The 72,089-nt window shown below is 42.0% G+C and overlaps 3 protein-coding genes across 4 annotated transcripts in view; 1 reads left to right on the plus strand and 2 right to left on the minus strand.

Moving 5' to 3' along the window:
• Positions 1-983: 983 nt before the first annotated feature.
• Positions 984-22,838, plus strand: mkln1 (muskelin 1, intracellular mediator containing kelch motifs). Of its 2 annotated transcripts, none has more exons than XM_079184169.1 (18): positions 984-1,069; positions 2,124-2,193; positions 4,701-4,843; positions 5,536-5,624; positions 6,371-6,480; positions 7,867-8,059; positions 8,201-8,317; positions 8,532-8,597; positions 10,279-10,391; positions 10,485-10,697; positions 11,327-11,548; positions 11,677-11,806; positions 15,726-15,873; positions 16,536-16,650; positions 16,936-17,075; positions 18,800-18,902; positions 19,153-19,207; positions 19,866-22,838. In XM_079184169.1, exons 1-18 carry the CDS (start codon positions 990-992, stop codon positions 19,985-19,987), a joined length of 2,229 nt encoding a protein of 742 aa, XP_079040295.1. In that variant the 5' UTR covers positions 984-989; the 3' UTR covers positions 19,988-22,838. The 2 variants fall into 2 exon arrangements, with proteins under 2 accessions (XP_079040295.1, XP_079040296.1); XM_079184170.1 differs by having other exon boundaries at positions 8,201-8,278.
• A 49-nt stretch (positions 22,839-22,887) lies between these two features.
• On the minus strand, positions 22,888-45,901 carry podxl (podocalyxin-like). Its single transcript, XM_079184149.1, has 8 exons — positions 45,457-45,901; positions 32,741-33,298; positions 31,414-31,736; positions 31,267-31,290; positions 26,719-26,851; positions 26,570-26,613; positions 26,343-26,462; positions 22,888-25,322 (listed from the first exon to the last, which is right to left on the minus strand). The coding sequence occupies exons 1-8, from the start codon at positions 45,497-45,499 to the stop codon at positions 25,128-25,130; spliced, it is 1,440 nt and encodes a 479-aa protein (XP_079040275.1). The 5' UTR covers positions 45,500-45,901; the 3' UTR covers positions 22,888-25,127.
• A 26,103-nt stretch (positions 45,902-72,004) lies between these two features.
• LOC306713640 (NXPE family member 3-like) overlaps positions 72,005-72,089 on the minus strand; it is a gene marked incomplete at both ends in the record, with an annotated part of 7,808 nt that continues 7,723 nt past the window's right edge. Inside the window, one exon of the mRNA XM_079183409.1 lies at positions 72,005-72,089. This exon is cut by the window's right edge and continues 469 nt beyond it. Within this exon, the coding sequence (XP_079039535.1) occupies positions 72,005-72,089 (85 nt within the window).

The raw sequence follows: 72,089 nt of genomic DNA on the forward strand, positions 1-72,089 counted from the left end.
ACAAGACGTGACAGGGCTTGAAAGGATAGGATACAATAGGACATGACAGGACAAGACACAACAAAACAAGGCAAGACGGGGCCTGACAGGACATGATAGGACACCTGATTAATCCCTGAGGTGACATTCAAATGTCATTGGAGCATAGCAGTGCACGAAAAATACAACAAAAGAGCATGGCATCCACTTTATAGTACAGTTACCAAGATATCTCTGGCTATGTGAAAATCTAATAATCTAAGTTTGTACATTCTCTAGATAAACATCCAGTTTATTCAAAGACACAGAGTACACTCACTTATTCAAGTTTTATTCCTTCAAACTCAAGAACTTCCCAACATATATTGTCTATTTTTCAGATAACTCTAAAAGTTTTTGCTGAGGACATTTGATCAATATGTTCTCCCTCCAGTAATAAATGGTTCACTACAAGTGACAACTGGATTACCAACCAGGCTGGGCAAGCAAGTAGTACTCCGGGGCCCTTAAAAAACAAAACAGGTTTACTGTGTGGCAATTTAGTGCCCCTCTTGTGCTAATAGGCCTTTCAACTGACATGATAAGGCCCCTCACTGGACTCACTGCTTTCTTACTTGAATTTGAGACTGTCTTGAAGAGTGGTCCTGTGTCAAAATCTGAATCCAAGGCTTTTACTTTCTCAAAGTATTTTTAGCATTTATTATTTTAGCCCAGCCTCATTCTGGCCTCCAGGCAGGTGAATCTGGCCACAAAGTGACAGTGATTTCTGTGAATGGTCCTTACATCCTCTTAAACTACAGTTTATAATATTAAATATATATATATATATGATAATGTAAACATCTGATGTTATAATGTCATGGATATGGGAAATCTGGCTCAACTGTACTATATTTCATTCTCTGTTCTTCCTTGTACAAATCAAACAAAATAGGGTGTACTGTCTCTTTAAGGGCCGTCACTGCTCGCGCCTTGCTAGTCTCCCGCTGCTTGTTATTTTCTGCAACAAGATGGCTGTCGTTCCTGAGAGCAGAGTCCTCACTTTCAGCGTTTTTAAATGGAGCTCTTACTCCTCTACGTATTTACCCGAGTGAGTAACGCACACGTTAGCTGGCCTGGCGTATGCATTAGGTTTTGTGGACACAAGCGGACTTTTATCGCTTCAATGCAACAATGTTTCTCCCAGCCGGCCCGACTGGCCTAGCTCGTCTGTGATCCGAGCCAGCAAGCGTTAGCTTTGTTAGTGGCGGTAGGGGCGTTTGGGGTTCATACGGTGTCGCCCCATGGTGATGTTGATCCTTTCAAGCGTTTATGGTTCTATATGAAGGATTGTATTTCTGAGGAGACGACAATGAGATATTTCTCTGGAATATGTAACGAGTTATTTAGATCATTCAACAGATAACACTTAGTCTCTCGTGCACTGCCCCTCCGTTAAAGGCACACTTTGTTTACACCAGTTATCTATTTTCACCTCTTGAGAAGAGCTTGTTTTAGATCAGCAGCCTTCATTACTTTGAACTGCCACTAGTTGAGAATATTAAAACACTACCGCATTTTCTGAATTTGATGCAGCAATGTGCAGTCAGGCACCCGATGTAAAAACCGAGCGTCCCCGTCAGGTCCCTCTACTTCAGAGCTAAAGTAACTAGCCGCTGTTATCTAACCAAAGAGCTCTGCTTTAGCAGCAATAGCTAATCAGCTCGTCTGCTGGATACTTCTTATTTGTGTCGTGAAACGAACGGTTTACAGGTGGCATACACAAAAACACTGTAAATGTTACAATTTACAAGAGAAGTCACGCATGGTTTCAGAGCCTGTTGCTGGTTCAACACTCGCACAGACACAGATTAGCTGTAGCTAGCTAGCAACAACTGTCTCTTAGCTCATATGAACTTAACTGTACTAACAAAATGGACTCATTTGATTTAGCTGGCCTGCATAAGTATTGCTATATGGTTCCTTTACTGTTACAGCTACACACTCAATCACACACACCCATGTTAGTTCTGCCCCTATAGTGAATTTGTCTTTCCTGTCTCATAACTTAGATGGAACATTGTCTGCTGTGTCTCCAGTATTTTGCTGCTGTGATGTGCCATGGGGATAAATAAAGTCTACCTTTCTTTGTGGGTGTTTTTTAGGAATATCTTGGTGGACAAACCTAATGATCAGTCTTCCAGGTGGTCTTCTGAAAGCAACTACCCTCCACAGGTAGGCCCACTGCTGTTGGCTCAAACTGTCCCTTCCCTGGACTTCACTGCTCCAGATGGAGCATGACGGCAGAATTGTCAGTGTGCATTAAGAACAAACTGTGAATTTCAGAGAGGCTTGTGGTTCCTTTGTTTATACTGTTGGTGTATGTGATATTATCACTATTACAACCAGTTCCCACATCTTTCTCGTTGCTTTAGAAGCTCTGTTAGCCTCTCAGGTCATTGACCTTTTGTCATTTGATTGACAGAAAATAGTCTGGGCTAGTTGACCTCAGACATTTGATGTCTTGATGATGTAAGAGGAGCAGCAGTTTTGAGTGATGCCATTTTTATAATTATGTTAAATGATTCAGATAATTAACACGTGCCAATTTACTGTCGTAGGTTATTTATTTACTGGCACTTTGCTTACTCATCATCAAATAATAAACAGCTCATTAATGGCTAAGATTTTATAATGAAATTGCCCATCAGGTAGTGAGGCTTTTCTCTGCTTAGGGAGTGTGTCTTATGTTCCTGCATGATCAGTACCTCCGCCGGTGCCATGCCATTAACCCGAAACCCCAATGGTTGCAAAAAGTGTCCCATTCGACCAAAAGCCCACATGTCCCGAAAACAGACGCCAATTGTTCTGAAGTCCCAATGCTCAACAAACACTATAAACAGAAGCACATGGCTTATTGTTATGCAGAATGATGTCACCAGACCTTCCAGGTGGTGATGTGTTTTTTTTACCATGACATGACATGACCCGCCCTACTCTACCTCTGATAGGCTTACCCTGGTTTTCGTACCGTTACTTTTAGGCAACAGGACTAGCCATATTGTCTGTTATGGGTATTGTTAGCACGATATCTCAAAAAGCTTTAGACAGATTTCAATGTGGGATGGGATTGAGGGAGCATAGGGCCTAATTCTTTTTTTTGGACAAAAAATCATGAGGTACTGAGTAGGACTTTCCTTGACCAAAGACATTTTATGATCGACTAACACTTGTACGATTTTGTCGACTGATCAATTAGGTGATTTAATCGACGGATCTGTTTCATCACAAATAATTACATAAAAGCACAGCTTAAAATCATTAGCTCATAAGTTTGTTTGAAATAAGTCATTCAGCATGATAAAAGCACGAAAAGTGACTAATTGACAAAATATATCTCAGGCAACTAAGAGAGGGTGCCCTAGTGCTGAGGGAACATAGGGGCAGAGGGTGCTAAGGGGACAAAGGTGCTGAGGCAACATAGGTGCTGAGGCAACATAGGGGTTGAGGGAACATAGGGGTTGAGGGAACAGGGGCAAGTTGTTTCTCATCGTATCTCTTGAACTCATTGACTGACGAGCTGAGTTTGAAGTTAAATCTGAAAGTGTGTTGTATGGCAAGAGGAAATGAAACATTTCAAAACAATGGTTAACCACTCACCAGGTTGAACACGCCAGTCTCAAAATCCTCACGATATTTATGTCTATTTAAGCAGCTGGGTAGTATAGTAGTGCTGAGAACAATTGACATAAGCAAAAAACAAATACGTATTATGATTTTATCGGCAGAGTTTTTAATATGTTATATTGTAATTTTTTATCTTAACATATTATTTGCTGAAAACTCAAATGTAGTCATATTTGCAGCAGTCAGCCAATTCATTTACAAGTTATTTAACTATTTGCTGTGCATGTCTAGTGTGTTGGTGTTTGCCAGTATCCGTTTTAAAAAGCAACATATGGTATGAGAACTGAAATGCTTAGTTGAGTGAAGCTTTTCAGTTTCCAAAGTGGAACAATGCTGAGGCGGGATCTCTAAGAACTAACTAATTTAAATTTAAAAACTGTTCCCTTAAAGTAAATGCAGTCAAAATCTGTGAAAACTGGCTCATATATTTCATTATTCAGAGGGAACTCCCAGTGTTGGCTCACGTTATTCATATCAGAGCATTACAAGACAAAGATCAGCGCATGTTGACTCATGACAAACTGGGGCCAAAGAACCAGATCAATGCCTGAGGAGAGTCAAAAGTCTTTTCTTTTCCATCGATTATAAAGGCTGACAGTGAAGTTCATTTGCAAGGACTCCTGAGTGACAACAGTGTTTATTAACGTTGCATCCCAGTCAGATTAATATTGATGAAGAGGACATGGATTGATGTGATATCTATGAGTGAAAACATTGGTGCCTGGGGTTTATTAAACGGCACATTGACTCCATGTTCCCGCCTCTCCACTGGCTCTGGCCTAATGGCCGCTGGTGATTTGTTGGTAGATGTCCTGGCTTGTTAGAGCACCAGTGACTCGTGGATGCGGCTCATAGAATGTGTAACTCCACTTACCTGACGCAGTAGATCGACCCCGCTGCAGCTATTATAATGAGATAACAAGCAAATCGGTTGACGGCCGCCGGCCTGCCGTAAGTACAGGCAGCTTCCCGCAAACCTCCACGCACGGATGGAATCATAACTCTGCTCTTTGCCTTCAGTCTGTTTCATGACACCTGTCTTCTTCTCTCTTCAGTTTTTAATCTTGAAATTGGAAAGGCCGGCAATTGTTCAGAGCATCACCTTTGGGAAATATGAGAAGACTCATGTGTGCAACCTCAAGAAGTTTAAAGTGTTTGGTGGGATGAGTGAAGAAAACATGACAGAGCTTTTGTCCAGGTGAGAAGTTAAGCCAGTTCATTTTTTGTGTGTGATTATTGCAGTTTGATGCAGTTTCAGTGTCAATTTACAATGCCATTTGTAGCATTGTTTTCTTATCTTTTGAGAGAACTTTTGATTGTTTGAAGCTTGTTGGGGGTGATAGACAGCCTGTGACTAATTGGCTATAAAGTCAGTGGTGAAAGTAGACCGGTTTGGTCTGAACGCAGCACTGGGAAGAGGGGACAGCAAACCCACATCAACCTGTCAACAAGAAACCACATCTGCTAATGTTTAGGTCAACTTAAACCACAGTTGGTTATGTAAGTTTTCGCTAACATGTTGTTTAAACGCTGAGAGCTCTATATGAAGCCATGGAGGTTGGGGTAGTAGTACCGGCAAGAACGCCAATCTACTTTTTCCTCATTACCATACAGTAAATTGAAAGTGAAACACATGCAATAAGCCCAGGAAAGTTATCTTAATGGGTGATTCACTAAATCCAGTTTCCCTCCATTACCAGACTGCCTGTTTGTTAAAGAAGAAGAGGACAGATTATAGCTGCCGCCAAACTGCCAAACAAAGTTTGGTTCATAGCCAGATTTAGACGACTATCCAAACGATACCGGCATATGGATGCAGTTGGCTTCTCAACCACTAATGTGATTTGTGAAACCGCTGCATCATCTCTGCTATCTTTCTCTCTCTTCCAGTGGCCTTAAGAACGACTACAACAAGGAAACATTCACCTTAAAGCACAAGATCGATGAGCAGATGTTTCCCTGCAGATTTGTCAAAATAGGTGAGAGCTGCTGTGGTTTGTCGAGTGTCTGGTTTTCAGAAGAGCCTTGATATAACTGTGGGCCCTGGGGCACCGGACGTTTTTGGAGGGCCTTCACAATACTCCACGCCCCCCCCCAACGGACAGCGACAAGAAGTGAATGTAGTGCCCTCTTAATCAAGTCTGAAACTCAACAATATAACGCAATGCGTCAACAATAACTCTAGACAGACTCGAGACGGCCCCAGTCTCCTCAATTAAAAACTAGCAAAGAACCGGTTTAAAAACGTTAAAGTAGGCTAGAATCTTATTATTCTTAGCCTATATGTCTGAGTTGTTTTCCTGAATTGTCTTCCAGCTTTGAGGTGGTCAAAATGTGAAAGTATGTTTCCCCGTATGGAGTTATAGATACGAGAGAAAGCAGAATGAACATGCCCCCCTGAGCTGCACGCCGTCGTAGTCCTGCTTGTTGGATGTGTGGTGCTGTCCATGGTGCTGATCATGACACCGTCGCTGTTTTAGTGACTTAGTTCTGCACTAATAACTGATCCGACTCGGACTGGTTGTGTATGAATAGTAAGGTTTAATAGTGGGGTGAGACTACACCTCTTTGGTATACGTTGCCATCAGGGCAAACTGAATTTTAAGTGGTACTACATGATGGCGCCATTGCTGGTTTGTGTTGGTAAAAAGATACACGGCAAACATGTCTGTCTTTTGACACACGGTTTTCCTCTCTCTCCATCTTCTCTTGCTCTGTGTCTCAGTGCCTCTGATGTCTTGGGGTCCTAGTTTTAATTTCAGCATCTGGTACATTGAGCTGCACGGTATCGAAGATCCCGATGTGGTGCAGCCTTGCCTTAACTGGTACAGCAAGGTAAGTACCCGGTGGCATAGAGACTTGGGCTCGGGCTGAAAGAGTGGATAACAGATCCAGCAGGCCTGAATCTGTAGTTTGATAGATTAATCAGCTGGCAGGAGAACATGTAACTCTGAGGTGTCCCTTTAACACAGACACCTACAGTTTCTTTCATCAAACCAGTGAGAAAACCTTGAATTTGCTCAACAGCAGAAACACATTAATAGAAGAGTTTAACTTGTCATCCCATGATCCCAATTTCAGTCGCTTTTCAATTTAGCTGATCAAGATAAACTAAGTCTGAACTCCTTCATGTAATTTATTGAGATCAGAATCACTGCATCATTACAAATTTCAGTTTGACCCCAGTTTGTATTGGGCAACACTTTCCAAGCAATTTTTTACTTCAGGCAAAATAAATGCAAACGTCTTATCTTCTTATGCCCATAAAACTTAACGTTTTGAGTGGGATCAAATTTCAGGCCAACACCTCACAAACAGCCTCGTGGCTCTAATGGAAGCGGCTTTACTGGGGCTGGGTGTTGATATTTTGATGCCGATGCAAGGACAATACCTTTTTTATCAATAGCCCAAATATGTTTGTTTTGACTAATTGTTATTTGTCAATGAGCAAGGGTTAAGGTTAGCAGGTGCTAAATTCCAAATTCAGAGCACTAAATGATCTTAACATTTTATTTATTGGTTTATTTGATAAGGGACAGTGCACATGAATGAAAACATTGCTGTAAATGTGCCAGAGTTAGCCAAGAGGCTATTTTTCATCTGTAGTCTATCTATGTATAGTGGAGTAGACTGTAAATAAGAAGTGGACATTGTGGCTGTGACGTCACCCATTGTTCTTTTGGACTACAAAGACTTTTGAAGGCTCGACTTTGGCATTTTGGCCATAGTCATCTTGGTTTTTGGCCCATGCCAAATTGCCTGTGCTTCATTTATGTAGCCGGTCCAGCTACATTTGCATGTTGATGCATTTTAGTCCCAATGTGTGTGTGTGCTCCACCAGCTAGCTAATCGTCGCCAGTCCTCACTGCTCTACGGTGATTACAGCTGATAACGCCGCCCCGACCCACTGCATTGAGCTGCCGGCTCAGCTGTCATGTTGAGAGCCGTGTGCAGGCAATCATAGTTATGCTCTGTATTTGGAATTTAGCACCTTTAAATTAATCAGTGCTGTCTTAAAGGATAAATACACTTTTTGAACTAAGCTTTTGGTGTTAATAAATGTCACCTAAGTTTAAATGGGACTGTTGTTTGAGTGAACTGCTCCAGACACGTTATGGCTAACAGCTGTGGGTTGTGCTTGTGCAGATTTGTCCTGATTTCAGCCTATCGCTGTTCTATATCTCTGCCTATATCTCTTTCCTCTCCATTGTTCCCTCGCAGTACAGAGAACAGGAAGCCATCCGCCTTTGCCTCAAGCACTTCCGACAGCATAACTACACAGAGGCCTTTGAGTCGCTGCAGAAGAAGACTCGGATAGCGCTGGAGCACCCGATGCTCACCCACCTGCACGACCGGCTGGTGCTGCAAGGAGACTTCGACGCCTGCGAGGAGCTCATAGACAAAGCTGTGAGAGGTATCGTACTCTGCCTGATGGATCTAGAGTAAAGACGACTTGGTCTTTATTTAGAGTTTTCAGTTGTACCTTAATCTTCTTTGTTTCTGCTTGCGTTGATGGTGATCTTTGCCGTATTCGATCCTCTTCTCTCCTTGCTAGACGGTTTGTTTAACCAGTATATCAGCCAGCAGGAGTACAAGCCCCGGTGGAGTCAGATCATCCCGAAATGCAACAAAGGTACAAGCGCCCAAGAAGTCAACCGAGACGACATGAACAGTGAGACCATCTCTTCAAGTGGGATTTATTCCCCCATTTGTCGATCAAACATTTGAGAAAAGTGAAAGTGGCCTCGTAGCTAAAGCCCTGCTTCCCTCTGCTCCTCCCATCGTCCCATTCTCCACAATCCCCTCTCTCACTTTCCTCCACGTCATCTCTCACCTCCCATGCTCACATGCCACCCTGTGTCTCCTCCCCCCTCTCCTCTTCGCAGGTGACGGCGACGACAACAGGCCTGGGATGAGGGGAGGACATCAAATGGTGATTGACGTCCAGACCGGTGAGACCCACGCAGCCAGTGTTATGACTCATATCCTCCTACTCAGACTCCATTACCGCTTAATGAAATTGACCCTTCCTCCCTATCCCCTCCCCCTCCAGCCCTTTCTCCTCCAAAGAAAACTGGCCTGAGGGCATTTCTCGTCGAAGAGCACATGAATCACAACTTGTTTTGACAGACACACAGCTATTGTTTTTTTCTGTCTGTCGGCGAATTTCCCCGCCGGCCATCTGAAAATCAAAAGGCTGGTGTGTGTGTGTGTGTGTGTGTGTGTGTGTGTGTGTGTGTGTGGGGCAGTGATGCGCTGTCTGCAGCTAGTGTCAGAGCTGAGAGAAGGCCTTGCATCCCTCTGGTCTGTGTCTCGATTTCTGTGTCACCAGTCCTGTCCCGACCCTTTTCACATCTGCTCTGAATCTCATATGGATCCTGAGAAATCTCGTAACCCATCAGTCTGACGACGATTTGTCCTCTGGGGGCAACAGCTGATGTTTTGGGGGCTCCTTAAATCCAGACCAAGACGTCCTCTTCCATTGATTACAGTCCATTTTGAGTTTCAATGCAGATGCATTTTAAAAAGAGAATACAAAGCTAAATCATCGTCAGGCCCATGGGTTCCCAGATTGCACTTCAGCCAATGCGTTCCACCTCTTTTGCTCTCCAACATGGACTGTTTACATCTATTCAACCAAAGCGTGCTCGAACATTTTTGGTCAATGCTACTCGGACTACAACGGAAAACCGAGTGCTTCCAATAACAAAATATTGTGTCATTGTGTCCATTTTCTCATCCCAAAATCTTCTATTGATCTTTATCAGTGACTCATTGAATTCCTTTTGGCTTTCACAACTCATTTTCTGGCCCATGCTCGGTTTTGGAGTTGTAGCAGCAATGGCGCAGCTCATTTCCTCCTACACAAGTTTCTGATACAATCACAACTTCGCACACACACTCCCATGTGCCTGAGCTGCAGTGTCCTGTGTTTGACCCACAGCAGAGACTAGCTAGCTTATCAATAGGAGACACAGCACCCGTGTGTTGTAAACAGGCAGTATATCACAGTACATTGAATGTATCCATACACCACTGCATCCCTGACTCTGAGCAGTTCCCAAATGTGTTTTTAGAATATCTAAAAATGATGATGGGTGGGAAAGTTACATTCGGAGCCAGAAAAGGGTTGGATATCCCAGAAAATGAATGCCCCGAGCCGATTGACCGGATAGTGATTGAAACAAGATAATCGTCATAAGATGAACATTGTGACGCATTCCGGTTTGCAGTGATGCTCTTGGTTGGTAAATCTAGCACACCCCTTCCCCTTTTCAGCAGTAAGCTTTTGGCCCGCCAATTTAAAAATACTTTTAAAATGTACTAATGTACTGTCAATGAATAAAGGTGTTAAATAAGCAAGATTAAAAAATGTACCCAAATAGTCCTGATTATGATTTGCTGTATTGTGTATGCAAGAATAATTAAACACATTTTTTCTCAGATAGCTTTAAATACTTGAGGAAAGCTTAACCGTAATCTGATTGTTCACAATAACTGTGTGATGGTTTCCACTGAGTGCAGGTATGGTAGTGTGCTGGAGTTCAGCCGGCTACAGGCAGTGCTTTCCAAAGCAGAATGCAAATCCCTGAGAGGAGGTTTAAAGTTTGTCCGCTCGCTTGTTCCCCGCAGAGACAGTCTACCTGTTTGGGGGCTGGGACGGAACACAGGACCTGGCTGACTTCTGGGCTTACAGTGTTCAGGAGAACCAGTGGTCCTGCATCTCCAGAGACACGGAGAAAGAGGTGAGTGGGGTCATGAAACATTTTGTCAAAAAGAACTGATGGTTATTGACAAGAGACACTATGAGCTATGTCTGTCCCCTGTGTACCACTCAGAGCGGTCCCAGTGCCCGCTCGTGCCACAAGATGTGCATCGACTCCCAGCGGCGTCAGATCTACACGCTGGGCCGGTACCTGGACTCCAGCGTCAGGAACAGCAAGTCCCTGAAGAGCGACTTCTACCGCTATGACATCGACGCCAACACCTGGACGCTACTCAGCGAGGACACGTCCGCGGACGGCGGCCCAAAGCTAGTGTTTGACCACCAGGTAGCTAGAATCCGTCTCTGCTTGCACCTCCCCGACCTTATATTTCATTTACACATCCAGTCCCATTCAAACTCACATTTGTATTTAGCTAGTGAAGGCCACTCATCGTCAACCCTCAATGATATGAATGGGGTGGACAAAATATTAGAAACACCTCTTAGAATAAAGCAGTTATGTAACAGTTATTGTAGTGAGTGTCAGAGAGCGAGCTGTACCCAGCATGCAGTTCAGCGTTGTAACAGTTATATATTGTAGTTAGTGACAGAGAACGAGCTGTACAACAAGATGCATTCAGGCGCAGTATTGATTGCAGGTCACTGTAGTAACGTGTCAAACAGAGGAAAATAGACTTTAAAAGTGTCATACATTACCCAGCCAAGATCTCATTGTAGTGTTCTAGCTCCAGGTGTTGCAAAGTCTTGAAAGGTTTCTAGAAATGCAGCCTTTCTTTTGCAAAAAACCGAAGCTGTTTTTGTTTCAAAACAGTTTTCAGTGGAATCTCGGATTGTTTTCTTCAAGACGGACTTTTGTAAAAAGCGCCAAGCAGTCATAAATTAACTGGATAAAGTCGATGCTTAACTCTCACACTTCCTGTTTCCTCCGTCTCCTGTCCCCCGCTCTCCCTGCAGATGTGCATGGACTCGGAGAAGCACATGATCTACACGTTTGGCGGTCGTATCCTGACGTGTAACGGCAGCGTGGAGGACAGTCGGACGTCGGAGCCGCAGTTCAGCGGCCTGTACGCCTACCACTGTCAGGCCGGAACATGGAGCCTCCTGCGGGAAGACTCGTGCAACGCGGGGCCAGAGGACGTCCAGTCCCGCATCGGGCACTGCATGCTCTTCCACACCGTGAGTCCAGAGTTCACATTTTGGGTTAATTTCTATTGCTGTTAGAAAAATCCAGCCTGCTCAAATCAAATAAGACACAGTTAACGTGGATGCTAATTCTTCGTTTTTGTCTCTTCTGTTTCCTACAGAGAAACCGCTGCCTGTACGTGTTTGGAGGTCAGCGGTCAAAGACGTACCTCAATGATTTCTTCAGCTACGATGTGGACGGAGACCACGTGGAGATCATATCCGATGGCACCAAGAAGGACTCAGGCATGGGTAAGCACACCATTTCTATTTATAAAGTCTCACTTCTATAAAGAAACAGGTTGTTCTGTCAATCTGAAATTGTTCTTTTATTTAAAAAAACAGATTCCACTATTATTTTCTATGCACACGCTCACACTGTTGACAGGTTGATTGTCACCAAAGAGTGCTTCTTTGCTAACTTATCAGAGAAGTGTTACGTGATGGGATGAAATGCCAGAGCAGCAAAAGTGTTTTACACTCATACTGCTCAGATTTTGAGTCACTTGCTCTCAGAGCGGGCTGCAGGGTGTGAACCTTTTCTGCACGGATGGGTTCAGATACAGTCTGCTATAATATTAGTAGGATTAAACTGCATAAACACCAAAAAACACACACAGGACTCCAGACTGTGACCAATAAGTCTAATTATGTGGCTAAATCTGATCTAAATATTAACCAGGAGCACCAGTGCTACTTGAGAATAAATGAATTCCTCACAGTTGGACCAGTTCAATTCATATGAAGGAGTAGCACATAAGACTCGACTGCACAATATCATTAGTTGGTGTCTTTGTATATATGTATATATATACACACAGAAATAACGTGGTGTTTTATTTTAAACTAACAAAACAAATGTGAATGGTGCAATTGAATTTTGTGTTGGTGCTCTTAAAACTTTCACTATGGAATACCACCAGTGTTAACTGGTTAGTCGGCAGCCCTGCCTCTGGTTTCCATGTCGTATCTTTTGTACAAACACCAGATCAGAATGAATACAACAGAAATGCAGAACTTAAGTGTTGACTGTCCTGCACTTTTACATGAAAGAGGAAACAGTTGTTTGGACTCTGTATACTGGAATTAATCAGCAATTCAAAGTTTAGTCCAGGCCAAATAGATTCTCATAAATTCCCCACATACTCATTGTGTAGGTATTCTTCCATCCTATACAAGGTTCTATGAATATCATTTTTGCCTTTACATTCCTGTGTGTCAGGCACTGCCCGGACAGACAGAGAGACAGACTCCTCCTCCTCAAACGCAGCGTAAGCAGACCCTCTGTCTGGCAAGGAAAGAGAGAGAAATTGAACAATTCAAATGCGTGCACGGGTAAAAGGGAGCAAGAAAGAACAGAATGTGTCTTGGCAGGAAAGAAGCACAAACTGTTCTCTCTTCCGCTCTCGGCCTCATAATCAGTCTCTCATGTTGACGTGTGCCGTGGCTCAGCAGCAGCAGCAGCAGCAGCAGCAGCAGCAGCAGCAGCAGCAGCAGCAGCAGCTCGCCACGTCACTCTTTACACCTTGACCTGTAACCCAAGCTGGGAGCTCTGGTCAGATTAAGCTCATTTAGTTGATATTACTTTAATGAATACATTTTGACTGTTTCCCCGCAGTGACATTTGAAGTCTAGTCTCTGTTGCCTCTACAGAAAAAACAGGTCTGACTTGGCTCAGTTATGTGTTTTCTTCCCGCATTATATATATATATATATATACATACATATATATTAGGGCTGCAACTAACAATTATTTTAATAATCGATTAATCTGTCGATTATTTGTTCGATTAATCGATGAATCGGATAAAAAAAAAAAGCATTAGTTTCTAACCCTTTTTTCAAAAACAGAACTGACAAAACAACAAATTCACAGTGCAAAAAATCTTCAGAAAGTGCACAAACAGGTTGCTCGAACATCCCTGAGCTGTTAAGGTAATAATTAAAAAAATAAATGGACTAATATCAGGAGTGGGGTTCAGCGGGTTACCCACGCCTCTCAGTGAAGGGTAGACACACGCTGATCCACTCAGTGTGGCGCGCGTGCAGCCCCGAACATCTAAGGGCATCACAGACCTGTTATTGCTCAATCTCGTGTGGCTGAACGCCACTCGTCCCTCTAAGAAGCTGGACGCCGACCGCACGGGGCCGCGTAACTAGTTAGCATGCTGGAGTCTTGTTCGTTATCGGAATTAACCAGACAAATCGCTCCACCGACTAAGAACGGCCATGCACCACCACCCACAGAATGGAGAAAGAGCATCAATCTGTCAATCCTTTCCGTGTCCGGGCCGGGTGAGGTTTCCCCGGCCGTCCCTCTTAATCATGGCCCCAGTTCAGAACTGATGTTCACGTTTATTATTGTCCTCTCATGGAACACCGGGAAAACTAGAGACACAAAACAGCTTCATGTACAAACAACAAAGAAACAAATACTCTGTCTCTCATCACCTACAAGTATAACAGCACTTTAATGAGTGAACTGAATACACGTCACCGTGTTCTGGTAGACCAGCAGTAGAATAACACGGGGAAGAAAAAGTTCGCTGTTTTCTCCCGCCATTTCTCATCTTTCTGAGCTCCGCTTAACTTCCGGTTTAATGGTCACGTTACAAAAACAAAAGCTCGTCTATCATAAGTGAAACAACGGCAAAACGGTTACGAGTTTAACACAAGGTACCCAAAATGGCAGTAAATGTAATTATTATAATTGCAGAAATAAACAAAAAATAATACAAATCGCGTAAATCAACTTCCGGTGTTGTCACGGCAACGTTTATACGCCGGTCAGCGTCAGCTACAGAACCGGAGTCCTGTTCCGTTATTCCGAGCTGCTGTGAACACTCAAACATCTCCGCGACTTATTGAGTGGCGTAATAATCGCGCGACACAACGAATCGATAATGAAATTCGTTGCCAACTCTTTTGATAATCGATTTTTATCGATTTTATCGATTCGTTGTTGCAGCCCTAGTATATATAGTATAGTATAAAACTATATATATATATATATAGTATAAAACTGGTCAGAGATCTGCCATGAAACAACTCGGTCTCCGTTTAGGCTTCAGATGTGAATCTGTTGAACCAAGCTGTGCTTCACTTTTTAACATATTTATTTGACATAAGATGGGGCTAGACTAGATACGGTAATAGGTTTCAAATATACAGATATATATTGCTGAGGCCAGTCAGATGTGCTCAGCAATATATATAATCCAACTGACTGACAAAGTTTGATTGTATAGAAACACAACAATGCAGCCATATTGGAGAGAATAATTGCTGCGTGAGCCTTCACATACTCGGGTTTGGCTATGTGGCAAAAATCTTCTATCCTGAAATTGATCATTGATCATTGATCACAATATAACATGTTTTTTGGTGAGTCAATAAATAAATAGTCCATGTGTTATAACCACGAGGTAAAGCCTGTTTTTGTTTACTCCTGACAAATGAATGAGAAATTAGTATTTTCTCATTTAATTAAGAATTTATTTCAAAATCATCAGATTTTCTTTTTTTTGTCATTTACATTTTTATTCATATCCTTATACATAGATACAAAAATTAGGTTTGTCAGACAGTAAAATATACCTACATATCATTATACACACAAATCCAATCCGCAAGTACTCCACACCTCTAAGATTGTTCATCGGTAATATAAGCCATCAGATTTTCTGAGAAATTTGTGTTAGTATGTGCTTGTTATTATCACTATTTCATGATGTATGATTTCATCACGATATGGTGCCATTGACGGACAATAAATGAACAAATTTAATAATCCTCCAGCCTTCAAACGCACACTATTTACATTTGATTGAGGCTTTCAGTTCCAGGAATGCTGCAAAGTGTTGTCCTACACAGGGAATTGATCCATCACCCATCGGGTTGAATTTGCATGCTGTTCAGTCTCTCTCTGCCACGCCCCGTTGCCATGGTGCCCCGTTGCCATGGCACCCTGTTGCTGTGTTACAGAGTAACTTTCTTTACTTCCTTAAACTTGACTTTTTGTTTGGTGGAGAAGGAAGTTTGACTATTATTGGCGCTTGTTAAACTCATCATCACGCTCTTATCTCTGCTGAATCAGCTGGACGAGGAAGTGTTGTTATTTTTACGAGCTGAACTCGGTGTTGATTCACGGTTGCCTTTGTTGCCGCCACAGTGCCGATGACGGGCTTCACCCAGAGAGCCACCATCGACCCCGAGCTCAATGAGATCCACGTGCTGTCGGGCCTCAGCAAAGACAAGGACAAGCGCGAGGAGAACGTCCGCAACTCCTTCTGGATCTACGACATCGCACGCAACAACTGGTAGGAGAGGGAATGGACCCACCCCCCCAAACACCCACACACACACACACACACACACACACACACACACACACACACACACACACACACACACACACACACACACACACACACACTGCGCAGCAGTAAAGTTCCTGTGATCATCACCACAGCCAGCGCACTCACCGGAAATACTTTCACACACAGCAGCTCTTTGTAGCCGAGATCTTCACCACAGCAGAGAGCATGCATGCAAACACAACACTCTTCGAATATTTTGACACAAGTAATCACACATCGACGCGTTTCCTGACCTCTTCACACAATCCTTCAGCCCTCCACGAGGGAACGGCCTGTTCCGTGTGTGTGTGTGTGTGTGTGTGTGTGTGTGTGTGTGTGTGTGTGTGTGTGTGTGTGTGTGTGTGTGTGTGCTATATGTGCACGTCATGTTTGGATCAGTGGTGGGGAAAGAACAGGATGTCAGGCTGCAGCCTCACTGTTCCAGTGCATTGATTTAAGTAGCTGTTCTTGTGCTCAATGTCCGGTGAAATAAGTCAAGTGTGTGTGTGTGTCGTACTGTATTTGTTGAGCAGCTTTTCCTCGAGGGCTTGAGGAAGTGTTTAGTCTTTCGTCACTAATGTAAACTTGCTTCCTCCTCTTTATTCCTGTGTGTTCCTGCTCAGGTCGTGTGTGTACAAGAACGACCAGGCAGTGAAAGAAAACCCAAGCAAGGCTCTGCAGGAGGAGGAGCCGTGTCCACGCTTTGCACACCAGCTGGTCTACGATGAGATGCACAAGGTAACGCACAAAATAGTTTATTGCCACTTTTGTTTTGCAAAATAACCCACAAAAGGTTGCATATAACAGCACAGTATATTTAAGCTGCATTAATCATAACCTCATAACTGTGGAATAGTACAGAGAAAGAATATACAGTATGCAAAACTTAATGTGCAGAACAATCCAATTAAACTGAAGTCAGTGATTACAGATTTGTAAGTTGTGTGTGTATTAACAGACAAATGAAGAGAAGGTGTAACCAGTGTGCATCGTAACCGGTGTGTCTCTCCTGCGTGTGTCCAGGTGCATTACTTGTTTGGTGGAAACCCCGGGAAGTCTTGTTCTCCCAAGATGCGCCTGGACGACTTCTGGTCCCTCAAACTGTGTCGGCCCTCAAAGGAGTACCTGCTGCGCCACTGCAGATACCTCATCAGGAAATACAGGTCAGGTCCAGCTGCCATCGACACCACCTCATCACATGTGCTGCCTTTGATTCTTATATATTTTGTTATGAGAGTCAATACTGAAGTTATGGAACACGTTGGGTATTTCCCAGCACTGACCAGTTCAAATAAAATGAGTCACCGTCCATATATATATATATATATATATATGTATATATATATATATATATATATATATATGTATATATATGTATATGTATATATATGTATATATATATATGTATATATATATATATATATATATATACGTATATATGTATATATATATATGTATATGTATATATATATATATATATATATATATGTATATATATATGTATATATATATATATGTATATATATATGTATATATATATATATGTATATATATATGTATATATATATGTATATATATATATATATATGTATATATATATATGTGTATATATATATGTATATGTGTATATATATATATATATATGTATATATATATGTATATATATATATGTATATGTGTATATATATATATATATATGTGTATATGTGTATATGTGTGGTATGTGTACATTGAGGGTGACGAGACGCCACACAAACAGCTGTTCACCGCTCGCTGCCAGCCGGTCGGCCGACCGGTTCTTGCGTTAAAAATGTCTGCTTAATAATTTAAAAAAAACTGCATTAAAATAATTGTCGGCATTAATGCGTTAACTTGCCCAGCACTAAAATATATATATAGCATGCGAAGCCTCCATTTTGCCCCCAACATCGGTAACACTTGTGGACACAATGTTGTGTATACAGTATATAGATTGATTGTATAGAATGGTTGTTTGCATGAAATTGTTTAAATTCATCTAAAATCCAAACCATAACAGCCAGAGCTTTCATGCTTTTTTGGAGCAGAAAGGCTGAGACTGTCTTTCATTATGTAAGGTACGTAACTAAACTAAACTATCATCACCTTTGAACTGTCAAAAAACAAAACTAATAATGTTAGGGTTTTTTTATGTTTCTATATTCTTACTTTTGTGTGTTTCTTTATTCAAATTTGATGAAAACGCATATTTAAATTTACGACCCAATTTCAATACTTTTATGAATCATTATGGTTTTTGAGTTTTATAACCTGCTAGATTAGGTTGTACAGATTTTAGGGGAATAAAGCCTTTGAAGAATAAGCACTGGAGGACCACTTGAGGTCAAATGTAGTGAACGCCTCGTGTTATTTTGCTCATGTTATCGATTGGTGCATCCTCAGCCTGGTTTACAAGAATAAACTAGTGAATGTTTCAGAATATTAGGGACACTATCGGGTCGATCCCAGTAGAAGCCATTCCACCTTTTATATGTTCCCTTAAAACATCCGTACACAACTTAATCATATCAGAACAGACGAGATGTAGATTAACAGAAGAAGTTAGATGGATTAAAATAAGTGCTGCAACTCAATACATGTTTTTTACATTCAGTATATTTACCGTGTGTTGCTTCAGATGTTTATTCTGAACTGTAGAGGAGTGTATTCTTTAAATGAAATGAAAAATATCAGTGGAAAGTATGTCATGTATGACCTTTGGACTTAGTGATGTAATGTCAAAGAGAGGCCACAGAAACCTGACTACTGAGCTGTGGGATTGTTTCTGCTTTGCTGCCATCTAGTGTTTCCTGGTTGTGACTGCAGTGTTCACTGTGGTGTTCACCGTGCGTGTGTTTTCATTGGCCAGGTTTGAGGAGAAAGCCCAGTCGGAGCCACTGAGCGCGCTCAAATACCTGCAGAACGACCTGTCACTGACGGTGGACCACACTGACCCAGATGAGACCAAAGAGGTACCGGATTCGTCTTCAGCCTGTACGCTTTTGTGTTATTGGTCTTCAGTGGAGGTTTTTTTTTTTTTTTTTTTTTTTTGTGGAATGAGGAAAAAATCTAAAAATGTGAGCCAAGGTCGAGAAAATGAACCAGAAGGAAACAGCTTATAAATGTTGAGAGAACAGCGACCTGCTGCAGCAGCAGCGCCATCTGCTGGGGAGGTTTGTTTGTTCACCACACACGTCTAACGTTTTATGTGTCATGCTTCAGTTCCAGCTGCTGCCCTCAGCTCTCTTCAAGTCCAGCTCTGACTTCATCCCTCTGGGTAAGAGAGAGTGTGTGTGTGTGTGTGTGTGTGTGTGTGTGTGTGTGTGTGTGTGTGTGTGTGTGTGTGTGTGTGTGTGTGTGTGTGTGTGTGTGTGTGTGTGTGTGTGTGTGTGTGTGTGTGGTTTTAGAATGAAGCTTTGAATGTCTGTCGTCATATTTTAGTTGTGGAATGTATTCAAGTAATGTACTTAAGTATAATTTTGAGGTACTTGTACTTTACTTGAGTATTTCCATTTCACGTTACTTTATATTACTACTCCACTACATCTCAGAGGAAATATGTACTTTTACCTTCACTACATTTATTTGACTCTATTAGTTACTAGTTCGGCTGCTTTGCAGATTCAGATTCTTAAAACAATTTATCAATCAACTAATGAACCATGAGGTAGTATATAGACTAGTTATGAAGTATATAAAGTAGATATAAAGTGTTTTTGGCCTAGCGTACATCGATTATTTGAAATAGATTTCAACTTCTGGTACTTAAAGTATATGTTGATGCCGATACTTTTGGGCTTTTATTGATGGTGGGGAAGTTATGATTGGCGTATGCATGAACCCAGCGTGACACTGGTCTGGCCCTCTCACCATAATCATGATGAAAGCCCTCCATCTTTTCTTTGACGTTCTGTTTTCTGCCTCTCCTCTCTCAGGTTTCTCAGACGTGGACCAGACGTACGCTCAGCGGACGCAGCTCTTCGACACGCTCGTCAACTTCTTCCCAGACAGCATGACTCCGCCCAAGGGCAACCTGGTCGACCTCATCACGCTCTAGCCCCCCCGACACCTTTCCCCTCCCCACCGGAAACCGACTGAACACCCACCCATCCGCGCGCCCGGTTGGGATGTAGGAGACAGAGACCAGTTATTTTTCTACTCCTGAATCTGTTTGGTTGGATTAAACATCGGGAACTCCGTCACACTGACTTCCTGCTGCTGCCACGGTCTGCATCGGCCGGTGGTGAGGGTCGGACACACACACACACACACACACTCACTAACAACATTGTGGTATTCGGATATATGTGAGACTCGACAACCCGAGGTGTTTCTCTTTTCCCTTTGGTTTTTTTCTTGCTGATGAAAGTTTCTGGAAGCTCCTCTAGACTCGGCCAAACATCGCTTGTGTTTTTCATCTTCACTTGAAGAGTGAAAACATGATATGCACACATTTGTTTTCAGTCTTTCTTTTTTTTCATAGACTTTTCCTGTTTGTAGTATTGGATTTGTGCTTCGTACCCATGCAAACGCCCATGCACAGTCCCCCACAGGCGTTCATTCACGTGTTTATAGCGAAACGTGACGTCCATTCAATTGTTGCGAAAGTCCAGTTCAAAATTCATCCTCTGCTCTTTTTGGTAATATTTCAGTATCTCCTGCAAGATCCTAACGTACACTTTCATTTAGGTTCGCTTGCTTCTCTGCAACACGTTCATGACGGCCATGCAGAGGCCACAACAATTTAATAGTGTTGTATTAAGAATAGAGGAATGATTCTATGAGATAAAGCTTAATATATATCTAAATATACCTTTATATATTGGTTTGGGTTGTAAAACTGGCTTTTTTCCCCACAGTAGTTAATTCTAAATGGTGTACAGAATATGTAAATATACATATAGGGATTTTCTTTTTGTTTCATTATTTTGGGTGTGAATTGAATTGATTCCGTGCTGGATCATGATCTTTCTTGTTCCTCTTTATCTAAAAGTCAGGGTCCCCATACAGCAACTTGCTGGCTTGACATTGAATTACTCGTATTTATTGGGAAGAATTCAAAGCGGTTGGTGTGCACGTGTGAATGAAGTGCTGGTGCCAGTATTCAATGTACTCATTAGGAGGAATGTGAAACTGCTGATTTGTAGTTGATCTGTTTGGTAAAGGAAGAAGTGACACGGGTTCCTACTAACACAGTAGCTCTGGAATGTCTTTCACACGTTTCCCATAATCCCTCACATGATGTCAAATATTGGTTGTAGCATCACTAAAAAAAAGAATCACGCAAGATCAAAATGTAGGGTAAAAAAAAGGTGTGCTGTTTGAGAAGCCAGTTTTTTACCAAGTTTTCTTCTGTACGAAAAGACGAGAAAAAAAGTAAGGGTGGTGTTTGAGCTTACCAGCAGACAGTGGAGCTGATGCTGCTCTAATGATTCACAGGCTGAAAGGTTTACCTCTGCTGTCAGCCAATCATCACTGGGGGATGTGTGGGGTCCATGTTCATTGGTGCTCGCTGCTCTCTGTTTGCTCATCTATTGTCTTCCATGACTCCCAGTCGGACGCTGACTGAGGTCGTCGGTCGGGTTGAATCAACACCGATCGTCTCTCCCAGTGCTGCATTCATAACAAACCGGGCTTCATCGGAACACTACGCCACTCACCGTCATCTCTGGCACATCTGCTACGACTGTTAAACCTCAATTTGTACATATTTGTGTACAGGATCAGTGCAATCTATGTCTATGAGCTTGAAGACAAAAGGACATCATCAACAAAAGAGCTGAATTGGGTTCAATGACCCAAGTCAGTTTATTGGTGGATTTAAACATCTTCTTTTTCATGTTTAACACTACTTTGACTGGAGTGTCACATTTGTAAACGGAGTGTAATTCAGTGTTGATTGAGACTTTCAGATCAGACATGATTCATGAGTTTATTGGATGATGATTCACCTTTTATGCTCTTATTTTTGAAGGTACAGGATGGAACTGGTGTTGTGCAGGTAAAAAGCCCATATCTTTACAAGTCTGTGAAATGAAAGTGAGCCTATGTAGCACAGGAAGAGACGGTGAACTGACTCTGTGATGTCACACAGTGAAGCTAACATGAGCCACCATTAGCTCCTTTACACTCCAACAGAGATCTTCCCATTATGCGCGCTGAAGTTCATCATGTAAGACCTGCGATGTTTGGTGCTCTGCTGATACGCTCTTCATGTCATCGATCCTGCTGGTGTGTTTTCACCGACACTAAGACGAGAGTAGTTATTTCAGACCGAATGGAGCGACAGACTCGACACAAACATCCCTAAATTCATCGGTGGAGGAAAGTAAAACCTGGAACAATTCACCACGATGGAGCAGCACTTCCCCCCCAAAAAATGTCTTTGTGCTCTAATGTTTTGTTGGAGGCGGATGACAATAGCAACGTTCTGAAGCGGAAACGCTGATGTAAATAACCAAACAGAATGCATATATCTGATGAAGTGAGAATGCGATGCGAGGAGTACATTATTTATATTTTGACAGTGTATAGGCTCATCATGCTTGCCGTAGCATTTATTTTCATTTTGTGACAGAAGAAAACTGTTAAAAAAGACTAATTAAAAGCACCTTTTGTTAAGAAAAAAATCCCAATGCCAAATGCTACTTTTCTTCTTTTTTTTGTGCTATTTTAGTGGAAATACCGTCCACACAACAATGTTTGATGGATGGAGTGGTATTCTCATTATTATATTTTGTTTCCATCTTGCCCTTCTCTTGACCCCTGGGTGGGACTCAGGAGTTTTTAAGGCTGGTACTCTCAGATCAGTGAGCACTACTGTGGATACAGTGAATGTGTAGAAAGCCCTGTAGTATTGCATTGTATGTAATGTATATAATGAATAAAGATTGTATTTTGTTCAGGTTTTCGTAACTTCCGTCTCCGTGCTGTTTCTGCAGAACTGTGGGACCAAAGTGAAAAAACAAACACTGCCTTTTTATTTTCAAATCTGAACAATTAGAACAACATGACCGCCGAGGCGATCGACCATTTACAGCTTCCAGTGTGTCAGACCCCTGTTGTTTGCCTTCAGCAGCAAACAATCCATAAATACATGAAAAATACTGATAACCTACTTTAGTGAAAACATCACAGCTATAATAAAAGTGAAACTAGACACACAACGAAAATATAAAAAAGCAATCAAAAGGATGATTGGAGTGCCCAAGGTGATGGATTCACTTGAATATAAGTACATATATATTAACTTCTTAATGGGTTTAAAAGGAAGGAAATTATTCAAACTGAACAGAATCCAAAATGACGTGTGCCCAGGTTCTGCTGTGAGGGTTTTAATATCAAGTCAGACAATTTAAAATGTCACGAGACTCCTCCCTCCAGCAGCAACAACGGTGTGGAAGAAACTACTATTTACAGTGTCTACTTAAGAGGTGTTTTTTAACAGCAAAGCAAGCATCAGTCCAGTTGTATTCTTATTAACAATATTTGACTGATAGTGGACTTTATTTTGTGATCATTCTTTGAGGTTAAAATAGAATATACGTCCTGGTCCTTAAATTTAAATACATTTGTATCATGAAACTGCGAACTTGCAACATGAGATCATTTTCTTTCGCTTTAACGCAGGAGAATGTATTCTCAAGTGGTACGTACAGAATAATGAACAATTCCATTTCCCTTCATTTCTGTCGAGTAAGTTGCTTTAAAGACATGTTCAATAGGCGAGTTGAATGTGGCCACAGAGTACAACATGCATACCTGTAGGTGTCAACTTCCTGGTTGACTTTTGTTATAAAACTGCAGAATAGCTACTAGTCATACCAGATCAACGTAAGTAATCAAGGTTATGTTTTATTGCTCATGACATTTTTGAACCAATGGAAATATTTCTTTAAAAAATACTGAGCGATATCCTCCATGTATGACTTCCACACTAACATGCTATTTAGCACAATAAAAGGGGTTTCCGTATGTCTGAAACCAATAGTATGTGAATTACTTACTATTTCTGGTGAAATATTACATAATGCTAACACTGGGAACTGCGCCGGCATAAACATCCCAGAATGCAACGCGGTAATGACGGCGTTCACAAATGATGATGGCAGACAGCTATGTAATAATGCTTCAATTGAAGTGTAAGTATGACTAGGTGTGATATATATATATATTTAAAAAACAAGTTCAGTCTTTCTGATTCTCACAAATTATCGTTTGGTTACATGAGTGGCACGAGTTACCGCGGTTCCGCGTCTCCAATGTCGGATTTCGCATTTTATTAAGATGGAACATTTCCCCTCGTTTGTATTCACGCTAAAAAAACTTATCAAGAGAGCGCAAAACAAAATAAACTTGTGATTTGTCCCCTCGGGCATTCCGCACACCCTGGCCTCAAAATGTGGCACTATGGATGAAAAGCCCATTTGTCTTTTTTTCTATTCACATAAAGGAGCGTCTTAATGGACATCGTCTTTCTTAATGAACGGTTAACCGGCGCCGCCTTCACAGCCAAAAGCGGAGAATCGCCGAGACGCTCTGAAGCGCCCCGAGGTCCCCTACGTCTAAGTTAGTAACTCTAGAACTGCGGAGGCAGCCGGCGTCGGTGTTACCTCTCTGAGCTTCTTCCTCCTTGGGCCTCCGGAGCCAAGCAATCCGTTTAACAACGTCACCTGACTCTTCCTCACTCGCAGAAAGTAACTTGAAAATACTTTATTTACAGGTGATTGTGTACAAATCAACTCTCTTTTTTATGAAAAGGCACAATTTTCTTGTCTGGTCTGGAGTGCTTAGAGGTTTCAGAGTGAATTGTGTGAGGTCACTTGTAAAAACAAATGTATAGTCAAAACGGAATGATTTCGTTTTTTAAAGGCCACCTTGTACTATTTGATTGGTACTTCATCCCCAAAGGCGTTGATACTTTACATTTTCATTTCTTTTTTCCTATCAAACTAGAGTAGAAATATATCAAACAGACAGACAGCATTAATGTGGGGGCGTGGCTGTTGTATAGGAAGTATGTGTTTGTGCCAGTCTTCTCTGGCTACAGGGACAACAACCTCCAGGGTCAGGAGTGTAAGATAAGGGCTGGCATGGAGCAAGAAGTTTGGATTCTTTTGTTTGTTTTGGCGTTTGTTCTGTCGCCGTCTCCTCTTCCTTTTCCTCCTCTTCCTCCTCCTCTGTCCCCGGTTGTCTCTCTACAGGTGCGTGTCCTCCTCGTCCACTATGTCCTCCTTCAGCAGGTTGTCAATGGGGACGATCCAGCTGTCGTTGAAGTCTCCGTTCAGCGCCACCTTCTTCTCTTGCATCTCCGGCTGCACCTCCATCACCTCCAGCGTCGGGTTGTCGTGGTATCCATTCTCCACAGTGTGCAGCTCCTCCGTCAGGTGCTGCTGCAGGGATTAAAGGGACAAAGTCTCTAAAAGCTGTATTCATATTTGATACTGCTTATTTATGTTAAAGGGTAACTTATTTTCTATTTTCGCATGATTTTTATGTATGTCCACTAAAAGTGTTTGTTTTTGGCGCTGACAGGCTGAGATTGTTAGAAATGTCTGACAACATAGAACCTTTTTCTTTACCTTTCACTTGATCCGATCCGGTCCGTCTAACCAAGTCTCGCTCGAGGAGAAGTCTCGTTCGTAAATCCGGTGAGAGGTAACTTGTTGCCGGAAGACAACGGTGGAAACGGGTGTGAGAGTCTGAGAGAGGAGTGCTGGTATTGTCAGAGTTTGTTGTTTTTCAACTTCATGGCTGACTAGTGGAGTTCTACAATGTGGATGCGATGCGAGATTTCAGAACGAGACTTCTCCTTGAGCGAGACGCGCAATGACAAACGGAGCGAATCAAGCGAAGGGTGAAAGAAAAAGGTTTTATATCTCTGCAACATTCTTTCTGTAAAGTTGTCAGAGACTAATAACAATCTGAGCCTGTCTGCGGCAAAAACAAGCACTTTTAGTGGACATACATTGACGGCGAGGAATAACATTGCACCCTGTATGTCCCCATTAGTCACTTAAGACACAAAAACATGGAAGAATAGGGTCCAAGTTGGAAAATAAGTTTCTCTTCAAGTCACTTAAACTAGTTTGAAGTCTATGCATTGACATTTCTACGTTTTACAGTTACATTTGTATTCATTTTCATGCATAAATCTTCTAATCAAGGGGGAAGTTTGTCGAGGCATGTGTGCAGCAGGGCTGAGTGTACTGTTGAGTACTGCCGACAGCTGTATTATCTTTGCTCATGTTGTTACACTAGTATAGAAAAAAATAAATCAAAAAGGGACCAACCACTGGTTGGTACAGAGGGAACACTATTCGTCCACACAGGCCAAAAGAAAACTGCAAAGTAATGTGTGCCCTTGAGGGTCAACCCCTGTGGGACGTTTTGTAGCACAGCGCTCCACTTACCTGGTTCTCGTTGTACGGCTTGCGATGGTGAGAGGCACAAACGGCGAGGATGACGATCATGATCAGCAGTGCTCCACTGGAGGCCAGGATGGCTATCAGGGTTTTGCTATCTGTTGGTTTCTTTAACCAGAGAATACAATAACAGAATGAGATCGCTTAACACCACGGAGCCCATCACTGACTGCAAGTGTTTCAATATGCAGACGATACCATGTATTAACCCTTACCTTGGTGATTTCTTCATAGTACTGGGTCGCGAGGCTACTTTTCACTGTGAGATATATTTAGGTGTATTTGTTAGCAGATAGAAAATTCAGTTGGCCTCTAATTCAACCTGACAAATGTGACTTTTCCAAAGGGGAGGACAATGCCTCACCTGTTCCACTTATCTCCACAGAGTCAAACTGTATTTCGCTGTTGTGGTGCTGCCATGTCAGGGTGCAATTCCCGTCTTGGAAATTGACCATCAGCTGCCTGCACACCTCCACCAGATCTTTCTCCTCCTCTTTCTGAAGGTAAAAAAGGGCACATCTGTAAACCAGTGGTGGGCCGTCAGGGCCTGCAAAGCCTTCTCTGCTGGCCTAAACAGAATCACAAAGTTATAGCTATTTTATAATTTAATAATTTTTCTTATATACACTACATGTATCATAATTTATAAAAATATTTTCCCCATTATCTTATTTTCTCATTGCACAGCTACTGTGTTCCTCAGTTGCTCTGCTTCCAGTGCAGCTTGTTTTAAGTAGAGCTTTTATCCAATCAGATTTCACCTCTGTGTCTCTAGGTAGAAGAGAGGCCCGAGGCCTGCAGACTCACAAGTGAATCCATGTGCAGTTTAAGTGAATGGGGACGATATTGTTGATTGTCATAGTCTTCAACCAATCAGATCTTTAGTTTGACATGTTGGGCGTATTCTTTGATGTGTCAAAGCCTGCTAGCTGGCCTACAAGTACGTCAGCATTACGTACAGCTCAGTTTTAAGGAGCAGCTCTGCAGTGAGGTGCAGCGTGTGCTGTGATTGGTCAGTGGGCGAGCACGTGACTATTGTGAAACAAAACTTACAGCAGAGGCTTAGTCGGAGTAGTAAGAGTTCAAATTGAAAGATATGGAAGAAATTATGCAGAATGCGTGTTGCTGCTGTTGTTTTTCCGTTAAGCTAGTTAGCCTAGCCTCCCAGAACACTTGCAGAGCCTCAGCTGTTTTTGTTCCGGTTCAGAGGTCACACAGACCGTTGTCTCCTAGTGAGCGCAGAAAACATTATATTTCCTACAATTTAAGCTTCTGCATTTTCCAAATGCACTAGTATTATTCAAACGTATTGTTCGGTTTGTAAGCCTCGTACCGAACGGTTTAATACGAATACGTATATTGATACAGCCCTAGAAACGAATAATAACCCTAGATGTGGCGCCATCATGTGGTTATAAGGTGGTATTTCAGCAGTGAAGGCCCAGGTATAAAATGCACGGCCCGCCACTGCTGTAAACATCTCTGCAAATAAATGAATGACTCAGAGCTGAGCCGTCGCTAAGCTTCTACCATGCGGTCACAGTTTGGACAGGAAGGCCAAAAGTGACGGCTGATGTCATATCTTCCTATGCTGTGATGTGTGGGGTATTTCTGGTGTGTAATGGAACTGCACAGCTGTGTAGGCCGTCAGAGTGAGTGAGTATATGAAAGAGGTGTGGGAAAGAAGGAAACTAGTGAAAGGCAGGAAGGGTGCTCACTGAAGACACTTTTTCCACCCAGTTACTGGAACTTTTTTTTTTTTTATAGCGAGCTTCACTGTTTCCTGATGATGGATCCGCCCAGAGCCTCCTTCACTGGTGGGAAGTATTCGTGTTTTTTTCAGACTAGTTTACTTAAATATTTACCTGGGAGATAATTTAGAGGAAATGTCCATTTTTTCCTCTCGCTTTTTTACCACTCATTTTATCAGGGGTAGAAGCAACAAGTTACATTTACTGTCGTTACTGGAACAAAGCAGTTCTTTTGTGTAATTGTACTTTTATAAAGGAAAAGTCAGCAGTTGCAGCACAGAAGAAGTTGCTGGTGTCTCTGCTCTCTGCATGGTATAGTTAGTATTATTGTACTTTGGCATAGTTAAAGAAAACGTTAGCATCTTCCCTCATTAATGACAGATTTAATGCACCACCCAGTGAGCACGCTGAGTGACCCAAATCGATCACACCTTGGATGTTGCCTCACCAACAGGTGCATGTTGGGTCTGGCTGATGTGCTAAATGCTAACATGCTAATGGTGGATACTCCGGCAGTGACTTCTGCTTTCAGTGCACAATGTGACTGCAGAGCGTCATTCAGCTCCAACGTTTTTTGAATTTGAGGAGTGTAGTGGGACAGAGAGGCTGAGTGGACTGGTTATAGTGGGACAGGGGGACTGAGTGGACTGGTTATAGTGGGACAGGGGGACTGAGTGGACTGTTTATAGTGGGACAGAGAGACTGAGTGGACTGGTTATAGTGGGACAGAGAGGCTGAGTGGACTGGCTATAGTGGAACAGAGAGGCTGAGTGGACTGGTTATAGTGGGACAGAGGGGCTGAGTGGACTGGTTATAGTGGGACAGAGAGGCTGAGTGGACTGGCTATAGTGGAACAGAGAGGCTGAGTGGACTGGTTATAGTGGGACAGAGGGGCTGAGTGGACTGGTTATAGTGGGACAGAGGGGCTGAGTGGACTGGTTATAGTGGGACAGAGAGGCTGAGTGGACTGGTTATAGTGGGACAGAGAGGCTGAGTGGACTGGTTATAGTGGGACAGAGGGGCTGAGTGGACTGGTTATAGTGGGACAGAGGGGCTGAGTGGACTGGTTATAGTGGGACAGAGGGACTGGTTATAGTGGGACAGAGAGGCTGAGTGGACTGGCTATAGTGGGACAGAGGGGCTGAGTGGACTGGCTATAGTGGGACAGAGGGGCTGAGTGGACTGGCTATAGTGGGACAGAGGGGCTGAGTGGACTGGCTATAGTGGGACAGAGGGGCTGAGTGGACTGACTATAGTGGGACAGAGGGACTGAGTGGACTGGCTATAGTGGGACAGAGGGACTGAGTGGACTGGCTATAGTGGGACAGAGAGGCTGAGTGGACTGGCTATAGTGGGACAGAGAGGCTGAGTGGACTGGCTATAGTGGGACAGAGAGGCTGAGTGGACTGGCTATAGTGGGACAGAGAGGCTGAGTGGACTGGCTATAGTGGGACAGAGAGGCTGAGTGGACTGGCTATAGTGGGACAGAGGGACTGAGTGGACTGGCTATAGTGGGACAGAGGGGCTGAGTGGACTGGCTATAGTGGGACAGAGGGACTGAGTGGACTGGTTATAGTGGGACTGAGGGACTGAGTGGACTGGCTATAGTGGGACAGAGGGACTGAGTGGACTGGCTATAGTGGGACAGAGGGGCTGAGTGGACTGGCTATAGTGGGACAGAGGGACTGAGTGGACTGGCTATAGTGGGACAGAGGGGCTGAGTGGACTGACTATAGTGGGACAGAGGGGCTGAGTGGACTGGCTATAGTGGGACAGAGGGGCTGAGTGGACTGGCTATAGTGGGACAGAGGGACTGAGTGGACTGGCTATAGTGGGACAGAGGGGCTGAGTGGACTGGTTATAGTGGGACAGAGGGGCTGAGTGGACTGGTTATAGTGGGACAGAGAGGCTGAGTGGACTGGTTATAGTGGGACAGAGGGACTGAGTGGACTGGTTATAGTGGGACAGAGGGGCTGAGTGGACTGGTTATAGTGGGACAGAGAGGCTGAGTGGACTGGTTATAGTGGGACAGAGGGACTGAGTGGACTGGTTATAGTGGGACAGAGGGGCTGAGTGGACTGGTTATAGTGGGACAGAGGGGCTGAGTGGACTGGTTATAGTGGGACAGAGGGGCTGAGTGGACTGGTTATATTACGCTTTAACAGTACGAGGCTACAACACCCTCTCTTCCTCCATTGTAATGCCCAGCAGCCACCATTGATTGTGCGGCTTCGCGGTGTGTTACAACTCTCCTTAGCTGTAATATGTGAGTTTGTTGCTGCATCTGCTGTGGAGTTTATGTTGTTTATAACTCTCTGCGTTGTTGCCTTGGTAATGTTTGATTCTGCTGTTGATTACCGTAAAAAGTGTCAGGTTATCTAATTCTCATGCACTGAGCCTGAGCCTTCCACTCAGCACTTATTGTATTCATATTTGTTTGTTTCTGCACTGTACTTTGGCTCTGGTTTATGCTCTTAGATGCTTGTTTAAAAAAGGAGATGTACTTATGACTTCTGGTGACTAGTAGTTGAATACCTATACCTTATTGTAAGTCACTTTGGATAAAAGCGTCTGCTAAATGACTGTAATGTAATGTAATGTGGTGTGGTGTCCACACACATTTTGTCGATTGACTATCATTTTGTTTAATTGTCTGAGGTTTATTCTAGTGAGGCTTCCCTTTGGAAGGTGGCTGCATATTTATAATTAATAATCAGTGCTACACATAGGCTGCAAAGTGCTGTAAATGGATTTGTGAAGCAGTATAGCAAGTACATCATAATTACATTTATCTTACCTGAAGAATAACGCCACATAAGCTGAAGTTCAACACAAGTCACTAAATGCATCGGCAACTGATGCAAAAGCTGTAGCACTGAAAAGGACACGATGGTACAGTATATAAAACTTGACTTATTGTTCTTTTTCTTCCTGCAGGATGTTGCACGATTATTCTCTAACTTTGGGGAGTAAATGTCAATGGAGAAAGGAGTGGAAAGGGTGTGGGCCTGCCTTCCATGGACAGGACAATAGCAGAGGCTCGTTGAAATTCAGAACACAAACTGTGTTTATTGTCACATGTATTGTTTGGGTGAATGGAAACGGTCTGATGCCTGAAACAGATTTGAAGACACAAACGTCAAAATAAAGCAAAATCTTACCTCGTGTCCGTTGTTTAGAGAATACTGCAAACAAGTTAATGAAAAACAGTACGTCAGTCAAAAGCATTTCTAATATATGTTAATGTAAAGTGAAGGCAAGCGAACACACTAACTCTATCTGTTCCCTTTTGTCACAGTGTGTCTTACCAAAAACGTCTGACGTTTGAAACGGCTGATGGTGGATCTGCTGGTGTTGGTGCTGCTGATGGTGGATCTGCTGGTGGTGGTGCTGCTGATGGTGGATCTGCTGGTGGTGGTGCTGCTGGTGGTGGGGATTGTGGTTGTGGCGGTGGGGGTTTGCGGGGACGTGGTTCCAGCTCCAGCTTTGGTACCAAAGGTCTGTGGTGCAGGAGGTCCTGTCTTGGTCAGGGGGGAGGGGGTGCTGGTGGTCACTATGTTCACAGTTGGCTCTGTGGACCTCACCATTGTCTGCTCGTGGCCTGTAACCACCACAGTTTTTTTCTCGCCACCTTCAACCAGAAAAAATGCGACAACAGTAAAAATATTGTCCCCTGATAGTGATGCACAGAGGTGGGACAAAATCATTGTTGATCATTTGGCACAAGTAAGTCTCAAATCTTTGTACTCAAGTCCTGGGTCAAGACTGACAAGTCCCAAGTCCTAAACTTTGAGTTTCAAGTTATATGGTGCTCTTCATCAAATGTAATGCCATTTGCATCACTGCCTGTAATTTTCGGCCACACCTTTTGCATACTTGTTGACCAGTGCATAGTCTTTGTACGTGAACGGAATTGTCTTTGTAATCATTTCTTTACTCACTGGCGCACAATAACGTAACGTTCTTTCCTGCAGCTTGATAGGATGCTGTCGGACAGGTTCAAACAAAGTGCGCCCGTGGAATTAGGTGTCGACTTGCTGGAGGTGAAAAGCGTTAACGTGACTTGATTCAGGAGATGAATTGATTCGTGGCACACTTTTAAAATTAAATAACTTTTTTATATTTGGGCTTGGGGGAGGGGTTCAAGCATTTTCAAGTCAAAAGGGAAGTTAGTGTTGAAGTCCCAGTTATTTTTTTAATTTGGTCAAGTCTATAGTCATCAAATGTATGACTCCAGTCTGACTTGAGTCCAAGTCGTGTGACTTCAGTCTACACCTCTGGTGATGCAGGCCCCTCGGAGCCAATCAGTGACGATCACTTTTTAAACGGCTTAACATTCTTTTGTCAGCTCAGTGTAATTTTGAAAAAGCAGGCATGCACATTTGAAATAATGATCTCAAATTATCTTCTTTGTCTCGATGAAACCACCAGATTGAATAGTTACTAGAAGAAATACTCCAATAATCATTTATATTTATAAAGTCAATATGTGCATTTGTTTTTTGTTAATTTATTTACAAGTTTTGATTCAAGTCAACTGTTTTGGGTGACTTGGGCCATTAAAAGTTTGAAATGAACCCTCAGTCATTCCCATCATGAGGTGTGTTGTTCTCAGAGGGATATAGAGGGATTTACCGTTGCTGTCCGGGCTCGTCTTGGTAGCGACGGTGGTGTGAGTCACAGACTGTTGCCCTGAAGTAGGGGCAACTGTCAAGACCTTTGTGATTTCGATTGACCTCACGGTGGGCGCTCCAGTCCCAGATGTTTTACCGGATACGGAGGCTTCCGGTGTCTGCATTGTGGTGGCCTTGGGGGTTACAGCTGAAGCGCTGCTGCTATCAGGTGTTGTGGCTGGGGACAAGTCCTTTGGTGAGCTGGGGGTCGCAGCAGCAGTGGCATTCCTTATAGTACGGGGGGGCCCAGAGGACATGGGGGGTGCTGGTGGGTTGTTTGCGACAGTGGCCGCTTGTGTTCCGGCAGAGGTTGGCTTGTCTGTAGGCTTGGATGTGGTAGTCATAGCGGGCGTGGGGACCGCAGCAGCTGTCTTTGTGGATATTAGAGCTGTTATAGATACGGTCCCACTGAGCGTCGTTGGAGGAGTCCCAGATGTCCCGGTCATGACAGTAGTGTTATTTGTCGCAGAAGTAGTATTCTGGCTGTCTGCTTTTGAACAGATGCTGAGAAATAGGAAGCCTAGGGAGTGAACAAAACATATTTATTATTTTATTATAACAAAACAATCAGTGGCAGTGGTTTACCGAAATCTGCATTGACAGATTTTGTGGCCACTTAGGGGCAGCACAACATACTAGAAAACACAACATTGACATACTATCGCCTCATAAAGTTGGTATGAATATGTTGACTATTTACACAATCAGCAGACATGGGAGCAGTGACATTTATTTGGAGAAGTGTTTCTGTCCACCTGAAGAATGCAAGTCTGATATTTATTCCTCTGTTTTGTTCTCCACCAACTTCTGAAAAAAATGTGTGTCTCTTTAGCTGCTAAATAACCATTGGATATATAGAAAACACAGATTGGTGCAGCTTTAATTTAGAATAATGGCCTTTTTTTAAATAGTCTAAGTCAAATCTAGCGGAGTCCTCTGAAGTCTGAGCTACGTCGACCTCTGCTCCTGCATGTCCTGCATTTTTTTTCAAACAGCTGTAATCTTCGGCCGCAGCTCTTCGTCTTCTTCTGTTGCTCTATTTATAGCGACCAGCACAGGATGCTGCACACAATAAACTTGGAAGCGCCACACCCGCGACCACGGCCCCGCTTGGAGTGCCCCGTGAACAATCCTCGCCTGGCTCCACGGCCAGAAAACAATGGCCTTACCCCCCCCCCCCCCCTGCTTTCTGACCTCCACCCACCTACAGTACATCCACACACAGGCACTGGATCGTCAGCATACATGTGTGGTGACACATGAGGTTACACGTAGTCATTCCAAATGGTATGAACAATATGTCATATTTCTTTTTTTAACATGTTGGATTCTATTTATTGCAAATCACATATATTTCACCTCATTGACAGTCATTTTATAAACCACACGGTGTTATTTTAGATTCTTGAATGCCTGACATTTAGGCAGCCAATAACAATGAAAATCAACTTGTAGGAAATCCACCTGCTTGCTGTGTTAGTGTGCAATCTTTGGGATGAAAACGTTAAACCATAGAAAAACACAAGTATGGTGCAAATATATAACAGATGAGTAACCATGTTCATTTAGTGTTGCCATCAGTCCCTGTCCCTTATGACCTATATACAGTACCGTTTACTATCACTATGTATGATAACACAGTTCATGGACCGTAACAGCCAATTCTCATATTACAAAATGTGTTAACGCCTACAGTTCCGTTGGTCACAGAGCGAGCTGAATCTGCTGATGTGACATGGCTGAAAGCTCCGGAACAGCTACTCAATGGACCTTGAGGTGAGACTGTTTTGTCAACTTCTGCTTCCATAGTTAAGATTGAATGTTGACTTTTAAAATACTTCGTATTCAAAGTGCTAGTGGATATCCTACGAATCTGCGCTTCACAAGTCGTCATGGAAAACAAGATGGTGTGTTTAGGTTACATTGAATGGAGGATAGCGATGGGTGGCTTTCTTTTCCCAAATGGGAATTACATTTTAAAGGGCAAGGCTATTGTATGTTTTTCTCATTGTAAACAAATCTCATGAAAAGTCCATAATCAACAATTCGCTTCTCTGTCGCTCAATACTCTCGAACCCTGACGGTGGCTCTTAGCTCCAAGCTCATTGGTTCTTACTTATCTTTAAATACACCATACAAATATATAGTTTCATTTTTTTCAAAAACCTCTGAAAAAAATCATTAAACCGCTGTTTCGTTTTTAACAATCGTGAATCAAACGGGAAGAAATGGTGCATTTATTGGGGACTATTTTCAGCGACGGATTAATCCACCTTCGGTGCTCTAGTTTTACCGTTGTTTTTAATGGAGCTCTACGGCACGCAAGAAAGAAGATGGTATACAGGTATGGTTTTGGTCTTTCAATGGGATTTGTGGACATAAAGAAAAATAAAGAATTTAATTAATCTTCAAGTTTACATGTTGAAAACTGGGAAAACACAGCATCTTCTCCAACTAGTCACCAAATCATAGACACCTACAACAAACTAAATTCACCAGCAAATTCCTCAGTCAGCAAGAATAATCCCTTTAATCCCTATAAATCTTATCTCACACAAAACTCATAATCTAGGGTTGAATCAAATGTTCAGCTTGTCAGGCTTTGTCGCTGTAACATAAACAAACGTTTCCCGCAAACCCTTCAGAGATTCTTGCAAGCTCCTCTCGCCCGCAATTCCCACAGCATGTGAAGGCAGCGTTAGGGACGCTGTCAAGAGTAAGCAGATAAATTCAAGTGGAGGCCGGTGGAGCCGGGGCTGTCCCGTCTCTAAAAAGCACGGACGTGTCACTTATCAGCCCTCGGCCTGCTGCTGCAAACGCCGTTACTAAGAGAGTACGGCTGCCGGAGTCCTCCGCTCAGAGGACTCCACTGATTGAGCCCAGTTCAGTCCACGGAAGTTGGAGTTAAGATGACGCAGGGCTGCAGAGTAACACACTGAGTTATTGCAGTGACCAAATCTTTCCTGTTAACTACACTTTATCTGCCAGGAGTTTGTTTTTTTGGTGAGATGTCTTCACAGTCAGTCAGTCATCATCTCATTCCAGCCTGCTGTCTCTCATCTCATGCTCTCCCTCCCCCAGGTGAAGCGTCTTGTTTGGCGCGACCCCCGCTGACCCCGAGCTGTCACTGACGCGTCTGTTTCTTAGCGGGCAACAGCGACTGCTATCAGTGTCATAGGTTGTTTTTGCCTCGCCCACTCATTCCTCACCACCTCTGGAAACACACACACACACACACACACACGCTACCTCCCTCTTGTTGCCATCTAAAGAGGTTCACTTTAGTGACTCACAATGACTTTGAGAATAACATCATTCTTATGAGAATTAGTGCAGTGACATATTAGAAGTAGGTTTTGGGGTTAAGGTTAGCTGCACTAGTCAGTTTTAAATGACCAATCCATGAAATGATTATGTGTAATGTGAAAGTTAGCAGTGGCAGCAGGCAGCAAAAAAAAAGCTTGGATAGACAAACTGCAAGCAGTTATGAGTTATGACAAGTATGTTTCCAAACAAACACAGGACTTTCACCCAGGAGTTCGCTGTTTGTGTCCTTGTACGAAACTGGAAGTCAATGTTGATTAATTTGACTTTACATCCATAACTTCGATAATGTAACACATTTTAAGCCAAACTGTGATGTTTTCTTTCTTTTCTTCAACGTTAACCATGTGTTAAAAAAACTGCGACCGTAATCGGAGAGAAAATACATTTCTCTCAAAACTTAACTGAGAATGCAGTTTAGTTGTATGAGAACGTATTTTTCGGGGCATGTCATTTTTAATTTTGATAGAAACAGTAGAAATGACAGGAAACAAGGGGACATGCAACAATATTGTGTTTACAGGTTGTTTCACTGCCCCCAAGTGGCCCAAAATCAACTAATACTTCTTTCAGTAGTATAAAGAGGTATTTCAATAATAAGCAAAAAGGAATTATGTGGCTTTTTTTCAAAAAGCATCATGTTATCCACTCAAGATCCGAGACATAAGAAAAAACTTTTAACCAAAACTGACAGATTGTGTCCTCTTTTTTTGTCTCATATTCTGCTTTAAAAATGTAACAACAAAAATAAAAGTAACTGCATTCTACTCAAATCACTGAACTGAACTAGCAAAAGTAGATAATTCAGAAGTCATAAGTTACTCTAAGAAGAAGCATAACACTGCGTATCACTCCCAGATACAGTCCAAGAATAAGTTGTCTACTTTCTATGCTTTGTGAATGTCCTCTCCTGGCCCTGAAGCCTGTGACCTCTGTGACCTCAGTCTGCACAGAGTGTGTGGAGCTCATTCCTACTTCGCTACACCTTTACTTTAGAGCCTAGTCTCTGTTGCTACGCTGTTTGTCTCATCGTGTGACCTGCTCCAGTGTGAGGGTCAGACAGCAGAGGGTGTGAGAACCGACGTGCCTTCCTTTCCCTGGCTCTTCCTTCTACTTCTTGGCTCACTTCAGTGACAGGAAACACTTCTGTTGATTATCTGTAATAAGCATCGACTAAAGGGACTGTCGTTGGTCTTCTGCCAGTTGTTTCTATTGTTCTCACTTTCGTTTAGGTGTACGGCATCATTAGTGCCATAGGGACGTTTGTCTGCAGCAATTTACCGAAAATGATCATTATTCCCTGAGACTAAGTGGAGGTCCAGAGGAGGTCAAAGGGTTCTCTCTGCCTCCCTGACCTCCCCATAGGAGGTCCCGCTGTCGGTGCGAACCTGCTGACAGTGTGGCCAGAGGGTGGAGACTGGTTGAATTGTCCTCCCTTCCCCTGGCTGCCATGTTGTAAATAAATGCCCCCCAATGCAGGAACAAGGCCCCACACAGGCCGCAACATGGAGGGGATAAGACTGAAGAGACAGAGGGGACAGTTTTATAGCTGTCTGTCTGAGCAAATACTATTCATATCAGTGGTATCGTTTGTCCCCATTCAGCCACGGGAGCGTCAGTGAGGTCCGACACCACCGGGTGTCGGGTTTTGGTTTGCACACAATGGCGCTCAGATCAGATTTATCACTACATCATTATCGTGGCCAAAATAATTCGCCATATTATCAAAAAGAATTGAAGAGTATAATATTAATGATACAGTCAAACCCATCTTTCATTTTTTTTATTATCTGTCTATGAAATTATTTTAGGCAATGATTAGGCAATGATTACTTAAACGATATCATCAGACGTGTGTTATGAACATGGTATCAATATTACATTTTTTAACACCACGGTAACGCGACACCTCTAATACACACATTACACACATCCATATAGCTGCACCAAATACATCGACATGCCATGTATTATGTTGTAAAACGGGCATATGAGATACTAAGCTGTATGACACAGTGTGTGTGTGTGTGTGTGTGTGTGTGCTGGCTATCCTTCAGCCACCCTGACTGTAACCCTCGGATTGATGTGCGTTTGAGCATGAACATGCGCTGGTCCCGCCAAACGGAGGAGAGTAAATAAATAAATGTAGCTGTCGCTCCAAAGCTCCGGCGGGACAAAGCTGCCCCGTTAGCTTGGTGACAGCCCACACAAAAGCCCCTCCGGCCCCCACGTGCGACCATGCAAGAACGGGCTACTCCCACCCCCACCCCACTGCAGCAGAGGTCCTTTTCAGGGTTTCGACTGCCCCCATCCTCGTCCCATTGAGAGAGGTAATTCAGCTCTCTGTGGGACTGGGGGTGAGGGAAGGAGAACGGTGGGGAAGGGAGGGGTCCTCGCTTTACATTGTGCGCTCCCGTGAAGGGAGGTGAGGAGCTGTGAATGTAAAAACACTCGGTGGGAATAAAAGAAGACGAAAGAAAGGGAGGAGAGACGGGGGGGTGAAGAGGGGGTTTAGAGACGCCGTAAATCTAACGGCCATGTGGAAATGACTGACCACACACACACACACTCACATTATCCACAAACAACACACTCCCTGTCCTTGGAGACCAGACTGGTATGTGTGTTTATACGAGCTGTGGGGTGAGCCGATGGTAAAAGTTCAATGTTAGAGCTCCGTAACAACCCCCCCCATGACACACACATGCGTACACACACATGCACACACACACACACACACCTTCGCTGAGATAAATGAGCCACAATGAGCAGGACAGTCTCTGAAACCACTACAGCTGTGTATTTAACAGCTATGTGCTATATTAATATATACAAATGAACAGTGTGGCATCTATCGATCAATAAATAGCGTCATCAGTCTCTGAGCACGTTTTATTTTACGGCAACATAGCTTTTACTTTTAAAAAAGGTTTAAAACCTTGAAATATTAATCTTTTTTTGTGTAAACAATTACTTTACATGTAGGCTAAATAGACTATAATATGATTTCTTATATTTTTCTACCGTATTTTGTTTGAGTGATTATCATCATAATTTGATTCGTGATGATTTGTACATATTTATTGGCTCATGTGTAATTCTTCTTGTATTTTTTGGTTGGCACTTTTTTTTTTTTACAGCTGTGTTTGTGTTGGAAAATGACATCATGCATTTCAGATAAGGACAGTTGAAAAGGTGCTAAACAAAGACAAACGAACCAAGCGGCTCCTTCTGGTTGAAGGTGTATCGAATGATCAAAATGTTACAAGAGCAAATATGCAATGTAGCCTTAAGAAGTCTAGCGAAGTAGAGATCTCTAAAGTATGCTACTTATCTTAAGTAGCTAAATAGCATATTTTAGAGATTTCTATTTAGCAAATATTCTATTCTTTACAATACTACTAAGCCACATTGTAATAAATACATGCAACAACTGGTAATGTTAGCTAGCTATAGCTACATATGACTGGAGCAGATTTTACATAGTTGTAATGCGTGAACAGAATGAAATACAATAAAAAATGTAAGGAAATAAAACATATTGTTGCAAAATATTGTTTTATTGTAACATTAAAATTGTCTTGTTTTGTAAGATAAAGTAGCCCAGTGACAGTTGAGGTGAGGTTCACAGTTATACTGTAGCATATATCTATAAACAGAAAACTGATAAGGATGACAGGTTCCTATCAATTAAAATATGAAATAGAGTATTTGGGTTGTGGGGATTTCAAAAAATATGTTTGAGAAACACCTGGAATATAAAATATGAAATATTTCATCACAAAATAGCCCATAAACCCATCTATGCAACTAACGGTTAACGGTTCAAGTCACCCAAATGAACAAAACTATCTTCATGGCTAGATACCATAAAAGGTTTGTTTTTTGTTCTTTTGGTGAACCAATCCTTTCGGAGAGGCTCAGTGTGTAGGCATGTTTCATTTCACACACACACACACACACCGCTCACCGCTAATGGAGCAGCAGCCGTTTTCTGTTTTCCTAAAATCTGAGAAGTGAGGGGAGTTCACACAAAGTGATGAGGCAGATGAAAAAGAGTGCTGAGAAAGTACGGAGCAACAGATGAGGGGAGGAGAGGAATGAGGAGGCCCGGAATGACGGAGAGGAGGAGGGCGAGCGAAGGTCTGCCACGGTACCAGCCGCGGGCCTGATTAATGGACACCTGGGTGTGCAGCGCGGCATGCTGGGTAGAGGGAGGGAGTGCGAGGTTACAGTAGAGGTGAAGGCGAGCGGCTCTTTATCTGCGGCGTCAGACAGTGATGAAATGCTCAGCTTTACAGAGAGCAGAGGTTCCTCCCTGAAGGAAACTTCCACATGCCAGCCATGCCTGGCCTTAAAAACAAGACCCACTGCATCTGGATTCTAAACAGCACACAGATCCTAAAAAAAAGGCTGCCTCGGACCTTCAGGAGTCCTCGAGGGAGGTCAGGAATGTGAGTTGTATTTCCAAGGGGTTTGAACAGTAAACCAAAACAATAACTGACAAAGTTTTCTTTCTTTATGGCATCAATTCTGCTATAAATCATAAAGAGTCACGCCAACTACAAATCCTTCTTATTGCCATCCATTTTCCAAAACAAACCAGGATTTAGATTTGACTGCTTTCATCACACATCAGTATGCTGTGAAGATTTATTAGCAGAGTGAACTTTTTCCTTGATAGCTTATCCATTACAATAAACAGTATTTTTTTTGTGAGCAGGGACTGATTTAATGGGGCGTTCAAGTACTCGTGGACATCAAACATTTGATAATTATCTGCAGACAAACAGTTGATGATATAAAAAAAGAAGAAAAACATTTCCAAATGACAACTAAACTACATCATGCCCATAACAACTGAGCACCGCTGATTAAAAACTGTGAGTTGAAAGCTCCAGAAGTAGCTAGTAAGTGATCCTTGAGTTAAGATTTATTTATTTTTTGGTCAAAAACTAAGCAGACAGACAATAATAATGTGAGATTGGTCTTTTCTTATGTGAACTATCAGATATCGGAGGGTCCATGAATGGACCAACCTGACTAAATGTTCCCTTTGGTAGATTCTCGAACTCGAGTACATTTCAACACGGAAAGAGTCTCATCTGAGACACAATTATCGTAAAACACAAGCCTCCATCATGTAACTTTCATCGAATTAGAAAGGAAAAGGCCTTTTAACCCAAACTTAAATGCTAGCAAGCTAACAATATCAAACGACATTTGATTAGCTAAGTGAGTAATCCATTGACTATTAGTAAACTTGTCCTTTAATTATAAGACTGAATCCATGGTTATCAATGACCAAAAAAATGTGAGTTGATCTGACTTGAAAAATAGTTTTAGCTGTGAATCAAAAAATCTGACCGACCCTGCTCTGGAAATATATTCCACCACTTCTCTTCTGCCTGTTTTTCCACCATGCGGCTGGATTGAAAGCCTCGCGGTGGCTGAGTGGGAGAGGCTGGCTCAAGGCCGTCTCCGGCCGCCACGCCCTCCTTGGGAACTGGGATGTTGATCATGTTTTTTTCCACCCCCATCTATTGTTCTACATTCTCTTCCATGTACGCCAGCCAGCGCAGACACCAGACCAGTGTGCCAAATGGGCAGCGTCTCCCCGGGCCGCTGGTGTGCAGACAGGCCGGGAACCCCGGCTGCCTGTTATCTTGTAGGAAACGGACAAGTCATGAACCCGCAAACGCACCAGAAAGACGGTCTGCGTAGGGGTTAGGAAGTCCTGGAGAGGACTGATAACTGATGATCCTGCCTTCTTCCTCCGGGACCCAAATGGTTTATTTAAACCCCCTTCAAGCGTTTGATGATTCAATTCGGCTGCACCGTTTAGAATCTTTGATTTGAGCATCCCGACTATATTTTTAACTTTCAGATGCAAGTAGCTGCAGTTAGCAGGAACATTCTCTGCGCTATAGAAGCTTGAGTTGAGAAAGCGAAATGGCATGTTCACTGAAAACTGTGTTTATAAGCAGAAATACATGTTCATTCTACCGGCAGGAAGCATGATACCAATTTGCAGTGAAACAATCATCATTATGATGACATCGAAGCCTTTATTTTGGACAATTTTGTCCCCAGAACTTAGATAACAACAGACTCATGCTGAAAGACTTGGTTACCCAACAAATATGTCAATTCTCCCATTAATACAGAAATGTGAGTTTTCAGAACTTGTGCTGCTGAAGGAATAGTTTGCCATTTTGGGAAATATGCTGCCACTTTTGTCCTTTTATGAGTAGTTTTGAACCCAAGTAATCTTACATCATATTGAGTAATATCAACATTTTGGCTATTTGCTTTCTTGCCTAGAGTTATGAGAAGATCGATACCAATCTCATATCTGTCCGGGAAAACACAAGCCAAATATGTGCAGGACTTTTTCTTGGCTGGGTGCAGAAACTTCCTGAAGTCTTGTCGTCACCGTGACAACCAGTTGAAACTTCAGGAAGTAACTTCGCCCAGAGAAGAAGGAGTCCTGCACATCTAGGGCCCTGTAGGAGAGCTGGATATGGCCCATTCAAATATGGTGGATTCTGGAGTCACTTCAGCTGGTTTTTGGCGCTCTGAAAAATGGATTCACATTTCTGAAGCTGCTCCTTTACGATAGTGTGTGTCGGGAAAAATCATCACGGAATGATCCTGGTTTGGAGTTTTTGTTTGGTCCGTTTCCTGTTTTATTTTAACAGGTCTTCATCTGACGTGTCACGTTTGTTTTCACTTCCTGTCTTTGACTTTTTCCCGCCTGTTTTCTACCACACCTGTGATTCGATTTTTGGACTTCCAGCAGCTGTGAGTTAATCTCCTCCTTGAATCATTGTACTCTACTTGCTGCCTCCTCAACTCTTCATCTGTGTTTGTGAATTAAGACCTTCACAGGAACAGTCATGTTCCTTCATTTCATTGTCTTCTGTCTGGATCTCCAGGTGATGTGGTTGTTAACTTTCACATTGTGATCTGTAGCTTTAGCTTCTATCTTTATCTTTTTAAATGGTTTTGATCCTGGGTATATACTTCAAACACATATTTTAGACCCTTCTGTCTGTTTCTCTCTGAAATTGCTTTTTCATTTTTACAAAAACAAAATAACACTTCTTCAGGGAATGCAGTTAGTGACCGTGTGGGCTCCATGGTAACATAGCGCTGACAAAGGGTCAGTTACAAAGTTACTCTTCAGCTCAAAAATTGCAAACAACACTGTGCATGTCTAGGTTTCTGAGCCCTTCTTGTGATAACAGGCCATTAAACACACAAACACAGATGCACATTCACACGCACAAAAAACCTTTCAGGCTTTTTTATTTTTAGGAAAAAGTGCTGACAAGCCTTCAGGTTGAGTTTTTGGGGCCTGTGTCACATGTTTTCTTCCTCCCATCTGAATCCACCTACTGTAGTGGCGAGAGCAGCAGGTGCATAATTAAAGAAAAACACTTTCCTCGCCTCTCAGCCAGGGAGTGAGGTCAGGGGTGCGCTTCATTATTCAGGGTCCTTGTGTCCACAGCTATTGGAGGACTTTCTCTGAGTGTGTGTGAGTGTGTGTATGTTGAGGAAGATGGGGGGGGGGGCTTTGATGGGAGCCCTAACGGTGGGAGGGTGGAGGGGCAGATGTTTCAGCTCTGACTCCTACTGTGCGATTACTACTTTCCTACAGATTCAATACAGTCCACACAGCAACAGTCTGCTTCCCAAACTGGTCAACAGCGCAAAGGCGGGTAACAAAAAAAAAGTAGGGGGTTTGCTGTTCAATGCAGAGGATTTCACTCTCCTCAATTTGTGCACAAAGAAGCAAGACGAAGACAAAAAGGCTACTGGCAGCGACTCTGGTTTGCAACACGTTTCAAGTTTGGCAGTGTACCTCGGTCAGCGTCACCGACGGGTTTCTGTGTTCTCTTTGCTTCTTAGAGACTGAACGTGTCCACAAACTGAGTCATCGAAGCTTTTCTGCATTAAACACCCCTCCCGGTTTCCCCCCTCAAGAGATTTTATATGAAGTATTTCATACTAACGTGTATCTATTATGTGGTATATATGCTTCATAATCAAAATTTAGATGCAACGACTGTACACAATGTTATCTAAGGTATGACGTAAGCTACATGCAAAAACTAAAGACAAACAGTGTATGGGGTAGTAAAGTATAGGCCTACATTGTACAGTAAAGGATCTTAGGTAATGAAATCCGTGGAGCTGTGAAGTTAATAAAAACAGCTGAATTATTTGGGTAGTTATTGTAAAACACTGTAAAGGTGATATAATCCTGCTATCAGTAGAAAACACCAGTCACAAAGTCTTCTATTAGCTTGAATTTAGCCTATTTGAATATGACTTTAACCGGATTGACCAGATAATTAATAGGAAAGAACGATATTTCTGTCACACAAAATTCAGTTTTCGTTTTTGTATTTCTTCTTGTGAAATACTGCATATACGTGAATAGAAAAAAAAAAACTCTCTCTCAGGTCAAACTAGCAGACAGCCCACAACCCAACAACAACCACTGGATTAAAACTCAACGGCATAGAAAGTAGTTCAAACTAGTTCCAGCTCCAGCAGCTACGACATGACGCTCACACAAGTCCAACAATACGATGAAGTAACACAGCGAGGGGCCAATCACTTGCATAATGACAGAAAGTACATGTACTCGAGCACAGTTAAGAGATACTTATACTTTACTTTAGTATTCCAATTTCCCGCACCTTCATACTTCTACTCCATTAAAGAGATACTTTGTAACCTCATTGTGTAGAAAGGCGTGTTCAGCATAAAACATCTAAAGTAATATATTATTTAATAAAATCAGTCACAGGGCTATTTGTCTTTAGAATAATTACTTTTATTTTGATACTTTGTTTTCTGGGGGGCGAGGGATTCTTTAAAGAAATGGTTGTATTGCTACTTAACTTAAATAAAGTATAATTACTCCATGAGTATTGTTACTGTTGATATGTGAAGTAACTATTGTTAGAATACATTTTTTAATGATTTATTTTATTGTTAGAATACTTCTAAATTATTATTTAGAAAAGAAATTGACAATTTTAAATGCATAATTTTAAACATAATGTTGTAATTCTACATTAATACATCACCACTTTTTTATCATTCATTCTAAGAGTCAGTGCGCACCTGTTGATTTGTTTTAAGAGCAGCCGTATTGCCCTGCAGCGTTAAAATGATGCTGCTGCACAGAGACACTTCAACTGCTTTCACTCCCCCAAAAACAACCATGGACATCCTATAATACATTTTACAATTATCAGAGAAAAGGCCACGTTCCAGCATCATGACACCCACAGACCCATCACTCCCAGGTGTAGGTTTAAGTCAAGTTCTACTCACTGAGTGAAAGCAGCTGCCACGTGATCCTCATAGTCGCTCTCATCCTGTTTCTGCCCACTTCTTATCCTTCATGCAGCGCGACAATCCGTTCCTTCGTAACTGGAGGCGGATGATGATTAGCTCGAGCCCAGCCGCTGACTGACGCTGTCCTGTCACGCCTTTCTCCTTCACTTTCTCTCTCAAGTAAATGATCTCGCCCAATGTATTGTTCACTTCTTCTTTTTTCTCTCTGCTTCTTCTTTTTCTTCTCTTAAACTGAAAGCCAAGAATGCTTTTGTTTGTCTCCACTGCTTCTTTCTCTCCTCGCTGTGCAGACTTGGGGATTTGGGGGGAGAGAGTGTTTCTGCAGTCTCCTTGGCTGTAGCGTTGTAGCTCAGTGTCTCTCTACCGCTCTCTCTCTGTCTGTCTTGTCTCCCACAGTGGCTTGATGCTGTGCCGTGCTCAGCCAAAGTCTTCTGCTGTTAGCAGCCAGTGCAGCAGCACCGGAGCCCTGCCCCTGCCTCCCCTTATCAAGAGGAACCAGGGGCTGACCCAGTCCGGTCCAATCCCAGAGCTCTGGACTCACTGCTGCCGGGATATTTTTGAATAACAAAGGAAGCCGCGAGACAATGCGTTCACCCCACTCAGTTTTGATTCGTTTTCTAAAACGGTCCATGACTCAAGGACGCGGGGGTGAAGTCACAATCGGCACTGATCTTGTTTGATCACGGGAAAGGCCTGTTTCACACAGTCAGCGTGTCTTTGCGTAAACCACAGGCTACAGTTCAACATGTGGCTGCTGGGTGAACTTCAGATCTAAAACCTGGAGCTTGGACTTCCGTCACAATATAAAACACAAAATAAAGCCTCAGCTATATTCATACATTGTACTGGGAAGTTGATTCACCTAAAAAAGGAAAAAGTATCCGCTGACATTCAGACGGCTGTTTCCCAATGTAAGTCTACAGGGAAAAAGTCTTTTGGGGCCCAATAGTGACGTGACGGTTATATTTCCACCGTTTGGCTAATATGTCAAATGAACTTCAAAGCCGCCACTCTTCCTGGGGGTTTGGTCCGAGCGGTCACAACAACGTGCCGGTAGGAGGGCACCCTCTAATGATGATATTTACGTCCTGTGGACCCTCACGGGCTCGTCAAGTATGACTTGGGCTTGACTGCTGTGGAATTTATATCCCTAATCTTGTTTTGAATGACATTAAATAATCTAAAGTATAGGACAAGGATGAAAAGATGTAGCTGTGGTCCAGCTGTACAGGTGTTTTTCGTGTGGATTCACATGTGAGGATGTCGACTTGAGGCTTTTTCTGAGAGACATTTTTTCTTTTAAAGATTACTATTATTATTTTTATTGGACAGATAAAGAGTGTCGTGGCAAATTGAAAAACTGGGAGAGAGAGGCGGGTTCGACATGCAACAAAGGTCCCATGGCTGATCTGGGGAAATTAAAACAGGCCTTCTAAATGATTATCTTTATATATTTTTAAATTAAACAAGGCAAAGGTTTAACATAATACTTCTTTCATTCATTGTCTCTTCTTTCTTTCTCTGCAATATTTTCATATCAGTTAGCATAGACATAGACAAATGAAAAGGTTTGTTTTTATATTTTTCTCCTTTTGCGATATCTTAAAGATCAGACACAAGACGAGTCAAATGTCTTAAAGGAATACTTAAAGGATCATTTGTGTAGAACACCTGCGCTGTTAAACGCTGCCGCCATTTATTTCAATGATTCTTCCTTCGCCGTGGAGGCATACATGAAAAACTAAGTTTTCTTCAAGAATTCAAAATAACACAGAGTAAGTAATTGAAATACAAGTGATCATTTTGGGGGTGAAGTATTCCTTTAAAATCCCTTATTTTAAAAGTGTCACACCTGCATGAGTAACGGATACGTTAATAGAAACAATCCTTGTTGTTTCTTTTCTATTGCTGGGAGTTAAACATTCATTCCTTCTCCATTAGCCCACAATGACGGTTTAATTTACTCCTGAAACGGGCACATTGGTCCAGCTGGCATTGTGTTTAACTTTTGGATTAAAGTCTGGACGTTTGGCCAGATTTCTGCCCTGCGGTAACCTCGGAGTTGACTCAGTCACTTGTAGCCATGACGACAGATATTCACAAACGTCCCAGGAATGGCTTTTCAGGGCTCTTCCACTATGCCTCCATTCAATTAGCTCCAGATCTCCCTTGACTGACGGGTGGACTTAAGCTCAATCCTTCTCTGAATGCAAAATGCACCAAAAACAACAAATTATTAAAAAAAAAGAGACTTTGTAATCATCTAAGTGCCATTGTGCGCTTGGGGACGTGATGCAAGCTCCACTGGCTTCTGATGGGAAGTCTGGGAAACAAATAAAGAGAGATAACATCAGGGGTGTGGAGGTTTTCCTGGGTGTTTCCTGCCACTGGAACAGTTAGGACTCATTAATAACGAGCTTTAGAGACATCAGGAGATCTCCAAAAACTTGCAGTAAGTGTTCTTGCTGTGAACTGTGTGTGGATTAGGATCGTTTGTGCTAGTGAGTATGAGTGTATGCATAGACTGTGTGAGTCCTTGTGTTTGTTCACGGGAGTTTGTTTGTCTTGCATGTGTGAGTATGAGATTTCTTGCTAACAGACGCGTTGGATCATAACATTCGATACCATTACCTCATTCCCACAATCACCAAAGTCTAGAACTCTAGTTTAAAATAATCACATTACATTGACATTGCGCATACTGTACATGTTCTATGTGTAGCGTGAAGGTGCTACAACTTACATGTCGTGCAACCATGCAACGTGATCTCATAAATAGCTACTTTTAAGGACTTTCGACCCTCTGGTCCCCCTCAGGTTAACATTACATTACAGTCATTTAGCAGACGCTTTTATCCAAAGCGACTTACAATAAGTGTATTCAACATCGGTATTCAAGAGAACTACTAGTCACCAGAAGTCATGAGTGCATCTCCTTTTTTAAACAAGCATCTAAGAGCATAAACCAGAGCCAACTTTTGCAGAAACAAATGGATATGAATACAATAAGTGCAACAAACTAGTATGAATACAATAAGTGCTAAGTGGAAGGCTCAGGGTAGTACTTCTTGAAGAGGTGAGTTTTCAGCCTGCGCCGAAAGATGGGCAGCGACTCTGCTGTCCTGACGTCAGTGGGAAGTTCATTCCACCACTGTGGGGCCAGGACAGAGAACAGCCGTGACCGGGTCGATCGGCCGCAGGGACCTCTGAGCGACGGGGGAACCAGCCGCCCCGAGGCAGCAGAGCCAAGTGGTCGGGCGGGGGTGTAGGGCTTGACCATGGCCTGGAGATAGGAAGGAGCTGTTCCTTTCACTGCCCTGTAGGCTAGCACCAGAGTCTTAAACTGGATGCGAGCTCTTACAGGTAGCCAGTGTAGAGAACGAGAAGGGAAGTTGAGTGGGAGAACTTGGGGCGATCGAACACCAGGCGAGCTGCAGCTTTCTGTACAAGCTCCAGAGGTCTGATGGCCGATGCCGGGGCTCCGGCAAGTAGAGCGTTGCAGTAGTCCAGGCGGGAGATGACCAGAGCCTGGATGAGCACCTCTCCTCAGTGAGGAAGGGGCGAATCCTCCTGATGTTGTAGAGCAGGAATCTACAGGAGCGTGTAACCGATGCAATGTTTGCTGAGAATGACAGTTGGTCATCCAGGGTCACACCCAGGTTCCTCACAGTCCGAGTTGGCGTACACAATGCACTGTTGCCACTGTTTGCACTGTTAGCACGGTTAGCTGCTTGCCACTGGCTCAGCCGTCGCCATTTTGAGAGCCGTGTGGAGACACTAGATGTGATCAGAATTTTTAGCACCTTAAGTACAGAAGTTACGTGACAATTAAGTCGACAATGACTTCTAGTTTCACTTGGGACACAGCGGTCTCTTGGGTGAATGTCCAGACTCATACACCTCTTTCACTCTTTATTATTGTTATTTGTGAACAAATACAATCAATGAAACATTATTTAAACATTACTTTCTGAATCTGCTCTCTTGATTTACAGAAAATGATTGAACACGGCCAACATTTCCAGAAGAATTAAACGTGTGAATAATAAAATAATCATTTAACTTAAGCAAGTTTTCTCTTACAGATTTGTTGGGCTTTATCTATAATAATAATAATAATAATAATAACCTGAATGAATACTTCACACTCTGTCAGGCTGTCTGGTGTTGATTCCAGACTAAAGGCATCCCATAAGTGTGGAGTGATACTATAGGCTACAATTACACAGGTAAGCACTTAAGTATCAAGCCTGTAGGTAAATATACAAACACACCTACTTTACCCTATAATGTTTCAGTTGGAATATTATTAGAGTATTCTAGGCTTACTGTTGAAGATGCATAGCCACAGTATAATAATATAACAATAAACTCATAACTGCGTATGACCGACACAGTATAACATCAAATGGTAAATAAATAGGAATAAACTGGCAGATACACACTCTAACATGTGAATTAAGGAAGTGCTAGCACTTATTTTTATCCAATTCAAGGACTGATGTTAGTGCATTACTTTCCGTAGCTAAAAGCAGTGTATGAGAATGACTGTGGCTAAGTGGGGGCCGGGGCAGGGCCGTCCTTCAATCGGAGGGTCGGCGATTCAAACCCCGGCTCCGGCTCCACTAGTCGCATGGCGATGTGTCCTTGAGCAAGACTCTTAACCCCAAAATTGCTCCCGTAGCTGTGTCTGAATGTGATAGAATCTGAATTGTAAGTTGCTTTGGATAAAAGTGTCTGCGAAATGACTGTAATGTAAATGAGAACTGCCTGAACAAACACAGGACTTTCACCCAGATAGCTGTGTGTGTACCGCGTGAAACAAAAAGTCAACTTCTTTAAGCTGACTAACTTGCATAATTTACATAATAAGCATACTTATTGTCACCCAAACCGTGATCTTTAACCAAGTAGTTTTGTTTGTATTCAAACCCCCTGCTTAAAACTGTGACCATGTGTCCTTGCGTGATGATGAGCATTAAATGAAGCGAAATGCTTAAAATGCGTAGTTTCTACACTTACCACATAACTTTTTTTCTCTTCATGGCACAATTATTTTATGGACACATGAGAAGAAGGTGCCTGATATTTTTAGCACTGTGTCGTTCAGCTGGTCCTGGTCCAGCTGGTCCTGGTCCAGCTGGTCCTGGTCCAGCTGGTCCTAGCCGGGGCGAGGTGAAGGAGTTATGTCAGCTGTGTTTGCACTCTCACAGTCAGATCAGCACTGATGAACACACTGAGTGTGCCTGCACGCATGACTGCCAGCAGCCATCCCAATCCTTGCAGCCGGTCAGAGGAATGTCATGTTGGCTCTAGCGCTTACAGTGCAGTCGGACTCAGAGATTTCCCCCTCCATTACATCCGTGTGGCCTGGACGATGCACCGCATCAGGCTAGCTGGATCCAAGATCAGTGAGAGAATGACATATGGAGAGGGGGGATGAGAGGGAAGGATGTGTCAGGGAGCTTCCTGAATGTGACTGAATTTGTGTCCTTTGTCATTGGATTGTAGGAAGGATGTTCTTCATCCACTTTGATGTTGACTTTGTGCCGCTCACAGACTGCTGATCACAACCACTTTGTGTCCGGGGATGCTTGTTGGCATTTGCCACGGCGGGACGTACTAGTGTTTAGTATCTAAAGGCCAACACCAATCCTGCCTGGAGGAAAATATCAACAACTTTGATATGGATTCTGGATTGTTTAACACCAATCAATTTCTCTAACTGCCTTTTCTTAAAACTGTTACGCCATGCGAAATCATGAAGCCCAGCCTCTCCTTGATGGTGAAAGAAAAAAACTAATTGTAGTTTTGTTTCCTCTTCAAATTTTTCAGTGGGTGTCTTGTAGAAGTACAAGTGCACAGCCATGATATCCACCTCTCCCTGCAATTCCAGTCTGTATTGCATTTTGTTTGAATGTCTAACTGCCATTTGGACATTGGGGCAGATAGTTGGAGACTAGCGGGTGTACATAGTGGAGCTAAAAGAGTGATTGTTGCACTTGAACTCAATGTTGCTCTGAAACTGCTGGATGTGTAAATAAGCAACTATTTGCTAACAAGTTCATCTTATCAACTTGAATTGTGATGATATGTCAATGTTGTGTTCACAGCTTGTTTGCACTGGCCTCAAGGGGCCACAAAATGTAACTAACAAAATGTAACAAATATAGATTACTGAAATGTTATTTAATATTAAAATAATAAGTTGTGCAACAGCAACTTGGTACAAAATAAAAATTAAAAATACTTGCAAGTGTAAACCTTTTTTAATACAGCAATAAATTGGTCAAAACTTAAAGAGGATTGTCCATTGTCAGCTGTTAGAGTAAGTATCGGTGTGATATCCATATCGAGGCATCTCTAAGAGGCACCATGAATGAACAGAAAAAAGAAATCACTTCTACTCATGTTAGGCAACATAAGTTGTGTATGAAAATGTGTCAGTTCTAATTCGTTCAAACTTGAGCTGTTATTGTGAGATCCCTGTTGATCTGTAGAGGTATCATTTAGTTTCTGCTTACAACACTCCAAAGGAACGCAGAACATTAGGGATAGCCATCAAGAGTGGACGTGTTCTTAGATGTAAGTGCTACACTATAGCAGTGGTCCAACATGGCATTTGTTTGGTTCATTTTTTTATAAATTAATTCGAATTTTGTTGCAGAGGCAGCAGCAGGAACTAGGTGTATTTACATTTTTTTAAACTGTTCACCGATAGCCTTTAATCTCATTGTCTCTTTTATGATATTTCAACTTCTACCTCAGCCAAGTGTTATTTATTAATTTAGTCTGTGGCATATACTGTATAAATAAAGTGGACGTAGTCATCGTGACATCACCCATTGGTTTGTGGACTGCTGTTTTGAAGCCTTGAGTGCGGCAATTTTGCTGTCGCCATCTTGGCTTTTTTGCAACCAATGAATGTCTGTTACCATGTAGAGACGCGGTATATGGCTCTGGTAGCGGCAGCGACCTGTTGATCACAGTAAGCCCGCCCTAAAGCATACCCTGATTTATGATCTATTTGACTGTAAATGAACATCATGCTGTATTGAAGAAGACTTGAAACTAGAGATTGAGACCATAAACTCATGTTTACAATGTTTACTGAGGTAATAAATCAAGAGAGAAGTAGAGTCATTTTCTCATAGACTTCTATACGACCAGACTTCTTTTTGTGGAGTCGCCCCCTGTGGTCAGTAGAGAGAATGCAGGTTTTAAAACTTCCCGCATTGGCTTAACTCGGCAGAACTGGAGGTTGCCAACTTGGTCTGTGGCAATATTTTAGCTCTTCTACAAATTCCTGGCATTTCCTCTCAGGTTTATTGTACACAAATTGAACAGTGATGGATGTCAAAAATGTCTGACTTTTCACCCCAACATAGGTCACACTGATATACATGTGTGTGTGTGTGTGTGTGTGTGCTGATAGAAAACCACTGGCACCGAGCCGGGCCCTCTCATGTCCGGGGTTTGAAATTCCTCAGCCGTGAGCTCAGCTTGGTGGTTTTGTCCCCTCTCTCTCTCTCTGGGCCCGCGGCAGCCATCGCACCCCTCCCTCGCCTCATTAGCCCTCTACAATAAGGCGGGCATGTCAGGAATGTGAGAATGCATTCTTCCTTGTACCCCCCCCAACTCCCCACCAGTAACCTCTTCAGCACCTTCTCCATCTTCTGCACCACCCTCACGCACACTCCTCCACATCTGACATGGCATCCCTCTTACACATCTCCTCTCTCCCCATGTGGTTCCCCTCCCGGCTCAAACCTCCCACCTCGGTGCTCCTCGCTGCTTCTCTCCCAGACCATCACAGCTTTCTGAAATTCTCTGAAGATGTAGTACCAATCACACAGAGATAAGATTCGAATCCTCCCCATTATTTAGTGCATTTCTTGTTATCAGGTCTGTGCACGAGTGAAAGTTTTCTCATCTCATTGTTAAGAGTTGATGGATCACAGTGAGCATTTCTCCGTTACAGATCACAAGTGGGTTCTTGCCTCTGACAGGCGCAGACTGTTATGTGACTGACTAAATGATTGAAAGGTGATATACTTGTTTGTAAATTACTAAAATGATTTCTGTTGAAGCAAGAACAGCAGCTAAATTGCTCTTGCCAAATACACAAGACTCCATTGACAAAAACAATAATTTTATTGTGCGGTAAAACACTTTATTCAAAGTCGACCTAAAAAAACAACAAAAAACTCACCAAGCGTCTTGGTTAGTCAATCGCCAGCGCTGGTTTGGTCAAAATAAAGCCTTTATTCTCTGCATTAAATCTTGCTCCTCTCCCAATATTTTTTATTTAGCTAGAGAGAGATAGCTGCTGGTTAAACAAAAACGATTTAACTCTTTAACAAAAAGTTCTATCTCTGTAGGGACCCTTTATTTAAGTCACTGTTACGATCATTTAAAAGCAAAAGCACAATGTGTATACATTCAGTACACCATAGTAGCTGGCGTAGCATGGAAGAGCTAACTAGTTAGTGATGTACTCACGCACTCTGCCAATGTTAGCTCCACGTCTAAATCTCCTCACAACCTCTCAGGATAACGAGTATCACTATTACACAACATTTAACCATGACGAGCTCCAAATACACAAAAGCAGCCTGAACATGAAGAACATCTGAAACCATTGCACAAGAGTGTGTGGAGCAGAGCCGGATAGCGGTACGCTGTGATTGGCCAGTCTGCGAAGAAGTTGAACACAGCTCTTGGGCAGATGGGTACACAGACTGTGTAACCGCAGCAACAGAAACTTCACATTTACCAGCGCCGCTTCGGAAAGTTTCCTTATATGAGCAAACTTTGAAAGTTTGCTGAGCAAACTGCCGCCCACTCTGCTCCCGGCAAAGTCATTTTCTTCTTGTTGCCAACTTTTGATTTAATCCAATAAACACACCAAAACACGGACTGGAGCTCTGTGAACCTGCACTTGATTGCTCTTCCTCAACAACCGGATGTGTGTCTCAGTAAACTGAAATTGAAGGTAATCTTGAATCGGGAAAACAGAATTTGGAAGTTTAGAGAGAGTGGAATCTGCAGTGAGGGGTAACTGATTTCATTTCCATTATGTTACATTCAGTGTCAAGTCTCCTGGAATTCAGTTCCATAATAAAATGTAAACAAATTTGAGTCCCCGCAAACCATGAAAACACACACAGGCAGCTACAACTCACAACTTTCATCCCACAGTGAATATGAATACTGCATTTTGTCTTTTTCCTACTTTGAATATACAGAGGTGTAGAACTAAAGATTCCGTTCTTAAAGCAGACACATTTTACTTGTGATTCTCTGCATTTTGATATCTTGTGTAGTAATTACTTATGATGAAGCTTAGATTCCTTTAAATGCATGAACCACCAACAATGAAACACAATGATACAGCATGCTTTACAATGATACTCATTATACTATAAGTCCTTAGTACAGTTGATGGTTGAAGTGAGTAAAGTTAGTCATCATGTATTATAAGCCCATCAGTCAACCTCTAGTGTCATGGGATGTGGTGCAGGGGTAGAGCAAAGACTCAAGCGCAGACACTGGAGACGAGGTGGAAGGCAAGGTTATTTACTCGCACAAAAGTGGACAAAAACAGGAACCAAAAACAACTCCAACAGGGAGCGTGAACAATACAGACTGAAAATAAACAGCAAAGTCCAAAAAGGCAAAGTCAGAAAAAGACCAAGCAACTAAACGATCTGACAAAACAACAGGGAAGCAGGGGAGTCTATATAGGAGGGGTTGACAGAGGGAAAACCCAGGGGCAGGTGATTGGGCACAGGTGTAGTGAATGAGGACAATCAGGAAACACACTCAGACACAGGAGGGAGCTGGGAGGAGACCAGGGGCGGAGCTACAGAGACAGAGACAGAGACACAGAGACACAAAGGGGGCAAAGCCTAAACCGTGACATCTAGTTAACAACTAGTCAAGAGCATGGAACTAGTAATTAATTACAGTTGATTAAAAATGTATAAAAGTCACATCTATGATGTTTTATGACTATGATATAGTGCATCAGAGAGCATTATGTGTTTATGAGTGTAGCCATGAAGCATACATGCATTATAAACTATCACTATGACTGCTCTTATAATGTGTCTTCATAGAAAGTGTTACCACAAATTTCAAATTATGTGATCTGATTTCAGTTTTTTTATTGCAATTATTAAAGTTGAGCTTTTCAAATATACACGATTCACCAGCAGAGATCGCTCAACGGCTTTTTGGATACTTTCAGCCAGTTATTTACACAAACAATAAATTCCCTCACTCAAATTCCACCTCCATCACCTCTGGACCCGATCAGGGCAAACTGGGGCCGATTCTAAGCTGCCATGCGCTTTAGACAGTTCCAACCTGTCAAAGCTATGAATAAACACAACTTTGTTGTGTGAACGCAAGAACACTGCCTTTTGCCCATGTTTCTGTCTCCGCCGCTCAGGACTCCCGGATGTGCTGAAAGGCTGATGGCTGAAGTGAGAATTTCAAATCCTTCATCAGAAGAAGGTCTGCCGATGTTTTCTACTCTGCACAGCACATGTGGTGTGGGAGGAGAGGCCTGACATGAGAGTAATGATAGGACGCAGAACACACCTTGTTATCAGAAGCCTGGTACCAAGTGGAACTGCATCTGGAGTACAGTATGTGTGTGAATGTGTGTTTCTGAAGGGGATTTTGGAAAAGGTTCAGTGTAAGGAGATTCTGCTCTTTCCTCTACTTCGACTGTGAAAACCTTTGTTGTTGACCCCTCCTTCCTTCAGCTCAAATGCACCGCCACTGCGATAGATGGGGAGGACGAGGGGTCAAAAGGTTAAAAGGGAGGAAGGAGGTGACGTGGGATAGCCCAAGAAAGGAGTGGAAGGATGGTGTGTGTGTGTGTGTGTGTGTGTGTGAGAGCGTGCCCTGGAGGAACATTCTCCAGACGCAAAGAGAAGAAGCTATCGGGGCTGAGGAGCCTCGGAGGAATCAGTGACAGCAGGGGTCGAGCCGACAGGCAGATACCTCTATCTGCCAGCGATAGGACGCACAGAGCACTGACTTATCTGGAGGCGCTACTATGTGGCTACATCTCTGACTGACACCGCAAACTGTCGGCCAGATCCACAGCAGACACCCACCTGACAAATACGGCTCTGTTTTAGGGATAAGAAATCTCCTGGGGTCATTTCCAACTCACCCTTTTTTCTGGCAAACGTCAGTGACGCTTCATTTTGAACAGGTGCATTGATGTCAAAGCTCTACCTCATTCTGTGAGAGGAACGTTTTCCCTTCACCGTGTCCCATCAGTGTCACGTCTCTACGGTGTGTGTTTAAGGGGCTGATCCCACCGGGATGTGTCACTGCAAGCATGGCCGCTTCATAAATGCCTTGGCAAAGCAGGTCAGGCAAAACAGCTTGGCTGCCTGAGTGACTTTGACGAGTGATGCAACGCCAAGGCTGGCGCCGAAAAGTTGAGAATATTTGAGTTTTTAGGCGCATCTAAAATCCACTAGAAGAACTCAACGCACGGCGTAAGAGAAGACCATAGATAAATGATGGTCACATTTGTGGCCTCGTGTGATCGGGGCCTATAGGCCTTTCGTTCACAGTTCTAGCGCGAGTGAGCAAGAAGAGTTTGAGCGTAGATTAATTTGTCAGATATACCACATGATGAGAAGGCAGGTATCGGTTTTTGAGCCTTGTTCTTCATGTGAAAGTAAATGCTCTGGTTCATTAAGCAAAACTAATGCCCTACCACATTCCGATTATTTCGCTAAAAGGGAACTCAATAAAATAGCTCAGGCTATACAACAGTTTACCTCAAACAGGCTGCTCTGGGTCAATAGGATCCTGATAGTCAATCCTGCCTCAGAACAACAGATTCATCAATACAGACTTTAAACTTTGAGTTTTCTGTCAAAATGTTCAGTATTCACAAACAGAGAGCCACAGAAAAACGTGAACTTTGAGTTTCAGTCTTACGAGATAATTTGCTGCTATTTATAGCATCTTAAATACAACAAAGGGAGAGGTGGATGGGGAGGATGAACAGTCAAATGGGTACAACTGTAGACAAGGAGGAAAAGGAAAGGGAGGAGGCTGGGCTGTGTGTTTGCGTCTTTGTTTGGGAGCAGCTCCTCAGACAGAAGATCGATGTGCTGCCAGTCTGTTGTGAGAGCGTGTGTCTGTTTGTCTGTCCCGCGGAGGGATGTGGGACACCAGAGTGTCTCAGGAAACAGCCAGGAGGAGCACCCTTGGTTCTATAGGAGGAAATGAGAGACGTGGGCTTGGGCTTGGCGCAGACTATTTCCAGCCCGGGGGCCCCCGAGGTGGGGCCACCCACAGGAAATGTGCCATTTTACATTTACATTACATGTACATTGAGGTATTTAGCTTATCAAGAGTGACTGAGTACAATAAAGCATAATGTCAACGATTAGCAGACTAAACAATTTTTCCGTAAGACCAAACATTTTATATTTTGTATTTAAAGCAGCATGTTACATTTTACGTAAAGCATATTACAAAATTAATTTGAGCAAAAGTTAGCAAAAAAGTTATTACGCTCGCTTGAAGTGTTTTTTGCCTTTATCGGAAAAAAGATTCGATGCGCTACATTGATTATAAAATAAATTCTGACGGCGAACATTAGACTCTGATCAGCTGTTTGAAACTAAATACAACAAAGTGCCGTTTGACCCTCCCCTGGTGCCTGAGGCAGCAACCTCAGGTTCTGCTGGATTTTAAGTCTTCTTCAATACAGCATGATGTTCATTGAGTAAATTATGGTCCAGTCTAGAGTCAAATAGAACATAAAGCAGAGTATGCTTTAGGGCGGGCTTACTGTGATTGACAGGTCACTGATACTACCAGAACCATATACGTACAACGTCTCTACGTCACTCCTCCGCATTCCAAATCTGGTAACTTCTGTTCATTGGTTGCGGAAAAAAACCATGGCAATGGCCGCAATCCAAGATGGCGACGGCGAAAGCGCCGAATTTAATGCTTCAAAACGGCAGTCCACAAACCAATGGGTAACGTCATGGTGACTACGTCCACTTCTTATATACTGTCTATGCTTTCACCCCCAGTCTCCCGATCCCCCATGAGCCTCTGGCCACATCCTTTAAAAGTATCCCATGCAAGGCTGACCTCCAAGCAGTAATAACGGTCAATTTGGAAGTGATGTGACGAAAGGCGCATGGCACATATCCAAAAAAGCACACACCTAACTCTCACATTATAATGCAGTGATAATATTGTATACTTGTATATTAAAGTTATAGTAATTATTCCACATAAAGGACAGTAGGGACAGATGTATATGTAGTGTTATGTGTTATGTAGTGTTATGTGTAAAATAGGTTTAGGAGACTGTCGTATCTTTGGCTAACTTTATTAGCTAAAGATTAGCATAACACCGAGACTGTTGACTGACTGGATTCATACAACTCCAAGTGCGGACTGCGGACTGTACACGCCCTCGTCTGACATCACACATACCTGATCACTCAGCTCTGCATGTCGATAAAATAGTACCATTATATTACAGTATATACATATAAAAATATGAACTTACTGGATTGATGAAGGTTTCTGTCCAAGAGATCTTAGTGGTAGGGTCTTTGAATTCATAGAGCTGGGCTTCCGTTGCTCTTTAGCAGTTTTTTTATGGTAAGGTTGGCTTCTGAGCGAGGTAAACAGCCTTACCACGGTTTTACACTCTGGGGTTAAGTATTCAGTTAGATGTCCCAAAATCCTACACACTGTCGCTTTATACATTTATATTGTTTAATGTCGAAAAAAGGTATCGGAGAATCATTGAGCAATCATTCCTTCTCGTTTTTTTTTATTTGGTGCTTTCAAATCTTATGTGGGAAGAACACTGAAAGGTAATCATGGATAGACAAAGGGGATGTAGTAACTGATGAATCCTTTTGTGCAGGAATGGTTGTAAATGCAGCGAGGTGTTTCGCTTCGTGTTGTTAGTATTACTGGTCAAATTGGAATCCATGTAGAAGAGCATCATTTTCCAAAACTGATCCTAAAGGATGTATGTGGATTGATCTGAAAGTATGAGTACCTGTAGCTGTGACAATGATTTCTTCTGTCTCATTTGCTAACGTTGTCCTCATGGCGCTCAGCTGAAAAGTAAATAGTTCATGCACTTACGTAATTATAAAAGTGAACCCATGTGTGAATGATAATTGTTCATGTTGTTCCTGGGGGATGAATCAGCAAGACAGTTTCTTTATTAGCATGGTGATGCCAGCAGCTAACAGTGAATCAACAATATGTTAATGTTTATTTGTACAAAATATAAAAATTTGTATTTATTTGCCTGCGGCCTCAAGAAGCTTCTTCTTCCGTTACACTTGTGGTGACAGTTTTTGTAATTCCACTTTTAATGTAATAGCCGCTTTATGTGCTGTGTGATGCACAATTGTTGTAGGATACATTTACGCTGCAAGCATTTACAATAAATTATGAAATGATAAAAAAAAAAAACTGAAAACAAATATTTTTGGAGCAAGTTCTGGACTTCAGCTATTCATTAGATTATGCTATGTGACAAAATGCAACAGCACGGCTCTCACATGTGTATTTGGACAATCATTTTTCATGACATAATTTCCTGGTTTACAGATCATAATATAAGGTAAGATAAGATAGAACTTAATTAATCCCGACGGAAATCCTTGTGCCAGAGATTCATTAAGATTACAACAGAAGAATAGCAAAAAACAATGGATAAAAATATATAAGCATATATGAAGAATAGAATAACAATTAAGTGTACAGAAATAATACTGACACAATTGCAAAATAGAACACAATAGCAATAAGAGTAAGGTAGGTCAATAAATAAAGGTAAAAATTATAAAACAAATATAAAAATATATATAAATATAAAGTGTATAAGAAGTGATACTAACACCAGTGCCTAATGGAATCTAAAATAGAAAAGTCATTTTTTAGCATAATATCAGAGAGATTTGTCAGTGAAATTGAAAATCACCTGTCACCTGCTTCGATCATACAAATCTGTATCCCGTTCCGAAAGTGAATGTATGCAAGCAAGTGCAAGTGCTCTTTAACTTGCATTCTCTCTAATGACCATCAGAGGGCGACTCCTCTGATTGTATAGAAGTCTATGAGAAAATGACTCTACTTCTCTCTTGATTTATTACCTCAGTAAACATTGTAAACATGAGTTTATGGTCTCAATCTCTAGTTTCAAGTCTTCTTCAATACAGCATGATGTTCATTTAGTAAATGATGGTCCATTTAGAGTCAAACAGACCATAAAGCAGGGGATGCTTTGAGACGGGGCTACAAAGTGATTGAGAGGTCATTACCACGGTGTCTCCCGGTCTTGGAGTTGTCCGTGTTTTCGTCCAAGAACTTTAACCCTTTCACTGTCAGTCTGGACAACATTAGGCCACAGACCTAAAACCACTTAATTAGGGCGGTCTTTCTTAATATTTAGTACTACGTTGCCAGCTCTTACCGTTGCATAGTCACATGGATGCGTTTGATTCGTGTGTCCACCGCGTTGCTTTTGTGCTAAGCAACACACAAAACATTTACAATTTGTGTCCCTGTACATGAAACCAGTAGATTGCATTTTGTGACTATTTTACAAACTGCTATGATAGGCTGGGTTAATACTGTTAATTCTATCAGCACTGTTGTCATTGTTTGCACTGTTAGCATCATGTTACGAGCTGTGTGGAGGCAATAGATACTCTCTGAATTTCAAATTTTGCACTTTTTAATATAAATATCCAAAATCAACGGCACTCCAAAGCCTTATGTGATGAATTTGGAAATGTCTCACTTTGAGAGCCTCCAATGGAAGCTTCAAAATTAGACAAAACACCTAAACAGAGACACGGAGACACAGAGAATAAAGGGGTGAAAAGATCATACAAACTTGTCTCATTTTTCTACACACAAAGTTGGGATGTCTTTAGAGGAGCCAGCATGCTTTGTGAAACCTCTATTTTAAAAAGGTAAATATATATTTATTTAACTATCCAAAGTTTCTAATACAGATCATTTTTGGTTGCTGTTTTTTAGTGTCTCTCCTTTTCTGCCATTTGACTTTCAGAGAGCCGAGAGGAAACAGGACGAAGAGAAGACGAGACAAAGAGCAGACGAGACAAGCAGTGAAGAGTGGACAAAGCATGCTCTGTGAAGCTGCTGCAGCAGGAACATCAGACATTTGACTGAGCTGAAGATGATCCGTGCATTTGTTTGGTGGTAGTTACATCGTAGTATTGCATGTTATTCTCAAGGAGTTGTTTAAGACCACAGAACACAGGAAATACTTGGCTGTAGTAAATTCAATATTGGCTTCAGTCTCTTCAGGGATAATAATAAGTGTCATGTAATAACTGATAGCTAAATATTAATGTTATAAAATGGTTATTAAGGCCTCCTTTGAATGTTGATAAAGATTTGTGTTTAAACTGCTTTTTGTCTCTAATAAACCAGTATGCATAAGACAAGTTACTGTGTGTTAGCATTTATAGTCAGAGGTGTTCAAACATATTGAAAAAAAACAACTGCTCACATCCTGTATAGTTCATCCTGGGTATTTGTTATGATCTAATCTGTAAAACCAGTAATCAGGGTATCCATAGTAACGGCATATTACAAGTTGCAGGTTAATAACACAACTCAGAGTAACTTTTAAAGAATTAAAGTAGAATATGTATTTTACACAAGCCATATATTTACTATTTTTAAAATGCTTCCAGAGAAAGTATTCAAACATCAGCATACCATTAACTCACAGTAAATAGACGTTCTCACGTTCACCGGCCTTTAACGCCCTCTAGTGGATTCTCTGAGAGGAGAGAGGCAAACCAAGCCAAACAATGACTGAATCATGTATTAAGTAGAAGGGTTGTTATGTGTGTTAGCTGGTCTGTGTGACCAGGTACCATCAGGCCCAGTTCTAGACGGCTTTGAGGTACCACCAGTACGTCGAATATGATGGTGGCAAACTGGCAGTTGAGTAAAATCATGTGACTATAAACTGCTTTTGTAGTTGGAAGAAGACTGAACTCATAATATCCCTACTGCCCAGATAAGAAAACATGCGATTCAGTTTGGCTCCCTTTGTAATGTCTCTTGCAGGTACAAAACAGAGCATTTCAGGCAGACAGTATGAGAAAAAGAATGTTCTTTGAACATTAAAGCATGTAAACATGCTCTGTGTTTTCCTACGAAAGCCTCTGTTCTCACAGGAAATAAAAGTTAAGTTTAGGACACAAAACTACTCGGTTCAGTTTAGGAAAGATTGTGAAATACTGAGTTAGGTTTAGGTAACAAAACTAATGAGTTAGTTTTTGGAAAGATCGTCGTTTGGGTTTATTAAATACACTGTAACAAATTGCTGTAAAAATACAAGAAGTTCTCAACAGCAATGTACTGTACAAGCTTCATCACGTTGCTGCTGTGGTTTTCTCCAGCTACGATGTGTTCAACTTGCAATACCAAGAGGAAGCTGCAAGGACACTGGAGTTTGTTCAAAGGTAAATCTTCTGCAGTCTTAAATATTGTTTGGATATTTTTCTGAAGGTTAATATGTTGCAACATGATTGTGCTTGTAGCCTTGATGTGAGAACGTGTAGAACAAAAATCAGACCTTGTATGTTCACATTTTTTACTTATATGAAATATTCACACATATGTTAGATGAAAATAAGATTATTCTCTCATTGTTAGTAGACTCAGAGGTCAGAATACTTGTAATTTGTATTTGTTTATTCCAATGGGGTTCAGTATTAAGTGTGAATACTCTTTACATACCACACCTAATATATATATGCTTTCTCTGTTATTTAGGTGCTTCATTGGTCTCAACCTGGAAAGGGGGACAAAGGCCAACCAGGGGAAGGTGGTCTCCAGAAAGACAGGGAAACTGGTCCAGAAGAAGGCAGGAGCTGTCAATCCCCATGTGGCCACCCTCATAAAAAACCTCCTGGACTTTGAGTGTGGCTTTATGTAGTCCACAGCACATCTCCACATAGGAGGAAGGAGAGGTAGCCCACACTGCTGGTGTTCTTTTTTCCTTTTAAGGTAACAAGTTTCAAAATTGCGTTCTGTTCAGTTCTATCGAGTTGTCTCAAACTTGCAGTTCCAGATTTGTTCTTTTACTTGCTTTCTATTACACTAATGACCATAACTAAATAAAAAAGTGATACTGAAGGCGGGGTACATTTAGTAAAATGAAGCTAGCGTAAGTTCATGCAGGACACGGAAGTTATACGCCCCAGCTGTAACCAGCTGACAGCCAGCCGATTGAATCATAGCTTCCGATCGGCCACGCACCAATCACAGCCCACTCTCACTTCACGGAGGTTTATTTAAATATGGCTTCCTTCTCACTGATTCATTCTACATCTACGCTGCTACAGACCACACTGCTGGCGAAGCTTCGCCTCCTCCATCCCAGCCTCCACCTCTTTGTTAGTTCATCTTCTGGCAAATGTTTGAAATGTATTTAAAAAATGTACCTCTGTCCTGTAAACCCAGGGGGGTTATTGCTCGTGCTCCCGGTCTTAGCTCAGTAGCTGCTGGCTAATCCGGGGAGCATTCAAAGAGCTGTATTCCATTTGTTGCAATAAATGGTTAAAATCTATAACGAGAGTGTTCCTGACTGAACTATAAGAGTTGTATATAGATTGTTGAGAATCTGTTTAACATGATGCAGTGTTCTGGTCTGATTGTATTGTACAATAACGTAATTACTGACAATGTTTTTTGTTCTTATTTACTTTAATGAATATAATTTTATATGGTGCTTTTAATATTTGTATTTTGCAAAAATGTGATCACTGTAAAATTGTCAGTTATTGAATGTGTTTGACACTGCATTGGCTTTAATAAAAGCTTTTTAATGTATTGAGTCGTTTCTATGCTCGCAATTTTCAGGGGTTTTATTTTGAAATGTAACATTTTAAATCATTAGCTTCTAGCAGTGTCATACTGTAAATATACATTCTACAGTACTGTAATACATTTTACGGTAATGAACTGTTCATGGACATTGCAGTAGGAACACTAAAATAACAGTATAATGCATTTTCTATACAGCACTGTACTGTCATACTTTTTACAGTATGAAACCGCAAATTACAGTAGGTACATTGTAGAATTACAGTTAGAAGCTGGAGCCTGTAGCTGCCAGCTCTTTACTGTAATTTAACGGGGAAATTTGTTACAGTGTAACTACTGTGCCGTTACAGAAGTACAGAAGTTACGTGAGCAATAAATCAACATTCTAGTTTCACAACAACGGCCTCATGTCTAAAAGATCACCGGTTATTGAGAATTAGAAAATACTTCATAATTCACTAAGTTGGCCTTTAAAATAAAGTCGTAAAAAATGTTAATTTAAAATAAAAAAATGCTTTACACACAAGTAACAAGCTATGCGTATGAAGCTGCTGAACTAATTGAATGTGTGCATGACAGGCAGACAGCGCCTAATTCAAATCTTATCAAAGAGTTTGTGCAGTTCTTTTCCAGACAAAAAAAAGAAAAAAACTTAAATCCTTTGCATGACTGAAATCAATAAACAGTGCTATGACAGAAACCCCTGTAAAACACGTCAGTTTTTGGGTCGTGTGTGAAATCATTTTTAATACACTGCATGTTTACTGGACTACTTGCTCAGATGTTCTGTTAAATGCGGCAAGACGGAGGCTGGACGATGTTTCAGAGGCGCAGTGGACGAGCGGTTTCCTTCAAATGGGCAGCATATAAAAAGGGTTTTGGAAACTTAAAAGGTAAGTAAAGAATATAAAACTGATTGTGTTTGTTCAGGGATGTGAGGGTGAATCAAACTTGTCATGAACTGTAACACGCCTTAGTTATCACACAGGGAATGTACATATCCAAGAAAGGTTGTAGTTGAATGCAGAAGAACATACAGCATTTGGGATTCAATTAGCTGTTGTTAAGGTGAAACATTGCATGAATAAACAGATGTTTTTTTCCTTGATATTGGCCGGAAACAGCCCCTTTTGCCACATGAATCTCCTCCATAATGTCGTGAAGAGTCGTAGATTAGATTACACTGTGAACTTAATATGCACATTTTCTCCCGCACATACATTTATACATTGACTACTCCTAGACCAGGGGTCGGCAACCTGCGGCTCCGGAGCCGCATGGCTCTTCAGCCCCTCTGTTGCGTCTCCCTGAGTCTACATCCACACTAATACATTTTCGTTTTAAAACGGAGTTTTAACAAACAAAAACAATCTCTATCCACACGTCGTTTCAGCATCGTTTTCTAAATGATCTCCGCCCAGACTAAGACGCCTGAAAACGAAGATCACGTGACTATTCACGTACACTGTGCATGCGGGTGGGTGCAGGTGTAAACAGGTAGTAGATTGGTTGCTCAAAGCCGCTAACCGTGACTTCAGACGGCCACTCCGTAGGTCTGATAACGCCGCTGGACAAGCCACTCACTAATCGCTCCATTAACAGCTGCTTCCTCCACAAAAATGCAAACTTTAACTGGACGACAGCTGCTAGTAAAGACAAGGTCAGCATAGCCTGTAATCAGTTGTCCATGTTGAATTAACCTGGTAGTTGATCGGTAATGAAGGCTATTATTTGTGATCTTCCTGGTACGGGTCACGTGATAGGGGCGTGACGAATCATGGAAGGACACGTCATGACTGCTAAGAACCAATCAAGTACCGAACGTGGGTGTCTACATCATCGTTTCTAAACTTATGTGTTTACGAGCGTCCACACGAAGAGGCAACCCCGGAGTTTTCAAACTCCCTCGTTTTTGGTGCTCGAAACTTCGGCGTAGTGTGGACGCTCAGTGTAAACGTAGCAGAACATATGCCTTTTAAAATGGAAACGTAGTAGTGTGGACATGCCTCAGGCCTCAGGCTTTGACAAAAAATAACATGGAAATAAATAATGTTTCTTTTTATTTCATTTTTTGCACAGTGGACATTTTTTCAAAGGGAACGCCTCTTATCTTGGACTTTGAGGTGATACTGTGTCACTGAAAATAAAAAAGATTTCAATATTTTGTCAACTAAAATGTGATTCTCATCCTATTACGTTGCTGTCGAGAGCCTTTCGCTGTAGGTGGCTAATCATGATTTTCAGACCTCCACCCTCGGTAAACTATCAATGGATAAATCCCAAAAAAGAAAAGTCACGGAGGAAAATAGAGAGTTTAATTCTGCGTGAACGTATTAATTAGCTTTCACTGCCAACGATGCTGGCTTACCTGTATGCTTGATATGTGCAAAAAAATGTGTTCTTGAAAGACGCTTCCAGAACAAGCACACAGCATTTGCTGAAAAGTGTCACGCTGGAGATGAGCGAAAAAGAGCGACTTCTCAATTGCTGCAAACTGAGAACGTTTTTTTCTCCTCTTCATAAGAGTTTGATATTGTTATAACAGGTAAAATAGCAACAAAATGTCACGAATTGTCTCTTGTTCTATATTTTCCATAAATACAACAAACTATATTTTTTGTATATATAATATAACTATATATAAAACTTTATAAGCTGTGACATCAAATAGCTTTTGCGGCTCCAGACGGATTTTATTTGGTGGAAAATAGATCAAAATGGCTCTTTGGATAGTAAAGGTTGCCGACCCCTGTCCTAGACTAAAGCATTGTGTGAACTTCAGAAATTGCAATCTTGGACTTTCAAAACCCTGCATCCTGCAGCAATGACAACTCAAGGCAAAGTTGTATTGGCCAGTTCCATTTGAACCTCTGCATTTTGATCAATAAAAGCTGCTGAGTGCGGAAGTTTCTAACGTCATCAAAATAATTGTGCAGTTTGTGAGCCCAGCAAAATGGAGTTTTCTTGTTTAGTGTTGTTACCTTGACAACTATATCACCTGGGGTCCACATTGCTTTTATCAGACCCCAGTCATAATGTTAGTGCTTATGGTTATGGACATTTTCAACTTGTTACTTATCACTATTTCCCCCTTGCCTTTTTCCACCATCTGCTTCCAGCACAAACTCTGTCTAAGCTCTCTCTGATGGGTTGGTCTACACATAATGAAAAGCTTTAAAGCAAGTCAATATAACTTTTGAAAGGGGAAATAACATAATTTCCTCTTTCAAAAGTGGAATTCAGAATTAACCAAATGCACCCCAATCTACCCTGGGGGTTTTTACTTCTCCATCCTTACTTGGTCTAGTATGACCAGTAGCTTATGGTGGCTAACGGTAGCTATTTTTTGGCAAATTTAAGTCTAACTGGCATTACTGAATAGGCTCACTGTCTCCTCTGTACTCATCTTGACACTGCTACTGTGACCACATGTGGCAGCAAACATTGCATTTCAAAGGAAAAACAAATTTTTGCTCACTCCTCTTACACACTGAATCCGATTGCTACCAAATTTGCTCTGGATCATTATTGGATCTACATCATCAAAGGTAATTAAAAGCTTTTTGATATCTCTTTGCGTTTACAAGATATGAACCAATAAACGTGTTAGGGGCATGGCTTATATATCAATACACATAACTTCCCAACCATTTGTTCTAAAATCACCAAATTTGCAGCATATGTGCACATTGCATCCTATAACATACCGTGACATTTTAATTTAACTCAACCACTAGGGGGCGCTACAGTAAACCCGCCATGTTGTGCTTTTTTGTCACTTTTCGCAGTTTTCAGCCTTTGTACTTTAACAAACTCCTCCTATGAATGGGATCAACGTCAAATTTGGTCAGGATGCTCTTCAGACCTTTGTGATGAAAAGTTATCAAATTCATGAGTTTTCATGGAAGAACCTTGATGTGGCTTGGCAGCCATTTTGCCTCTTTCGGCATGAACAATAAAGTTGTTATAACTCCAAGGTACATTATTCAATCTGCAAAAAATTACATATGCATGATGTTACTTTAAGTACAAGCATATATAAATGCCAACATTTTCAATAACTCATAGCACCACCAACTGGCAAAAGGAAATGTCACATTTTATACTTGTATTTACTCCTCCTGGCCAGTTCACCTGATCAAACTCAGATTTGTTAAGGAAAGCCTTAAGACATTGAAGATGCTTCATCATGAATATTGTGAGTTTTTGTTGAACGCTGATGCCGTGGCAATGCATCATTCGCCATGAAAAAGAAGCTGATGGTTCAGTGACTTGAGACACTCAAAAACTCATGAAACTTTGTACGTGTGTCATAGGTCATGGGAAGACAGATTTTATATGGGATTTTAGCTTGGTCGTTTTGAATTGCATCCATAGCGCCCCCTACAAATTTTGAAAAGAGCAGCCCCATCGCTACATTTCACCTACATGTATGAAATTTGGTAGACACATGTATCATATAAAGACTTAAAGATTTGTCTCTTGGGACCATGCTCTAAACCATACCGGGAGTCGTCCATTTCGATTTTTGTGTCATTTTTGGATACATTTTTGCACATTTGTAGTCGCTATACTTTAACGAACTCCTCCTAGGTACTTTGTCAAATCCACTTCAAATTTGGTCAGTACAATCTTAACACAGTTGTGATTAAAAGTTATGAAAAGCTTTAAGTTTGATCGAATGGCTTAGCCGTAGCGGGCGACTACTTTACGTGATTCCCCACCAAAAATGCTGATGTAACTCAGCTGGACTTGTTCCAAACGTACCAAACTTCCCATGCTTGATAACACTCATAGCCTGAGGATGTCTACAAGCTAATTTTCACTAATACTCCCAGAGCCACCTGCTGGCGAAAGGAAATCTGCATTTTTGTGACAAACAGCATCCGATTTACATGACTTTTACACAATGTGGTTTACACTTAATATAGAGCAACATGTTTGCATATGTTCTATAGAGCCACACAGCGGATACAGGAAGCGGTGGACTATTTGCAAAGCACCATTTCCAGCGTCAGGCAGTCCACACAGGAAAAAAACATCGGACTTGCGGACGCATTGTCCGACGGTCGCGGATGTTCTCGGCCGGAGTCCCGCTGGCACACCCGGCGTGCGGGAGGATGCGAGGGCCCGTTCATCGCTGCTCGCAGCTTTAATTCTTGATGGTTTTCAAATTTCTTCATGTCAATACATCAGAACACACAGTTGTTGAGAGGAAGACATGTTAACTGGTCTATGATGTCATCATTGAGGTTTGACTGATTTTATTAATGAAAGTCCACATACAGAGCACAGTTTGCAAAGGCTAAGTGCATTCATTCCATTATGAACCACCTGAGTATGAACACATACATATTCATTAAAGATATTTGTTTGCAGAACCCCTGATTTGACTTTTCTGTCAACAATGTTTGGCATCAATACCCTTATAAACTTCATATCAAAAGTTGACATCAATTAAAAATATTATTGTTACATGATGAAAATAATCTTGGTTTTTGTTCTTTTGATCCATAAAACACATTAATTTATCTTGAGGGAGACTTTAATAAATATATGGCTGTTAAGGTAAGGGTAGAGATTAATGTCAAGGTGTTTGTGTGCCAGACCACAAACCAATCAGCATCCTGTTTGGAGCTATTGGCAGCTATGGAATTGGCTTAGGTGTGTTAGATGACACGTAGAGGGGACTTTTAAATCTAAACAACAATGGCGGTTCCCAAAGAGGTTAGCGTAGTTGCTGCAATGGCATCAGTTATTTCAGAGCTGGAGAGTATTTCTTTATTGAGAGAAAAGCAAAGAACGGCACTGGAGATATTCTCGATGGAAAATATTTTTTGCTTTTCTCCCAATTAACTTTGGTGAGAGTTTCATTGACAGATGGTTGAGCCAAGTATTTTTTTAAAGTGCCTGCCCTTTTCTAAAAAGTTTCCAATGACAGCTTCTCAGATTGTTCTGTGTAACAAACCATCTGACGGTTCAAGTTCGGTTTTTTAGAAATAGATTGTGTGGGGATTTCACCATGTGGCCTGAACAAAGAGAGTTGGGCCTACTTGTCCTGCAGAGCAGTCAAAAGCCTGATTTGAGTTTAAGATAACACCAAGCTCCATGAGACGTTAAGTATCCCCGAAGTGTGAATTTCATCCAAAACTCAACATTGGACGAGGGCCATAGCTGACTTCCTGTTCTACGACCTGACGTGACAGCATAATATATAAAAAACAGCGTAACCTCTAACGCACTGCTGTCTGACTCGCGTTGGTGCGAGGAGGCAAGACAAACGTTTGTTGCTTTTAAAAGAACCTAGGTCATAGTCTTAATTTTGCTGGATGAACAATGGACAGTTCTTTTGGATCCTGAGGAAGAGAACGGATAACTTCTGTGCCCCGTTCTCTCACCGTTAACGTGGACATTTTGCAGGTCATAAGGAAGAAGAATTCTCTTAATTTCCGAGGAAAACTCTCTGCCACACAGAGGTTTATCGCTGTGCAGCTTAAAGCTCCGGATCCTGAGTTTAACCAAGAAACTCGGAAGAACCACATCAACCTTGACAAAGTTCTCTCACAGTAAGAGGCTTAGTGTCTGGGCATGGTTAGGTCATGGTATGTTTATTACCTTGTTTGTTTTGTTCTAAGTTACTGTATTGTTATAACGTGTTATTGTGTATGCTCACAGACCACAGAGTTCCGTTAGTGCTGTGCAGAAATTATTGTGTATTTCATACTGCTGCAACCGTGTTGTGATAGATCAGTCACCGCGAGTGAAGTTTGTAATTGTGGCTTTATCAGTAAAACCAACCAGAATCGCAACAGGCTGAATCTAGTAAGTTGGCCAGTCGAGCTTCTGTGTGGTAGAGTCACGCTTTCCATATTTTACCGCGGCTGTGAGGATCTGCTTTGTTTTGAGTGTTTTCCTTTTTTTCCTCTTCTTTTACTAACCCACACACACACGCACATAGTTACACACATACTGGTTTGGCTAACTACCTCAGACATGTGTATGTAAACATGGTCTCGATTGTCTTTTGCCATTTTGGAGTCTTGCGTGGCGTGGTCACGTACGAGACTACACCCTCCATTTTGATAGTCCTATCTATCTTCCACATGCAATCCCACGTGGTAAAGCCAGGTTTTAGTTCACATCCACCATTGTCGAAGTACTTTTTCATTTCTCCCTCACATACACACACTCTCACCACAGATTGTTTGTTGATTTTCGATAAAAGATTTGTGACTGTATAGTAGTAGTTTTAGATCTTATTTGACGTGATCATTATTGGAATTGAATAAACTGTGTTATACTTTTAAAGAGCAGCTTTCTGTGATGACTTTATGCATGTGTACTGTGATAACAGCTGGATATGTGGCCTGTGCTCAAATTCAAACCTTCACTGTTCACTCTTTATGTGGAATAGTACTTTGACTGTTGACATTGGCCTGCTGCCACCGCGACCCGATCCCGGATAAGCGGAGGAAAATGGATGGATGGATGGATGATAGATCACAACAATTTTTAGTCTGGTCTGAGCATGGATTGCTGAAGGAAAAATGCAGCACTTGGTGGAAACACAGAGATAGCATGTAAATCCACATTCCTCTCCCCAAGACACAAATATCTAGCTGCTATTTTGAGGACATATGTAGGACAATAGATGGTTTACCATATTCTTAATAATGGGAGGTGGTGGGTGGAGGTTATGC

Source organism: Pholis gunnellus (assembly GCF_910591455.1).
Source record: "Pholis gunnellus genome assembly, chromosome: 22".
NCBI classification, from domain to species: domain Eukaryota; kingdom Metazoa; phylum Chordata; class Actinopteri; order Perciformes; family Pholidae; genus Pholis; species Pholis gunnellus.

Excerpts from the sequence above, each read along its gene's own strand:
- mkln1 (XM_079184169.1), top strand. The coding sequence starts at position 990 with ATGGCTGTCGTTCCTGAGAGCAGAGTCCTCACTTTCAGCGTTTTTAAA. Across the intron at positions 8,060-8,200 it reads CATAGACAAAGCTGTGAGAG|ACGGTTTGTTTAACCAGTAT; the intron begins GTATCGTACTCT and ends TCTCCTTGCTAG. Across the intron at positions 11,807-15,725 it reads CAAGAAGGACTCAGGCATGG|TGCCGATGACGGGCTTCACC; the intron begins GTAAGCACACCA and ends TTGCCGCCACAG.
- podxl (XM_079184149.1), bottom strand. The coding sequence starts at position 45,499 with ATGAGAGCGACTATGAGGATCACGTGGCAGCTGCTTTCACTCA. Across the intron at positions 31,291-31,413 it reads TCAAACGTCAGACGTTTTTG|TATTCTCTAAACAACGGACA; the intron begins GTAAGACACACT and ends ACTTGTTTGCAG. Across the intron at positions 25,323-26,342 it reads AGCCGTACAACGAGAACCAG|CAGCACCTGACGGAGGAGCT; the intron begins GTAAGTGGAGCG and ends TAATCCCTGCAG.